The 72089-nt window shown below is 36.2% G+C and overlaps 4 protein-coding genes and 1 long non-coding RNA gene across 8 annotated transcripts; 4 read left to right on the forward strand and 1 right to left on the reverse strand.

Annotated features, from left to right (window-relative positions):
* Window positions 1-8346: 8346 nt before the first annotated feature.
* On the forward strand, window positions 8347-9143 carry LOC130589895 (uncharacterized). The gene is made up of 2 exons (XM_057391525.1): window positions 8347-8761; window positions 8806-9143. The coding sequence occupies exons 1-2, from the start codon at window positions 8347-8349 to the stop codon at window positions 9141-9143; spliced, it is 753 nt and encodes a 250-aa protein (XP_057247508.1).
* Window positions 9144-19499: 10356 nt separating this feature from the next.
* LOC125492801 (protein FAR1-RELATED SEQUENCE 5-like) lies at window positions 19500-22001 on the forward strand. The gene is made up of 3 exons (XM_057391526.1): window positions 19500-19882; window positions 20201-21643; window positions 21947-22001. Exons 1-3 carry the CDS (start codon window positions 19500-19502, stop codon window positions 21999-22001), a joined length of 1881 nt encoding a protein of 626 aa, XP_057247509.1.
* A 10088-nt stretch (window positions 22002-32089) lies between these two features.
* LOC104882981 (DNA-3-methyladenine glycosylase 1) lies at window positions 32090-41687 on the reverse strand. Of its 4 annotated transcripts, none has more exons than XM_057391619.1 (4): window positions 40438-41681; window positions 36541-36662; window positions 34267-34527; window positions 32090-32378 (listed from the first exon to the last, which is right to left on the reverse strand). In XM_057391619.1, the coding sequence occupies exons 1-2, from the start codon at window positions 41535-41537 to the stop codon at window positions 36650-36652; spliced, it is 1113 nt and encodes a 370-aa protein (XP_057247602.1). In that variant the 5' UTR covers window positions 41538-41681; the 3' UTR covers window positions 32090-32378; window positions 34267-34527; window positions 36541-36649. The 4 variants fall into 4 exon arrangements, with proteins under 4 accessions (XP_057247602.1, XP_057247601.1, XP_048491321.1 ...); XM_057391620.1 differs by lacking the exon at window positions 34267-34527 and adding an exon at window positions 38222-38363 and having other exon boundaries at window positions 32363-32378; window positions 40438-41687; XM_057391618.1 differs by lacking the exon at window positions 34267-34527 and having other exon boundaries at window positions 40438-41680.
* A 6964-nt stretch (window positions 41688-48651) lies between these two features.
* LOC130589896 (uncharacterized) lies at window positions 48652-49623 on the forward strand. Its single transcript, XM_057391527.1, has one exon. The coding sequence runs from the start codon at window positions 48652-48654 to the stop codon at window positions 49621-49623; it is 972 nt and encodes a 323-aa protein (XP_057247510.1).
* A 6554-nt stretch (window positions 49624-56177) lies between these two features.
* Window positions 56178-58332, forward strand: LOC125492585 (uncharacterized). Its single transcript, XR_007269227.2, has 3 exons — window positions 56178-56548; window positions 57119-57175; window positions 57705-58332. It is a non-coding gene; the product is annotated as an uncharacterized LOC125492585 (long non-coding RNA).
* Window positions 58333-72089: the final 13757 nt, after the last annotated feature.

A 72089-nucleotide genomic window follows, 5' to 3' on the forward strand; every position in this document is an offset into this window, starting at 1 on the left:
AATGTTTGAAATACTAATTTACTTTGAAAAGAAGTTTAAATGGGCTTGAGGAACCCAAAATTCTAAGTAGATTAGGAAAATGATTTCTATTGATGGTAGGAGTTCTGATTCGTTAAGTATCAAACTTTATTTGAACCCAATCTCCTATTCCTAAACCCAAAAGGAAAAGCTTCTTTATTAATACCTTAGACCCAATTATTTTACCACACAAAAAAATTATTCTCTCTCCTCACACAACGCAACCGGCCATATTCTCTCTCCTCTTCCCACGTGATTTTTCGTTTTCTCTCAATTCTTCTTTCTTCTTCTTCAAGTAGCGCTTTCTTCTTTAACAAGAAACGTCACCACACCTCCATAACCACCATTTCCTTTGTCCGCCGCTGTGGCCAGACGTGTTGTTCCTTGTCCGGCGCCTCCCTCTTCCTTGTTCTTTGATTTGTTGGTCAAATTTTTTTCTTCCTCCTTAAGTTTTAAATAAAGATCATGTTTCTATGTTTATTTTAGTACTAATCATGATTAATAACTTTAATTTACTGTTTTAATAGTTAATCTTGGATTTTATATATTATGTATTGTATTTCCAGAATAATATTTCAGATTTGATTATTATTTTTAGATTGAGTTTTAATTATCAAAGCATGGATTTTTAGGTGTTAAATATTGGGAAATGATAGTAGCATGTTATAAACTATGAGATTGATTTAAATTATGAATTTAAGCATGTTTAAGTATGTTTAAAGAGAGTTTCGTAATTTTATAAGCTGCTAGAATTTTAGAAAGGGCTTTAATAATGGAGTTTTAAGGATTTTAATTACTAGTATAGTATCATGTATAGGAATTTTGTAAGTTCATATGTGATTTCTAGTATGATTGGATTTTACATGTTTTATGCCTGTGTGCAAACATGTTGATTATGAGTTAAAGATTATCATGGTTGTATGGAATTATTAATGCAAGCATGTGGATGGGAACTTTATCTATTAATTCACATGGGAGAATTAATATATTATTGAGATTGAATCATGTTTAGTCATGTGTTACTTATAGTAGTATTTTCACTACTTCATCAGAATTGTGGGCCTTGTTTGGTAAGTTGACAAGTTATGGCTTTGAAAGGTAAGATTGGTTGTTGGCTAGGTTCAACAAATAAGTAAGATTGAGATTAAAGAAAGTAATCTTGGATTGTAAGTTATGTGATCACTTATTAAATCCTAAGATAAAAAGAAGTTCAGTTGTGAATGTTTGATTTGATATTTTTGTGTTACTTGTGTATCATAAGTAATAAATGGTAAATAATGTAATGTATAACTTGGATAGTAATAAACTTTAGACTGGTGCACGTCGAGAATTGGACAATTAGGAGTTGGGGTACATGGTGAGTATGCCATGGCTTTTTATGGGTAATGGATTAATCATCATTCCTATTTTTCAAAGGTTCCTCAATATCGCAAGTCATTCTGGAATACGGCGTCGCGCCCGTATTTCGTCTTCCTAGGTGAAGGTAAGTTTAGATAAGACAACCAAGTAGTATTTGGTCTAGTGGTAAGGAGAGCACCCTTCCAACCTGAAGGTTGGGGGTTCAATCCCTACTAGAGGCACTTTGAGGGCAGGGATTCCCCTTACCCTTCCCCCTTACTCTCAAGTACCTGGTCCATTAAGACTCGAGCGGGATCCTAGCCACTTCTTCTTACCAAAAAAAAAAAAGTTTAGATAAGACAACTTGGTCCGATAATTATTCCACTAAAGTAATAAAAAGATGATTAAAGTTTAGTTCAGTTAAAGTTATCTGCAGAATGTTATATTGTTATATTATTATTTATCCCTGCATGTTATTCATTAGTATCATTTTAGGAATGTTTATGTAATATTATATAGTACTCAGCTTTGCTGATTACGTGCTTTGTTTGTGATTGTTGATCATGGCTTTGCCTGATTGATCATGTGATGACCCATTTTGGTGAGCAGATTTTTTAGAGCATTGACATTTACACGTTCGCAGATGTTGTATCATTGGGAATCTGGGAATGTAGAGCTTGTGTAACATATTAGTATTGTTACTACCTTAGTAGGAACATATTATAATAAGTTTGGTTTGAAGTAGACATTTATAGCGTGTTTGGTTTTAAGTACTTATTTATTTATTATATTAAAGTAAGAAGTTTAGTTATATTTTTTCCGCTGCAACCAATCAGCACTTGCCACGTGTCATGATATTATTGCTTAGCCAATCAGATGCTCCCAAATTAAGGTGACATCAAGGTACAACAGTCATTTCAAATAGTATAAATAGTCCTTGAAATCAGGGGAAAGGTACGTTTTTCAGAGCATAGTACTGTTATTCTGCCATAAATTCTCTCTCTCTCTACTTTCTCTCTCTAAAAGTTCCTTCATATCCCTGGTATCTGTCTTAAGCATCGGAGGGGGAAATACCACCAAACCTCCAGGGTGGTCCCTTTTTTGCAGGTTGCTGATCGGAGTTCAGTATCGGGATCCGAGCCAAATCATTGTTGCACAAGTCTCCAAATTAAGAACCTGAAGTTGGGAGTTGTCGTATTAAATTACCAGTTTTACACTACGTAACATTTGGCGCCGTCTGTGGGGAGACGCAACAATGACGGATTGTCACTCATCAAACGTGGCTAGGAATAGAAGTTTCATAATTCAAGTAGAGGATATTGTTGATGACGAGAGGCCACCCTGTGGACGTGACAGGCACCATGTTGCCGTTCATCTTGAGGGAAGGATTGTGACCCCTGTCATCCAGGAAAACCTTGATCGTCCAGTGACAGCCGGTCACCTGAAAACTGTCTTAAACGACTTCCAGACTAGAATGGCCGCTGTTATGGAAGAACAAATCAAGAACAATATGTTGTTCTTTCAGATAAGTCCAGGAAGGGAGGCTGCTGAGCCGCTCAAAGGAAGGTCTCAAGAAGGTCGTCCAGGGACCAGCTGGCCACCACGGCCAGAGTTGTCCAGGCCGCCTTCTAAGGGAAAGCAGCCAGCTGTTAGCGAGTCAAGGAGGAAGATGGACTGGAAGCTGGTAGTCCGTCCAGGAGATAATATTCCTCCCACTGGTCACAAGATGGAGACGGACGCTAGAGAGTACCTGGAGGCCAAGAGGGATGCTGCTCTTCAGCGTTCAGCCTCTGGTTCTACTCCTTACATGAAAGATTCGTCATTGAGAGTTCCATCTAAAACAGCAGGAAGAAGTCATGGACCTTCGGCTATTCAACCAAGGCAAGAGAAGACAGTCTTGCAGCCAATGGTGTATAGGCATCAGGCCTTACCTAACACCTCTTTAAACCCAGTATTGAAGGAGTACCGCAGGGAGTTCATACCCACTGAGGGTCAGGCTGGGGCACTCCAGATTAATTGGTCGACTCCCTTTTCGGTCAGAATCATGGACTCTCCTCCTTTCCCAAAGGTTAAACTCCCGACGATCGAGCCTTTTGATGGTACAACGGATCCAGATGATCATTTGTCAGCCTATAAGCACCAGATGTACATCCAAGGAGTTGACGACGCTACATGGTGTAAGAATTTTCCAGCCACATTGAAGGGAGTGGCACAGAAGTGGTTCAGCAACTTACCTCCTAACTCAGTGAACAACTTCACTTAGCTTAGTATCTTGTTCACTAGCCATTTTGTGGCAAACCGTCAAGAACAAAAGACAAGCATGCATTTAGGGAAGGTAGTTCAAGGGCCTAAAGAAGCCTTAAGGAGTTATGTGAAGCGGTTCAATTTGGAAGCATTGCAGATCCAAGATCTGAATGCTAGAGTGGTGTTTGATGCCTTCATCCGAGGTCTAAGACCTGGCAGCTTTAAGTTTGATTTAGTGAAGAAGAAGATAACAACCTTAACAGAGGCTCTGAAGGAAGCTGAAGCATTCATCCATGCCACAGAAGTTTGTGAAGAAGTCAAATAGCCGGAGGTGAAGAAAGTTGAAGAGGCAGTTCAGCCAAAAAAGAGTCTCCCCAAGAAAGCTGAAACTTGGGCGATGACTTCAATGACCACCTCATCCAAGAGGAGCAGGAGGTCTGAGCCGGCAGCTTCAGTTGAGCCCATAGAGTTCAACAAAGATCAGTATTCCATTCTCATGGAAATTAAAGATTAGCATGAATTGAAGGCGCCGGCAGAGATGAAAACACCCTACAGAAATAGGGACAAAAGTAAGTACTGTCATTTCCACAAAGATTATGGTCATGAGACGAATGAGTGCAAGCATCTCAAGAGAGCATTGGAGGATTTGGCCCGAAAGGGAAAAATGAACTCTTATCTACCCTCGTCAGGAAGAAAATTCCAGAAAAAAGAGAGAAGGAAGAAGCAAAGTTAGACGAATGATAATTAAGACAAGAGTTCTACTTAGGAGAAATGAACGTATTATACCTCTATCCTCAGCCTGCCGCAAGCCGGCAGCAACCAGGAAGTTATCGTGGTACAACATCTCTTTAAATGGGATCCAATTGGACGGACCCTTAAAAGAGGTATTGTTGATGGAATACTCCGAAATTCTGAAGTATTCCATCATCTCTTCAGTCGAATTACTCTTCATCTCTAAATAGGAAGCCATTCGTCCAGTATTGGTGGTACTTCGGCTGAAATAGCAAAGACGACTAGCAACCGCTTCGTTAGGCGCCTGGACGAATAGGAATTCAGCCTTTCAGGAGTGCATCTTGGATGTTTTGTCCCAAGACGTCAGGAAGCCCTGACGATTGCACACACTGAACCAACTCCCTTCTACTGTTTTAGTAACTTTGGAAACATAGTGGATTTGGGAGAAGGCGGCCAATGAAGGATCAACCCCATTCAGCTCAGAAACGGCCAAGAAGGTCAAAATGTTTTGCCAAGAGTTCGGGGCAAGTTGATTATGGCCTATGTTGTAATAATGAAGAAGTTGGCTAATAAAAGGATGAAGCGAAAAGCGTAAGCCGGCATCTAGAGCAAGGCGATAAACGGCAAAATGTCCCGAAGGGGCGCTAAGTATGGTGCCCTCTCGGCCAGGGAGGACAAAACGGTAACTCGGCATAGGCATGGCCGCAGAGAAAGGCCTAAGGTCAGAACCTACTCGTCCTAGCCAAGTATTATCGGCCAGGATGAATCTAGGGTCAGAAAGAGGTCCTAGCCGGCGCCTAATTTCAGAAGAAGTAGTGAACGGCTCCTCCGAATCACTAGCTGGACTAGAGGAAGCCTCCATATCGCTAACCTCATCAATGGCCGCTTCCATTTTAGCCGGACTGGGGCCGGGAGACCTCCTGGTAATAGCCTCTTCCTGGACGCTTCCAGGGGAAAGATGGGGGATTTCTGGACGGTCGCTTTGGACTTCCCGTTCCCCGTCAGCGGAAATTCGTCCAGTAGATGCCTCCATTTCTGAGCTGGAGGCCGGAAGGTTAACCCCTCGTCTGATGCGAGCCGTTTGCTTGACGCGCGCCAGATTACCCTGCACAGGTAAAGACTGGGTCGTCTGACTTTGCCGTCCATGACTAAAGAAAAAGAATGCATGTCCGACCGAGATAGGTCCAACTCTAGAATGTGCCGAGGAAGACAGGCCCTCTTTTCAAGGGTCAGTACCAACCCTTGAGCGGCCGGGATAGTTCGATGAAGAAGACGAATCCATTTTCTTAAAAAATGCGGGAAAATACAAGGGAAGTGAATAAAGTAATACCTGTAGAAAATACTCGGACGAATGTCAAGGACGAGCTGGATGAAACCTCGGACGATTTGAAGAACAATTAGCGGGAGCTCGGACGGGAGTAACTTCTCTCTCTAAATGCTCAATAAAAATTGCAGAGTCTCTCTCTCTAGAAAATCTCTCAAGGATGTTAAAATGATTCCATAAGCGACAAAGGTTCATATTTATAGGGAGGTAAAAGTGACCCCCTCATCCGGTAAAAAGTAACCGTTGCCTCCAAATGGTCTCTGAAGGTTGACCTGGTATGACCGGCTAAATGACGCCTCTTTTTTGAAAAAGTGAACGGCAGTTCAGGTTGGTCAAAAGAGGAAACCAACCGTCTTGGCGCCTAAATGGTAACTTCCTCTTTTAAGGGGCAAATGTTGTAGCCTGAAAATCAGTGGCTGCGATGATGACACGTGGCACCATCCCAGCCTTACATGTGGCATTCGCTTATGAAAAGAAAGTACATAGGTCTGCAGGTTATTTGGGCTAAAGTACACTTTTCTGAGGAAAAGGTGTACTGAAAAACTCCCTTATGGCCCTAAAATTGTACTTAGGCCCAATGCAAGTAAAGCCTGATTCAGCAATAAAGTGAATTGTATTCACCAATCAGCACTTGTCACATGTCATGATATTATTGCTTAGCCAATCTGATGCTCCCAAATTAGGGTGACATCAAGGTACATCAGTCATTTCAAACAGTATAAATAGTCCTTGAAATCAGGGGAAAGGTACGTTTTTCAAAGCATAGTACTGTTATTCTGCCATAAATTCTCTCTCTCTACTTTCTCTCTCTAAAAGTTCCTTCATATCCCTGGTATCTGACTTAAGCATCGGAGGGGGAAATACCACCCAAACCTCCAGGGTGGTCCCTTTTTTGCAGGTTGCTGATCGGAGTTCAGTATCGGGATCCGAGCCCAATCATTGTTGCACAAGTCTCCAAATTAAGAACCTGAAGTTGGATTGGAAAATCAAAAACCTCTCTCTAAAACCTCTAGGTGCACGTTAAGGGTTTAAGCTATCGTGCGCTTAGGCGCCTAATGGGGAGGAAGAAGAAAGCATCAGCGCCGGCAAGTAGCTCGCCGGCTTTCGGGAAAGATAGTGAGCAAGATAATGTAGCTTTAGAGTTGAGGAAAGAGGTAGTTCAGGAGAAATCCAATGTAACAGTAACTCCTCTTGCAAGTTCTGTTCAAGCAACGATGGTGACTGAAAGCGAGAATGCTAAGGATGATGATGGAGGCACTAAAAGCTCAGCAGAACAATGGCAAATCTTTACTCAGAGTCGAATATCCAGCAAAGGTATGGGTCTAAAATTCCTAGCTCCAGCCATAGTAGATGGGTGTCCTATTGCTAAACTTGAGCAACAAGAGATAGAAAAAATGAATGAAGTGTGGAATAAATCACTGATTGTATACATAGTAGGTCAAAACCCTACTTTAACTGCTGTAAAATCCTATCTGAAAGCTCAATGGCAACTAGCTGATGATGTGAATATGTTTAAACATGATGAGAGCTACTTTGTTGTGAAGTTGCAATCTAGGGAGGGTAGAGATACAATACTGTACTCAGGGCCTCATATGTTCTATGGGAAGCCAATGATAGTTAAGCCATGGTCATCTACTTTTAATTTTCAATCTGAAGTGATAAAAGTGATACCTATTTGGGTAAAACTAGACAATCTTCCTCTGAATTGTTGGGGTGAAATTCTTTAAGCAGAATTGGAAGTTTGCTAGGGGTTCCTTTGTATGCTGATGAATGTACATCAAAAACTCTCAGGGTCTCATATGCTAGAATTCTAATAGAAATGGATGTGACTAAACCTATGCCAAAGGAAGTTAAAATAGCTGATCCTAATGGTAATGTGTTTAGCCAAAAGGTAAGTTATGACTGGATTCCTCCCTATTGTAAGAAATGCCAGAAAGTTGGTCATAATTGTGAAAAGCAGGGTGTGGTGAAGAAACAAATGGTGCAAAAATGGGTGCCAAAGCAAAGAGAGGAGCAAGAAAAACTCACTTCACAACCTGGTGATCTCGCCTTGACGGTAGATCCTAGTACTCCTAGTGAACCTGTCATTGTGGTAGATCTAAGGTCAGAAGCTCTTATTACCCCTGTTGCTTCTCCTATGCAGAATAAGGATCCTGAAGAAGAAGAAGAAGTCTGGAAGGTTGTTACCAGGAAAACAAAAGATAAAGGTAAGCAAGCTCAGACAGTAAAGGCTGTGAATTATGTTCAGCAAAGTGGGAAAGACTCAGGCAAACCTGGGGCGCTAAGGGGCCAAACCCTTATCTGTCTTAATGAATGTCACAACTTGGAATGTCAGGGGGATGAATGACCCCTACAAAATAAAGGAAATTAAACATTTTCTGAAGTTGGAGAAGGTTACTGTGTGTGGGCTGCTTGAAACAAGAGTAAGAGTCCATAATGCTGCTAAAATTCAAAAAAAAATTGGAGATGAGTGGACTTGGTGTTGTAACTATTCTTTCTCACCTAGAGGAATAATTTGGTTTGGTTGGAAACCTGGTGAAGTTAAAGTGCAGATAATTAAACAAGCTGAGCAATTGATAGCTTGTAAGATCTCTAACCTTGAAGGCAATATGAAGTTCCTAATTATAGTGGTGTATGGGCTACACACTATAAATGATAGGAGAGAGTTATGGAAGGGTTTATTGGAAGTGATGGATAACAACAGTAGCCCTGTGATGATAATAGGAGACTTCAATGCTGTTCTACACTCAAATGATAGAATTAATGGGAATCCAGTTAGTGAAGCTGAAACTAAGGATTTTGAAAGTTTCATGAATGATGCTAGCCTGCTAGAAGCTCCAACTACAGGATTATTCTATTCTTGGAATAACAAAGGGGAAGGGCAGACTCGAATTGCAAGTAGAATTGACAAAGCTCTTGTAAATGCTGATTGGATAGACAAATTCACTGATGTGGTGGTTCATTATAGAGCTAATGGTGTTTCTGACCATAGTCCTCTAGTTTTTAATATGGAAGGGCAAACAGTTTCAGGGGGAAGACCTTTTAGATTCTTGAATAGCCTTTGTGATCATGACAACTTTGAAGAAGTTGTTAAGGAAGCTTGGTGTAGTGTGAATGATGAGTTTAAAATGAAGAGTATATGGCTAAAGTTGAAAAAGTGAAGCATGCTCTGAAGCAGCTTCATAAGCCTCAAGCCCATGCATACATCAGAATTGAAGAGCTGAGAAGGAAGCTATCTGAAGTGCAAAGTCAAGCTGACATTCACTCTAATACTTCAGTTCAGCAAGATGAGAAGAACTATGAAGAGCAACTTAGATACTGGTCCAACATTGAAGAAAGTATCCTCAGGCAAAAAGCTAGAATTAATTGGTTGAGTCAGGGAGATGCTAACACAAAATTCTTCTTTGCTGCCATCAAAACAAGAAAGGCAAAGAATAAGATAGCTCAGATTCAGAATGATCAAGGGGAAAACCTCAAAGCCAGCTGATATTCAGGAAGAAATTGTTGGTTTTTTCAAGAGTCTATTGGGACCAGTAGGAATGAGTGGAATTGATATTCCAATGATGAGAAAAGGTAATAAGCTGAGTAGACAGGCTTGTGATAGCCTTATTGCAAGGGTCTCCAATGATGAAATTGATAAAGCCTTGCATAGTATTGATGATGGGAAAGCTCCTGGAATTGATGGGTTTAATTCTCTCTTCTTCAAGAAATGTTGGTATTTCATAAAAGAGGATGTGTATCTTGCTGTGCAGGAATTCTTTCAAAGAGCATATATTTACTGGCCAGTTAACACTACAGTGATAACTTTGATTCCAAAGAAGGCCAATGTCACTCAGGCTAAAGATTACAGGCCAATTGCCTGTTGCACATGTTGTATAAAATCATTTCCAAGATTTTAACACAAAGGCTGGGTAAAGTTATTAATGAAGTGGTGAATCCAGCTCAATCAGGCTTCATCCCTGGAAGACACATTGCTGACAATATCCTACTTGCTACTGAACTGATCAAGGGTTATAGTAGGAAGCATTTGTCTCCCAGATGTGTAATAAAGGTGGATATTAAGAAAGCTTATGACTCAGTGGAACGGTGCTTTCTTGAACAAATGTTAATGAGTTGGGTTTCCCCCCTCCTTTCATTAATTGGACTATGGCTTGTGTGAGAGGGGTTAGTTATTCTATTTTGTTAAATGGAATACCTGCTATGCCTTTTCCTGCGAAGAAGGGAGTGAGACAAGGGGATCCACTTTCCCCTTTCTTATTTGCCCTTAGCATGGAATATCTGAGTAGATGTTTGGAGGAGCTACATCATATTCCAGACTTCAACTTTCATCCTAAATGTGAAAAAATAAAGCTCACTCATATGATGTTTGCAGATGATCTGCTTTTATTTGCTAGAGCTGACCATAGTTCCATCACGAAGGTCATGAATGCTTTTAAGAAATTCTCTACAGCCTCAGGGCTTGAAGCTAGTGTTGAAAAAAGTAATATCTACCTAGCAGGGGTTGCTGATGAGGAAAAGAATGCCTTAGCTGATCTTATTCATATGCCTCTGGGGCAGTTGCCATTCAAGTATCTAGGGGTCCCACTGACCTCAAAAAAGCTCAGCTATAGTCAATGCAAGCCACTTGTGGAGAAGATAACTGAAAGGGCTCAAGGATGGATTGCAAACTTATTATCTTATGCAGGTAGACTGCAGCTTGTTAGGTCTATTCTGAGCAGCATGCAAAACTATTGGGGTCATATCTTTCCTCTCCCCAAAAAATTAATCAAGGTAGTTGAAGGTGTCTGCAGGAGGTTTCTTTGGACAGGAAAAGCTCCAGTAGCTTGGGAGACTATGTTTAAAACTAAAAACGAAGGGGGTTGGAATCTGGTGGACATGAAACTATGGAACATAGCAGCTCTTATGAAATTGCTTTGGGCTATCTCTTTTAAAAGAGAGAAATTATGGGTGCAGTGGATTCATGCTTATTATATTAAAAGGCAAACTCCTGATATTGTTGCTATAAGCAACAATATTTCATGGATTCTGAAAAAAGTAATGGCAACTAGAGAAAAAGTGATAAACCTTGGAGGTTGGCATTCAATGGTGGTTAATGATGCTTTCAGCATTCATAAAGCTTATCTGAGTTTGAAACCAGATCATGGTAGAGTTCCTTGGAGAATGGTGATTAAAAATAACAAAGCTTCACCTCGTAGTATTTTCATCCTCTGGCTTGCAGTTCATCAAAGGCTAGCTACAGCAGATAGAATTCTGAAATGGAATATTCAGTGCAATCCTGTGTGCAGGTTGTGTAACTCTGAAAATGAATCCATAGAACACCTATTCTTTGATTGTTCCTATACCAATTCAGTGTGGAGCCAAACATTAAGAGCTATTGACATTCATAGAAGAGGATTAAGCTTCTCCTATGAGATTCAAGAAGTCTGCAGGAAGGCTCATTGTAATTCCAGAAGAGCTCGGATTTATGTAATGATGTTTACAGAAGCAGTTTATTTGATTTGGATGCAGAGAAACCAAAATGTTTTCAACAACATGCTTCAACCCCCTGAGAGAGTCAGTAAAGATATCATCTTTAGAGTTGCTGCAAGATGTAAGGATGAAGATAGGATGTTGTTAGTCTCCTAGTACTAAGATTTTTTTGTGTTTGTGCTCCCCTTGCTTCAGCTTGTTGCTGTTTATGAGGGGGTCGTATATTTGACTCTTAACCATTTTTTTGGTTTTCAATAAAAACTTTGAATTGCCAAAAAAAAAAAAAAGAATCTGAAGTTGGGAGTTGTAGTATTAAATTACCAGTTTTACACTACGTAACAGAAGATACTTAAGAAATTGGTTTGTTTGAGTTTTTATGGGATTTAGTTTTTGGATCTGATTTTAGGTGTTTTTTTTCTTTTATTTTGGATTTTGTTTTTAGATTTGGTTTTGGTTTAGGTTTTCATTTCGTTTTTCGTCTTCGTTTGATTTTTTCGTTTTAGAATCCATTTTTGTTTCCTTTTTTTAGGCTTCATTTTCGTTTGATTTTTTTGTTCGATTCTTAATTTTCGTTTTATCTGGGTTTTTTAGTTCCTTCGTTTTCTAATTTTTCGTTTTTTTTTCATATCTTAATTTTTTTTCTAATTTTCATTTTTAGTTTCTTCGTTTACTAATTTTAGTTTTTAGATCTAATTTTCGGTTTCGTTTAAATTATTTCGTATAATTAGTGGATATAATTGCAATTATTTCGTTTCGTATATTGCATTTCTCGTATATTTAGTATATTGCACTTTTCATATATTGCAATTTTCGTATAATGAGTTTTTAGATCTAATTTTCGTTTTGTTTCGTTTTTATATATAAATTCTCATTATTGTCGATTATTTTGGGATTTAGTTCTTAATTTTCGTATAGTCTCAATTTTTAGGTTTGTAATATTCTGTATATATGTTACATTTTTGTTTTTGTATATTTGTGTAATTTTCTTATATTTATATATTTCCTCCATTCTTTTTCTATTGGAATAATTACCACTTTGGGAAGTTTTATATATTGGAACAATTCCACTTTTGGTAAAAAAGCAACTATAGTTAAGAACATCGCCTTTACTTTATGTTAATAAAACCATCATTAATTACTCAAATTGCCTCATAAACTTGTGTTTACTTTACTAAGGATTTACTTATCCCATATTCTAGTTAACCCTCCATGCTAAACTGCCAAATTTTTTTTTCTTAAAAATCATGCCCAAACTCGTTGTTGCATTAGAAAAAGACAGAGAAAGTATTTGTCATTATAGTTCAATGTTTGGATTTGTTATTGTAATATATAAATTTTATATTTAAACTGTTCAATTGAATATTGTAGCTAATCTATTATTAATTAAATAGTATCCCTATAATTGGTATGACTAACAATAGCTAACACAGTTTTAACATGGAAAATACCTGAATGATACTTTAAAAAAGTATAGGGTAATAATTTCATAGATGCAGGACACAAAAGAATAGGGAAAAAAAATGTAAGTGACAGTCACATCTTCAACTTTTAATATAGCACATAAACATTAACGCGTAGAGAATAGAAGATGAAAGAGTCAAAAAGATGATCATAATGATGGTATCATGAATAAAATACATCAAATATAAAACTAACCTCTATTGACAATCGAAAATACTATTTAAGAGAAAAAAATCTCTTCCCTTTTTATGATCTGAGATCTGCAATAGTCTAGAAACTTGAACCTTGATTTCGCAATTAGTTTTCGTAGAATTAAGTTTATTGAAAAAAGAATAAGATCTGATATATAGATATATGAAATTCAAAAACATAAAGAATTAAGTATACAACAAATGCTCTAAAAATAAAATAATTAGTTAATTGTATATTACCTCGACAATGTTTTGACAAACTTTTATTTGATTCTTCATGTCATGTCATCATGGTACGCTATAGGTTCAAAACTATATGTATGTATTTTTTTATCTTTATATAACTCAATTTTTAAAAGTAAGATTTTGAAAGACATAATTGTTATTGTTACATATAATATGCTATTTGTATTTTTTTTGTATGTATTTAAAATAAAGAATAAATAATACTTTATTATGATATGCTATTTTTATAGTTAATTTTATATGTATTCAAAATAAAGAACATATAACATGTTAGTGTTCATCTAAATAAATATATTTTCATAAGTTGTAAAACTATATTGTATATGAAACTTATTGAGAAACATATTTTGAGCACTCTTTGGTGGTAAAAAAAATTATAATATTGAAAATTATGTAGCAAAAGTTATACTTCCTCCGTTTCAAAATAGATGATACATTGTCTATTTATGGGTGTTTCAAAATAGATGATACATTGTTTTTTTTTTTCCTTATTTAGTAACTTTTGCCTTAAAATTTTACCATTTTACCCTTACTAACTTGTGTTATGTACATTAATCTACTTCTAATAATCTGATTAATCCTAACCTAAAACTAACGATTCCCACCATTTTTTATGACCCACCCACCCCTTTCTCATAGCCACCACCCATCTCTCTCTCTCCTCAACTCAACCCACCCCTCTCTCTTAGCCACCACCCTTCTCTCTCCTCTCTGAGACCACCACCGTCAATACTAACCCGACACTACCACCAACTCGACACCAGATGCGACCCAACGCCACCACTACCACCTCGATACCACCACCCCACCTAATGCGACCTAATACCACCTCGGCACCACCACGCCACCAGATGCAACCGAACACAAGTAGGCCCTTCTCTCACCTCCTCTTTCGTTTCCTCTAACTCCTCCTCCTCACCTTCTCTCACCTCCTCCATCACTCCTTTCTTCATCTCTACTAGTTTTAGATCTAGGGTTTCGACACCACCACGCACCAGATTCCTGGACGATGGTAGTGTTGGTGTGTTGGTGTGATGGTGGTGATGGGAAGAGGTAGAAGATGCCGACGGTGGTGAAGGGTTAGGGTTTCGATTTTTGAACGGTGGTGGAGTTTGTGACATAATGTGTTGGTGTGATGGTGGTGGTAGGGAGAAACTATGGATGTCGGTGGAAATGGTGGAGAAATCTTATGTGGTTTCCGATGGCCATATTTGGGGGAGGGCGGTTTTTCGGGTGGTGGTGGTTGTTTTTGAGTTTTTCGGTAGTGGTGGTGGTGACCGGTGGTGGAGGTGTTGTGGTGGATGGCCGGTGGGCGAGTTTGGGGGAGGGTGGTTTTCCGGTGGGCAGGTAGGGAGGGTGGTTTCCGGTGGGCAGGTTTGGGGGAGAGGTTTTCCAGTGGTGGCGGTGGTGGTCCCCAATTTTTCTGCAGCAATTCAAGTGGTCCCCAATTTTTTCTTTCTCCCTCCTTTTCACATGGGACCACTAGAATTAATTATACTACCTAAACATACTTATGAAATTTTGTCTAGGAGTCCGTTTTAATCACAATGTATCATCTATTTTGAAACGGAGGAAGTATTTAGTTTACATAATTGAATAATTTAGATTGTTTTTTAATATATGGTTCATTTGAAATATAATATGTTGAATCTTGTAAATTAGACCTATGATAAAATGTTATTGTCACATATAATACACTATAGTTATAGATATTATTATATTTATAAAAAAACACTAAATCCCCTAAAAAACACTAACTAATGTCCTACCATTTACCTAATAAATATATTTTCATGAGTTATAAAATTATATTGTAAATGGATCTTATTTAAGCATATTTCAAGCACTCTCAAATGGTAAAAAATTATTATATTTTGAATTTGGTAGTAGAAGTTGTATTCAATTTACATAATATAATAATTTATGGTGATTATTCGAAATGAAACTCTAATTTCTCATTTAAAATATGTAAAACTCTATTTTTTAAAATACTTAAAAATAAAAATTAAGGACATGACAATCTTATATGACACTCTCTATTTCATAAGTTGTAGAACTATATTGTAAATGGATCTTTATCTCAAAGCATATTTTCGAGCACTATCCAATGGAACAAAAAAATTCCGATTACATAGCAAAAGCTATACACAATTTAAATTATATAATAATTTAGGTTGTTCAATCAAAATGAAACTCTAATTTTAGTTTATTTATAACTCGTCATATGCATTTAAATCTATGTAAAACTCTACTTTTGTAAAAAAAATAAAAATAGAATGTGATGACATGACAATCCTACATGACGCGTTCTATAGCCTCAAAATCTTGAGGAGCGGTTATATCGTTCTCCTTTAGTCATCAAAAAATCTTTCTCTCTCTATAAAACGCTCTCAAAACCCTAACCCTACCAAAACACCTCCCGCCGCTTCTTATACTAGGCTCGCCGAGGGCTGGCTGTTCAGCCTCGTCTCCGGCGCGCCTAGCCCCCTGGTTTTAATTTGGTTTTCTTCCCTTTCCTGTTTTCCCCGTCGTCTCCCCGTCCCCATCTTTTTCACGCACCGAGTCTCGCCGCTCCCCACCCTTCCCCTCCCATAGTTTCGTGTCCTGCATCGTTGCGGTTGCGTCGTCCGGTTCATCGCCGTGGTCGCATCGTTCGTTCCCCGTCCTCAGCCGTTTCCTGCGTCGGTACTACCCCCTTCTCTCTTTGTTACGTCCCCCTTTCCCCGCTGTAGGTTAGGTTACTTTCCCCGACGGTCGGTCGGACTGGTTCTCATAGGTTTCGCCTCCCCTGTGTCGCGTCCTCCCCATCCCCTGTTCTTCGTTTCCCCCTCTCCCCTGTGTATAGTGTCGTTAGATTTCTGGTTTATAGTTGTTTAGTTGTTGTGCTGTTTATGATCCTAGGGTGTGTCGCTGCCAGTTTGCTTGTATTGAAGGATTCGTCCCGTTAAGGATTTGTCCCCGTTCCTCGTCCTCCTGTGTCTTGTCTTGTATGAACCGTCCAGTCGTTTGGTTTGTGGTTGTCTTGGGCTTCCCTTCCCCCTCCCCGCAGTTAGGTTTGGGCTTCCCTTTCCCCTTCCCCCAGTCAGTGTCGGGCTCCCCTTTCCCCTTCCCCCCTGTTAACCAGTGTTTATCAGGTATTTTCTCAAATAGTGGTTTAAATCTCCGAATAAACGGAGTGCGTTGTTTGCAAGTTATTAAAGTTGTTTTAAGTGGTTGGTTGTGGCTCTTAAAAAGAGTTAGTCAGTTGGGTCATGTTTGGTGGTTCATAGTAGTTTTAGTTGAATATGTCGGTTTTTTGGAATTTGTGCTGAGGGACAAGGTGCCTTACGATGTTCGTGAGCAAGGACGAGGTGATGTTAGACTTTCATGGTTGGGACGTTTATTTGCTGGTTTTGAAAACCGGTGGTATACTCGAGGGTTCAACTTATTTGACTCTCCTTTTAGCTCGGCATTGATCTTCATGATTTTTGCCTTGAAAACTTCAAATCTGCAGGCGGCACTCCAGTTGTATCTGGGGGTTTACAGCACGCCCTTTTATCAGTGTTTCTCTTTCATACAGGAGAAACCTGATATACTCTCTCGTGAGAGTAATGAGTCACATTGGAATGTGACTCTTCACATGGTCATGAGCTCGGAATCCCAAGTGATGCCAGATCATTGGGATTGCTCATCCGGCGCGACGCTACGTTCGTCGGTCGTTGTTTGTTGTCCACACCGTGATCGCCAGTCGCTTCGTCACTCGTTTCCATCAGTACTCCGAGGTTTGCCTCCACCATCATCAGCACTGACCAGCATTGCGCTCCTTTCTACGTGCTTTTGTTTCTTTTTAGTTCCTTCTGTAGTAGTTGACATGTACGAGCTCTTCAAGCTCCTTTCGACTTCAGTATTTGTTTTAGTTTGGCTTGTATTAAGATTAGGTTGTACTTCATCTTTTAAATAATGTACGATTTCCCGATGTCAAAAAAAAAAAAAAAAAAAAAAAAAAAAAATCTTGAGGAGCTCCATTTGCTCCCGAAAAGTTTCTCATATATATATATATATATATATATATATATATATATATATATAGGGGCAAGATCACATGAGAATGCTTCTTACATGAGAAATGAGAATGAATCTCAACCACACGATTAGATTAGAGTTACAACACTTGTTCATTAGAGTTATACCCAGCTAAAAAAATTTGGAGCCAAAAAAAAAAGTTTGAATTTTGAATTTTTGTTTCTAATATACTGTTTTTTGGAGTTACATCACTTTTTCATTAGAGTTACATCACTTATTCATAAGAGTTATAGCGCGTAAATATCATTCTCATTTCTCATGTAAGTATGCATTCTCATGTGAACTCACTTCTATATATATATATATATATATATAGAGGCAGGATCAGGTGAGAAAGGAAATTAGGTGAGAAATGAGAAAGAATAACTACCCTTAGATTAGATCCTGTCAAGGGCCAAGATTAAGTAACTAATGTTAACTTTAAACTACCTGTTTTCATCCTTTCCATGCAAAACCTAATTTTTTTTCTCTCTCCTCTTTTCTCTCTCTTCCAAAAACGTCTGTATGATCCCTCCCATCTCCAACTACATATCTCTCCTGTGATATTCTTTTTGTCAAGAAATTTCATGGAATCCATTACCGCATCGCATGAAGGTTAGTCTATATTCATGAACATGTATGCTTTTTTTTTTCGAAAATTAGTTAATAATTATATAAGGAAACTCGCTTCATGGGAACGAAATTCGCTTCTTAAAAAAAGCTAAATTAAAATTCGCTGCATAATTCATATTGTGTATTCGTGGAGGATTTCATCAGTTACTCTTCAATGCTCCACGCATGTTAGGAGTATTTCTTGGATCGATGATGCCTCTCAGTTCAATGCTCCACGCATATTGTGTATTCGTCAGTTAGCATCAAGCAGCACAACTCCTAATCCATATACATCACTGTTCATATACAAGTGACCTGAGAAACATTGGGTAACAATTAGAATATTTTTCTTTTAATTAGACTTTTAAAAATAAGTTTAAGTGAAGATGTAAGTTCTGTTCAGCAACTAACTTCGCAAAAGAAAGGGCCAGGTTTAGCAAAATAAGTTTAAGTTCAAGAAAACAAAACCTTAATGCACAAAAAACAGTAGTCTTCATAACATGATATGTCCAATTAGAGTTATAGGAAATTCATATTTTACAGACTCATGTTCACCTTTTAATTAGAGTTGTAGTAGTATTTAATAAGAGTTATACGAATTACTAATTAGAGTTATAGGGGTATTTTGAGTAGTCATAAGATTAAAATTATAGTTGTAGCATAATTTGCTATGTACGTCTTATATAGAGTTATAGGTTTATTTGATAAGAGTTATAGGAATTACTAATTAGAGTTATAGGAAATACATATTTTGCAAACTAATGTTCACCTTCTAATTAGAGTTGTAGTAGTATTTGATAAGAGTTATACGAATTACTACTTAGAGTTATAGGGGTACTTTGAGTAGTCATATATAAGAGTTATAATTATAGTCATAGCATTACTTGGTATGTACGTCTTAATTAGAGTTATAGGTTTATTTGATAAGAGTTATGGGAATTACTAATTAGAGTTATATGATTATTTGACATGTAATAATAGATATAATTATAGTTATGGCATTTCTTGTTATGTACGTTCTGATTAAAGTTATAGGAATATTTGATTAGAGTTATATGAATTACTAATTAGATTTCCATGAGTATTTGACTAGTGATAAGAGTTCCAATTATAGTTATGGCATTACTAATTACATAGCAAGACTTCTTTACAGTTAGTGAGTAGTTAGAGTTATATGAAATAATTATTGCAGTTATAGACACTCTTGATTAGAGTTATAGGAATTTATGTGTGCAATACTTTGAATTTTAAATCGTTGACTTACAGTTTATACCTATTTAATATGCAGAGGCAGGAACTAGTAACTCTACGCAAAGCATAAACATTGCCTCATTAAATCTGTCTACACCACCTAAGAAAAGTACGAACATCACCCCATGCGGAGAACATGAGTTCACTCGAGTTGTTCCAGCAGAATTAATTCCTAAAGTTGGACAGATTTTCGACAGTCTTAAAGATGCAATAGACTTTTATAATATATATGCTGTAGCATGTGGATTTGATACTAGAATGTCTACCGAGACTCGAGCAAAGGATGGCACTATTGTATTCAAATACATTTTTGTAACAAGCAAGGAGTGAAGGCAGTGACTGCAGCAAATCACACAACTAATATTGAGTCGGTTGAGCCAATTTCCCCGATTCAAAAGAGGAGGAGAAAACTTACACGGGTTGATTGCAAAGCCAAGATTGTTTTCCGACTTCATGAGAAAAGGAAGTATCGAGTATGGTCTTTTCATGAAGGACATAACCACAAGCTACTAAGTCCTGAAGAAGGACAATTCCAAAAGTTGAAAAGAAATTTGACGATGTATCAAAAAAAAATGATAATTGATAACTCTAAACTCAATATTGGAGCAACAAAGACGTACAGAATGTATAAGGAGAAGGTTGGTGGTTATGAAAATGTTGGAGCAACTGTTGGCGACTTCAAAAACTTTGCACGGGATGTTAGAGCATACATTGGAGAACATGATGCTGATATGTTTATAAGCACCTTAAGTAGACAAAAGGAGATGAATAGTGGATTTTTCTTTGACTATGTAGCTAATGCAAAAGAAGGTTTGCATAGAGTGTTTTGGGCCGATGCTTTGTGTAGGAGAAACTACTTTGCTTTTGGAGATGTTGTCTCGTTTGATGCTACGTATGGAACAAACATGTACAACTTGGTATTCTGCCCATTTACAGGGATTTACCATCATAAAAGGTAATTTCATATAACTCTTATGACTACTAAAATACTCTTGCAACTCTAATTAGTAATTCATGTAACTCTAATCAAATACTCTTGTAACTCTAATCAAATACTCTTGTAACTCTAATCAAATACTATTGTAACTCTAATGAAATACTCTTGTAACTCTAATTAGTAATGCATATAACTCTAATGAAATACTCTTGTAACTCTAATTAGTAATGCATATAACTCTACTCATATACTCATGCAACTATAATTTCTCAGTCTAGTCTATCTTTTATGTATCTCCGTCGTATATTTTAAGATTTTTTCCTTTCCTTTTCATAGGTCTGTGATTTTTGGTGCTGCTTTGACATCAAGAGAAAATGATAATTCTTTTGTGTGGGTTTTTGAAAAATTCAAACAAGCTATGGGCAATAAGGAACCAAACTTTATTATCACTGACCAGGATCCTGCAATGAAGAAAGCTTTCCCAAAAGTATTCAATGATGCACAACAAAAATTCTGCATGTGGCATATTATGGGTAAACTTACTGACAAGGTGGGGAAAGGGAAAGACATACAGATTACAAACTCAACTGATACAGAAGGGTTAGAAGAGTCGGAACCTAATGACATGGTGGGGATAGCTGAACGCAATAAAGAAAAAGATTTCCTCAAGAAGATAAATGCTTGTGTTTGGGATAAAGAATTAGAGCCACAAGAGTTTGTTGATAAGTGGAATGAAGTCATACAAGAATTCAATCTACAGCAAAATAAGTGGCTTAATGACATATTCAACATAAAGGAGTCTTGGATCCCAGCATATTTCAAAGAGAAACCAATGGCTGGCTTAATCAGCACAACACAAAGATCAGAGAGCCAGAATAGTTTTTTTGGTAATTTCAATAGTCCATGTGCTACATTGGTTGAGTTCTGGTTGCGTTTCCAAACGGCTGTACAACAACAAAGACATGCTCAAAGCAGTTTGAACAAAGATAACGACACTTCCTACCCTCAACTTATCACCCCTTGGCCGATCGAAGCAAGCGTCTCTAAAGTATACACCCATGTAATCTTTTACCTATTTCAAGAAGAAGTTAGTGCAGCATGTTTCACATGTGGTCATGCAAGGTCTGAAATTAGGGATGGAATGGAATACATTACTGTCACTGAAGATAGAAAGAAGAAGAATTATGAGGTCACTTTAGATCCAATGACTTTTGATGCCATATGTTCATGTTCACTATTCGAGAGGGTTGGATTGATATGTAGGCATGTTCTTTGGGTTTACAAGGCCAAACATTTGAATAAGTTGCCCGATAAATATATCCTCACTCGATGGACGAAGGAAGCACACAAAAGTCATATTCATGAGTTTGATGAAAATTTTCCTAAAGATTGTGGAAAGGTAGAAATGAAGCAGATAAAATTAGGTGAATTGTGGAATGAAATATATACAACCATTGGTCTCGTTGAAGAAAGGGATGAGGATATTGATGCTCTAATTGAAAATCTAAGAGGCTTCAAGAAATCCATTAAATCGGGTGAGGATAATACGTCAATGACAAAAGACCAAGTCATTCAAGAATTAATAGGATGTAGTGCTCCAAACGAGGTAACTATAAAAGTTCCTGAGAAAGCCAACAACAAGGGTAGGAAGAGGCTCAAATCTGTGAAAGAAAAGACTATTGAGAAGCAACAAAAACCACTAAGAAGGTGTCGTCTATGCAATAAAATGGTCAATCATGATGCAAGGAATTGTCCCTTATCGAAGTCAACAAACTTAAGGTAATAGTATAAACAAGTATGGAATATATGTCCTCTTCATTATTTTATTAATTTTTTATCATCTTTTTCATCGTACTCCACCATTAACTTTATATTTTTACCTTTATTATTATACTTTACTCAATATTGGCATATGACAAAAAAAAATCTCAATACTTATACATGAAAAAATTGGGAAAGACGAAGTGAGTTCATATGAGAATGCAGAAATTGTATAAAGGTCTTGTCTTTTAATCTCTGCAGTGTCAATTTCTTTGAATACCTGCACCATTTTTATTTACATGCATGCACTTCATGGCGCAGGAATAATGGTGATATGCATGTGACAGAGGAGATACTGCTCGAGTTGCCAAGGTGATGCAGTTAAACAAGTTGCGCGGTGTGGGAATGATAGCTCACACAGCTGAAAGTGGTGAAGAACTAATAGCTAATATAGATAGTTGGTGTTTTTTTACATATTAATGTATTATTGTTATTATAATTAGAATAAAAATGAAATAGGATGCTGCAAACTTTATTATTATGAAAGTAAAATCATTCTTACCCTTCTCTTTTATTGTTGTTGTTGTTGCATGAAGAACTCCAAGCTTGATTAGAGTTATAAGAGTACTTAATTAGAGTTATAAGATTACTTAATTAGAGTTATAAGAGTATTTTATTAGAGTTATATGAATTACTAATTATGACATTACTTATTAAGAATGCTAATTAGAGTTATAGAAGTATTTGATTAGAGTTATAGCAATTACTAATTAGAGTTATAGAAGTTGTTGACTAGTCATAAGAGTTTTAATTATTGTTATGGCATTACTTCTTATGTACGTTCTAATTACAGTTATAGGAGTATTTGATTAGAGTTATAGAAGTATTTGATTAGAGTTATAGAAGTATTTGATTAGAGTTATAGCAATTACTAATTAGAGTTATAGAAGTATTTGATTAGAGTTATAAAAGTATTTGATTAGAGTTATAGAAGTATTTGATTAGAGTTATAGCAATTACTAATTAGAGTTATAGAAGTATTTGATTAGAGTTATAGCAATTACTAATTAGACTTATAGAAGTATTTGATTAGAGTTATAGAAGTATTCTATTAGAGTTATAGCAATTACTAATTAGAGTTATAGAAGTATTTAATTAGAGTTATAGAAGTATTTAATTAGAGTTATAGAAATATTTGATTGGAATTATAGCAATTACTAATTAGAGTTATGAAGTATTTGATTAGAGTTATAGAAGTATTTGATTAGAGTTATAGCAATTACTAATTAGAGTTATAGAAGTATTTGATTAGAGTTATAGCAATTACTACTTAAGTTATAGAAGTATTTGATTAGAGTTATAGCAATTATTAATTAGAGTTATAAAAGTATTTGATTAGAGTTATAGAAGTATTTGATTAGAGTTATAGCAATTACTAATTAGAGTTATAAGAGTATTTTATTAGAGTTATATGAATTACTAATTATGACATTACTTATTAAGAATGCTAATTAGAGTTATAGAAGTATTTGATTAGAGTTATAGCAATTACTAATTAGAGTTATAGAAGTTGTTGACTATATAAGAGTTTTAATTATTGTTATGCATTACTTCTTATGTAGTTAATTACAGTTAGAGTATTTGATTAGAGTTATAGAAGTATTTGATTAGAGTTATAGAAGTATTTGATTAGAGTTATAGCAATTACTAATTAGAGTTATAGAAGTATTTGATTAGAGTTATAAAAGTATTTGATTAGAGTTATAGAAGTATTTGATTAGAGTTATAGCAATTACTAATTAGAGTTATAGAAGTATTTGATTAGAGTTATAGCAATTACTAATTAGAGTTATAGAAGTATTTGATTAGAGTTATAGAAGTATTCTATTAGAGTTATAGCAATTACTAATTAGAGTTATAGAAGTATTTAATTAGAGTTATAGAAGTATTTAATTAGAGTTATAGAAATATTTGATTAGAGTTATAGCAATTACTAATTAGAGTTATAGAAGTATTTGATTAGAGTTATAGAAGTATTTGATTAGAGTTATAGCAATTACTAATTAGAGTTATAGAAGTATTTGATTAGAGTTATAGCAATTACTACTTAGAGTTATAGAAGTATTTGATTAGAGTTATAGCAATTACTAATTAGAGTTATAGAAGTATTTGATTAGAGTTATAGCAATTACTACTTAGAGTTATAGAAGTATTTGATTAGAGTTATAGCAATTATTAATTAGAGTTATAAAAGTATTTGATTAGAGTTATAGAAGTATTTGATTAGAGTTATAGCAATTACTAATTAGAGTTATAGAAGTATTTGATTAGAGTTATAAAAGTATTTGATTAGAGTTATAGCAATTACTAATAGAGTTATAAGAGTATTTTATTAGAGTTGATATGCATTACTACTTAGAGTTACAGGAGAATTTAACTAGTCATAAGAATTCTAATTATAGTTATGCATTACTTGTTACGTACGTTAGTATTTTATTAGGGTTATATAAATTACTAATTAGGGAAACATTGCGAGCGAAATAGCACATGTGATCAGCACATATATAAAAAATAATGCTAGTAAAAGTTGAAATAAGTCAATACTAATATCAGCACATAGTAGTTTTGATTCTAATAAATCCTCCCTAACACTATCCCTCTACAAAAGTGGAAAAAAATACTTGTAAATATGTGAGAATTATTTAGCTGCAACTTCATGAATTATATGTTTACTCTACACCTTTAAACGAGCTGTTTCTTTCCGTATATTGTCTTGTTCCTTGTAAATCATCCACAACTTGTCTCGAATAGAAGCCTTTATCTCATTGAACTCATGAATCTTTTGGATGATCTCCTTCCTAATATTATTGATATCACACAAAACAAGGGCTGCACAGATTTCAGCTCTCATTGTACGCTTATCTTGGCGTTGTCAAGCTGAGACTCAAATATTTCTCCATCATAGTTCAACATGTGAACCATTGCAAAAAACACCACAATCCAAGGTTGGCTTACTTGTTTGCCATGGAAACTTGACATTAATGATATCATATGAAACTAAATCAGCAGCCAATGGATGCTCAAATCTATCCAAATAATCACTCATGTTATAGCGCTGCAAAAAAAAAATAGATAAATAACTATAGAGAAAAATAACGAACCAATAAAGCTTAAAAGTACTAAAAACAAATAAGAACAAAAGACCTATAAATATTGTAAATCTTACTATACTAATGGCAAGCTTCTTGAAGTGAGAATCATCCCAATTTCCGTAGACTCTATTATCCAGATAATCCACTCTTTTTTGTATGAAGTTGATCACAACAATAAAGTAGTGTTCCATGTACAAGAGTGGAACGAATATCTGCGACCCACAAATTGAACAAGTTGAGTTATTAGATAAATAAATATAGAAAAGAACATTATAAAAAGAAGTACGAAAGACATACCAAATCAACATTAAGAAGATCACATTTGACTTTGTTACATGAGATCCAAATATCCCATGAAGAAAATAGCTCACTCAATAATGCAACATCTTCAATTTCGTCATGTTTCTCCGTAATATTTATCAAAGGACCCTAAAAATATCACATAAAACTTGTCAATTAAACTTATAACTCTAATTAGTAATTCCTATAACTCTTATCAAATAAACCTATAACTCTAATTAAGGATTTTAAAAGGAGAATATTGAAGAGATTACCACATGATTAAGGCCGAAAAATATGCGTCGAGGTGAAGAATCTTCGGTTGACTCCACATAGTTCATCAACAAACTCCAACCCTCAATAACAGTTGTGGTGATCATTTCATTGGTTGCCAAACTTAAAAAATCCTCTCGCGTAACAAAGTGGTTTTCTCCAAAAGACGCAATAATTTGACTGTAAAAAGTATATATAGAAAGTTAACAAAAATAATATAAAATAAAGAAAATAATGAAGTATGATGTAGGTAATAATGTTTACCTCTGTGCCAAAGTTTCATTGTGATCTACCATACAATAATCAACTACATGTTTCCGGAAGGATGGCATGTATGATAATAGTGTTACATTTTGGCGCATAAATTTTGAAACCAAAGTGACAGGGACATTTTGAATCCCACAATTATATGTAGAACCAAGACCATCATTGTTGACATTATGGCTATTAGAAGATGTACGCAACCAAGACATTGGAGATCTAACGCAACCATCTCTCTCTTTGTTGATTTCGTCCACATGAGAACACGACTTAACACACTCATCTCCAATAATTGAAATGTCAACAAAGGATGGGGAAGAAACATCTGGACCCTTGGCACCAATTAATAACTCGTTTTCAGACTGAGAGAGTAATTGGAAAGTTGGCATATCATCAGCAGCTTTTTTCATAGCAGAAATAGAATTTGTGACATTATCGATATATACTTGCCATGCATCTTCATGAACAAAAGCCGGAGTAGGAGACAAAGTAGGAGAATCAGAAACATGTATATTATCTTTCCCTTTATTTTCTGTGTTATTGATCATACTCTTTGCTTTTGACAATCGATCAATATAATGGGAAGACACAACGTCCAAGTCTCTTTTCATTAACAACAAAATCTCATGCAGGCCCTGTGAAAAGGAAAGGAAAAAATCTTAAAATATATGAAGATACATATATGATAGACTAGACTGAGAAATTATAATTACAGGAGTATCTAATTAGAGTTATATACATTACTAATTAAAGTTACAAGAGTATTTGATTAGAGTTATATAAATTATTTGATTAGAGTTGTAGAAGTATTTGATTAGAGTTATAGCAATCACTAATTAGAGTTATAGAAGTATTTGATTAGAGTTATATAAATTATTTGATTAGAGTTATAGAAGTATTTGATTAGAGTTATAGCAATTACTAATTAGAGTTATAGAAGTATTTGATTAGAGTTATAGCAATTACTAATTAGAGTTATAGAAGTATTTGATTAGAGTTATAGAAGTATTTGATTAGAGTTATAGCAATTACTAATTAGAGTTATAGAGATTTGATTAGAGTTATAGAAGTATTTGATTAGAGTTATAGCAATTACTAATTAGAGTTATAGAAGTATTTGATTAGAGTTATAGAAGTATTTGATTAGAGTTATAGCAATTACTAATTAGAGTTATAAAAGTATTTGATTAGAGTTATAGAAGTATTTGATTAGAGTTATAGCAATTACTAAGTAGAGTTATAGAAGTATTTGATTAGAGTTGTAGAAGTATTTGATTAGAGTTATAGCAATTATTGATTAGAGTTATAAAAGTATTTGATTAGAGTTATAGAAGTATTTGATTAGAGTTATGATAATTACTAATTAGAGTTATAGAAGTATTTGATTAGAGTTATAGAAGTATTTGATTAGAGTTATAGCAATTACTAATTAGAGTTATAAGAGTATTTTATTAGAGTTATAACATGTGTTACATTTCCGTTATAGACTTATAGTTGTTTTTTTTTTGTGAGGGGGACTTCTAGTTGTATTTAGTTAGTTTGGACGAAAATATCTAAACTATAATATTTATTTTCCAATAAATACATTTCATCTCTGCAGGATATCATGAATAATGATTAAAAACATAATAGGATATCATGAAAAGCAATAAAAATATATGATAAGAGTTATAGGAGGACATACATCTGTTGCAGTTTTATGTATCTCCTCGTCAGAAGGCAAGCTATCTGGAATCTCAAAGCTAATTACCTTCTTGCAGTGAGAAATATCAGCCAAACACTTCCTTTGGATATCCTGGACTGAAGGTACTGAATTACATCGAAGACGCGAAGAGAGATGACTCTCCAAATCCAAAATCCCATTCCCAAAACTTCCAGAACCTAACTCATCATGAATACGTTTTTGGAATTTTTCATCTGTCCAAAATTGCACAAGGGGGGGATCTCTAGGTAACGCCTGAGATTTGAAAACTAACCTATGGAAGTATATAATTTCTAACATGATAACACAACCTCCAAGATTAGCCAAACTATCTACATGATATTTTCCAAATCCATTAGAAAGTTTCTCCAGCACATATGAGCACCAATCAAATTCTTTAATTTTACATACTTGAGAAACGGCTTTTAAAAGTTTCAAATCCACTTTATTGTTCGACGTAGGAGCAAGAAACCTACCCATAGCATAAAGGACAAACAAACTTTTAAATTCATCTCCACCCGCCTGCATCTCATTCGATCGAATCTTAGCAGCTACATCCTTCAAAGAAATTCCTTGTCTGTCATCAACAACATCAAACTTAAATCGAAACTCCCTTTTCAAGATATTATCGTATTCCTTAGATCCTCTACCAGTGGAAATCTCCTCAACCTCATAATCACCCATGGGAAGCAAAAAGACCTCATGCACATCAAACTTACTCACCACAAATTTATTCACCGCATCGATTCTAAATACCCAACTGCCAGGATTAAAAGACTTTATTAAAAAAGGGATCATGGTAGTAGGACTTTGAGTCAAATGCAAACTGCAAAGACCTCCAAAACCAATGTCATTCACATCTTGGACTTGTTGTGAAGATAAGTCCTTTATAAGCTTTACCAACTCATTCGGTCTACATTGAGTAGACAACTCTGATGGCTTTTTTTTCTGTTTCGGTACATGTGATGTACTATCCTTTTTAATAATTTGGCCCCTTTCTTATCAACCAAATCCATACTTTGACATGCACTACGCTTACCGTTCACATTACCAACCTCGACAATGTTCATATCTACATACACATACATAAACTAATCACACATTCATACAACCAGAATTGAATATTCAAAACATAAAATATCGATTATAGTGATACTCATATAATCATGTTTGCCACAGGTGTCCAAGTTAAGAGTAACACATAGATAAAACACAAATTAAACCATCACTAAAACATCATGACATTAAGTAACCCCCACGTGTATACATCAATTATCATTTGCGATTATGGCAACACTTGATTAGAGTTGTAGGATATAATAGTGAAGAAGTACACCAATACTTATTTAAAATTATAAGAAATACTATTTAGAGTACCGACAACAATTAATTAGAGTAGTAGGTAGTAGTATTTAAGAGTTAAGAGTTATAACAATGCTTGTTAAGAGTTATAGGATGTACAGATTAGAATTATGGCAATCCTCTTTAGAGTTATACGAATGAATAGTTAACTTTACAGAAATACCTATTAGAGTGATGCTAATACAAGTTTAAAAGTTATAATCAATTATCATTAAGATGATTGATAATTACAAGCTCCAGAGAGTATATACAGGAGGTAAAAAAAAGTCTCAAGCTCCAAACTGGTAAAAAATTATACAAACAATGGTGAAGTAATTAATGCTAAGAATGTCAATATTGAATACAACACTAAACAAATTCAACGTCTATGTCAAAGTTATGCTACCACCCATCAACAAGAGCTCCTCTTTCATCCTCTCTCTACATCGAACACAAAACACAAACCCCTGAAAATGCACACATCAACAAGGTGAACATTAACTATAATCTATAACTCTAAATAAGACGTACATACCAAATAATGCTATAACTATAATTATAACTCTTATGACTACTCAAAATACCCCTGTACCTCTAATTAGTAATTCGTGTAACTCTTATTAAATACTGCTACAACTCTAATTATAAGGTGAACATTAGTTTGCAAAATATAAAATTCATATAACGCTAATCAAGAGTGTCTATAACTATAATAATTATTTCATATATCTCTAACTATTCACTAACTCTAAGAAAGTGTTGCCATAATTGTAATTAGTAATGACATAACTATAATTGGAACTCTTATGACTAGTCAAATACTCATGTAACTCTAATTAGTAATTCATATAACTCTAATCAAATATTCCTATAACTCTAATTAGAACGTACATAACAAGAAATGACATAACTATAATTACATCTCTTATAACTCTAATTAGTAATTCCTATAACGCTTATTAAATACTACTACAACTCTAATTAGAAGGTGAACATTAGTTTGCAAAATATGAAATTCCTATAACTCTAATTAGTAATTCCTATAACTCTTATCAAATAAACCTATAACTCTAAATAAGACGTACATACCAAATAATGTTATAACTATAATTATAACTCTTATGACTACTCAAAATACCCCTATAACTCTAATTACTAATTCGTGTAACTCTTATCAAATACTACTATAATTCTAATTAGAAGGTGAACATTAGTTTGCAAAATATGAAATTGCTCCACACTTTGTCATTCCAGGATACCCTAGTCTTATTTTTTAAGTTGTCAAACAATTCCGCTGCATTGTCAACTTTGTTACATTTTGAATACATGGATAACAAGGAATTTGTAATAGAAAACATTAGAGCCAAAGCCAGTTGATCAGACATTTTATGAACAACCATACATTAAGGTAGATGGATTAGGTAAAATAAGTGGCATCATCCATGAAGTTGTCCTTGTTAACTATATTGTCTGTTGTAGTGTTACACACTGAGTCTGAACAAACATGCATTAGATACGGAATAAATGAGATTAGCTAGCTATTCCACAGCATATCCCACACAAATAAACACCTATAAGGCTGTACAGTTGATAATAAATTAACAATGGTCAAACAAAAACTACTATTTCCAAGTTTATACTTTAGAGTTTAGACTCACTTTCGATTTGTTCGCACGATTCATTGATACACGTTTGATATATTTAATACTATAATACTGTGATCTGACCAATTTTAGCGCTGAATATTTATCACTGTCCACGTACAAAATCATAGAACGACTATCAAGGAGATGTTCCCTTTGTAGAAGTAATAAAGAAGAAAGAGAAACAAAGCTTATGCAATATTTTCATACTTCATCATATTCATTAATCAAGAGGGGGAATGCCTTTAAATTGCCTTTAAATTGAACAACTATCCAATTCAACGAAATTAAATTCAAACTATATAACTAACCCCATCAAAATCAAGTTCTTGAAAAAAATTAGACGAATCTAACAAATTCCACTTGATCGACTATGTTTTTTTTCCAGGTGATAAATTAGAATCGAAATTAAGAATTCAAAAAAACAAATTTAATTCCATGAAATCTCTAATTTGTCTCGCATGCAAAAAAAATGATCAAATTTAATTCCTCGCATGCAGATAAGATTTTTCATGAAAATTTTAAGGATTTCTCGCATGCAGAGAGTAGAGGAGTTTGATGAAGAATCTATGAATTTTGTGCCGAAGAAATCATAATTAAACTAAATGTGAAGCTCTCGAAAATTAATCATACAGAAATCAAGTTCTCGAAAATTTTCGCATAACTAATATCAAGAAATCATAATCACAATTCTGAAAAAAATTCAAGAAGTAAACTAGAACGAAAAAAAAAACTTACCTTTCTCTCCCATACTGTCTGCAACAATTAAACTAAATCGCTGAACTAGTTGATTTTGGTGAATTGCAGAAGAAAATCGCTGAACAAATTGCAGAAAAAAACTTGAAACCGTCGAAGTAGTTGATTTTGGTGAATTGTAGAAGAAAATCGGCAGAAAAAAACTTGAAACCGTCGAAGTTGAGCAGGGAGAAGTATTTGCAGAAGAACCAAACTTGAGATTTGGAGAGAGGAGAGAGAGAGGATGAAAGAGGAGAGAGAAGAGAGATAGGAGAGAGAAGCGAGTTATGCGTGGGGTTGAACGTGTAATCCCTTTTTTTTATTTTTAATCAAGACCGTTAAATATAGCATGATCTAAGGGTTGGTATTTATTCTCACTTCTCATGTAAAACATCATTCTCACCTGAACTCAATTCTATATATATATATATATATATATATATATATATATATATATATATATATATATATATATATATATATATATTGAGTTCATATGAGAATGCATACTTACATAAGAAATGAGAATGAATTTTACATGCTATAATTCTTATGAATAAGTAATGCAACTCTAATGAAAAAGTAATGTAATTCTAAAAAAAACAAAGTGATGTAACTCCTACAAAAATAAATATTAGAAAAAAAAATTCAAATTTTTTTTTTGGACTTACAATTTTTTAAAAGAGTATAATTCTAATGAACAAGTGTTGTAACTCTGATCCAATCATGTGATTGAAATTCATTTTCATTTTTCATATAAGAAGCATTCTCATGTAATCTCGCATCCTATATACATATATTGATCTTGATCATGCAGGTCTCACACTAGTAGTAGAAACTAGCTGGCAAGGACGAGCACAAATTTCTTCGTCAACCTAATAACTACTACGGAAATACCCTGAAATCTACACACCTTTTCATATTGGTGGCAGTTTAGGTGAATCAATTGTCGCAAATCAATCATCCCCCTTTGCAAATAAGAAGTTGCAATCTCAACGACTCAACCACAAGGTCCCAATTAGCAGCAGCTAACTGTACTAACCAACTCACTTGTGGCTGGATCAAGGAACTCAAATACTAGAACTGAAACCACCACTGTTTAGGGCTAAGAAAATAGCGATTCGGTCACATCATTATTCTGCACTTGTTAACAGTAAAAGCTTTTCAATATCCTCCCCCCGGCAATATGGCTCGCCAAAAACATAAACACAGACTCAACACATTGGTTTAAATTATTTAAATAATGAATAAGCTAAATACATCAATAAGAGTCTACACAAGTTTAGATCAACACATGCATCCTTGCTTTTGATCAATGCCCTTCACCGATCACCAACCTCAAAACTCAGCCTTGAGCTGCTATGTCACTGAAAGTTCACCAAAGAGAAAAATCATCTTTGTTAAAATCATACTATCAAATTCATTTTAGAATAGTGCGCACATAATACTTCAACACATGCCAATTTACCTACATATGATAGCATGTAAACTTAGCACATAATAACAAGGATAAGACGGATTAGGATAGATACAACATTTTCTAAACTAAAGGTACATTGTTCATATGCTTTAGATTAATTTCTCAGAAAACTAACCCCATCAATCCCAAATATGACCAATATGCTTGAAAATGTCTCAACTATTGATTATCTCATAGCAATCCCAACTTTGGGAGTTCTCTTAACAAAAAGCATTACACCTTAATTAACCTGCTAAATCAGTTACCTATGACACGTGACATTCTTCCATAAGCCATTAAATTAAGCCAATGGAGGACTTTAAAGTATCATAATCAAACAGTTTAGAGTAACAAACAAAGTTCAAAAGAGAACTCTGAAGTTTCAGACCGTTCTAAGATAATCAAAAGTTGAGACTTCCAAAGCAAACTAGTCATAGTAGGGACTTTCAGTCACCCTTTTTCCTAATTTTATTAATTTATAGTCCCATGGGTCATCTTTTATTTGCAAGTACAACAATTTTGCATTGAAGACCTCCAAAACATACAAACAACATTTCTACAGTTGTTTTTAAGAATAACAACTTGGAGTTCAGATAAAATGAACACAAGGAAACTCAATATTGTAACGAATAATCATGGTTGGCTATTTCAGTTCAAATAGGCCTATAGTTAGCTATAGCATTCTGCCTAAACTCATAATAGAGCTGACACTCCTTACCCACCTATCTCACTGTATTAACATCCTTGCAAACATTCATGCCAGGTGAGAGTATGACGTATATTCTAACCATCTACAAGACTTGAGAAGCAAAGTGAGAACTTCCCGTTCCGTATACACAATTAATTTTAAAATATCACACATTAGATTATCCAGACAAGTTGTCATTTCTAATCATCTGATTCCGATAAATGGCCTGTGGCTATAAACAATAGGCAACAAAGAGCTAGACAAATGAACTGAACACACTAGCAGCCTGAGTTATACAAATTAACCATCACACCTACTAGTCTACTGGGACTCTGGGAGTCAGACGAAATATAACTAGCCAAACATTCTTTGTACTTCTCCAAGGTACAACAAATTCTTCCAAATAGGGATGGCAATGGATCCTGGACCCGCTCCAGATCCGTGGATCCAGATCTGTCATATAGGATCTGGATCTTACAAATTATGGATCCACCGAGCCTGGGTCGGATCCGGATCCAGGGCATGGCAGGTTGGATGTAGATCTCATTTTTGAGATCCAGGCCGTGGATCCGTTATTTTGATTTGACATATATCAACATATATATAGCTAAGTAATAATGTATTATTATGATGATCAAAATAGCCTCGTTTATGTTATTGTGTTGTAAAATGAACTAAGTGATTTATAATTATATTTACAATAATAACTTTTTAGGTATTTTATTTTTTTTCTCTAGTTCATGTGGATGCAATTCCAGATCCATGGATACACGGACCCAATGGATACACAAACCCAATGGATGTGGATCTGACTTTTTGAATCCAGCGGATGTGATGGATCCACTAGGATCCGATCCATTGCCATCCCTATCCCCAGGACAACGCTAATTATAAGTACTAAAGAGATAAAACCTAGATAAAAAGGAGAAAAACAAAAACATACTCTTCCTGGTACGAACGGTATCAAGGCATGAAAATCTCAATTACAAGCTAGCTTATAAGTATGTTTTTGGCACAGTTTTTGAGAAGGCTTAATGGGCAAGCTCGTTTAATTCAAATTCAGCGACCTACCTGCTTCAGATAGCAGTTTAGTAGCTTACTCACTTACCTCAAAGAGAAGTTAGCATATGCCTGGGAGAAGGCAGCTACCTTTCCTAATATGTGAAGATATGCTAGTTTCAATTCAGTCCCCTAGTTGTTTCTTTCCCCTCTAAATGAAGCCTCGCCAACACCTCTGCATTGTCGTTGGCTTTTCTTTAATAGTATCCACACCTTTCATTGAGAAGGTTAACCATCTTGTCAATCATTTTCTCAGTGAGAGCAGCCAAACGAGCCTTCGATCAGAATCCCCCATTGAAAGTCATCCGTACTTCAATAAAATCAATTTGAAAGAAATCAATGTTTCAACGCGGGAGAGGAGGGGGGGGGGGGGGGGGGGGGAGGTCCATTGCAGTATGTCACAATTACGTAACAATTAAAACCATAAGAACATATATTTTTGTGGCATTCTAAGACGAGGTTTTGGCGAAAAGTCAGCTACTAACATTTCCTACCATTAGACTGAATAACAACAGAGTGACAAAGTTCAAATTTACATCCCATGATCCAAATTCTCAACATCTTACAGAACACCCTTGCATTTCTTACCTTTGTCGCTATATAGGGCATTTCTCACATTCTTTTGTTCTACACATGAAGATTGCAGAAATGCACATAGAACCATTTTTAAGTAAAGTTAAGCTCTAATATTGTATGTGTGGGAACAAAAATTCTTCTTTGAATATCTTTACAATGGAAATATGACCAAATCACCAAACCCTAACAATCCTTCACAAAATAAAGCTAACCAATCCACCAAACAATTGTTTCTTACCTAAACAAGATTGGTGCCCTTGATCGCGAAAACATTCACCTCGTAGAGATATGAGCAAGCCATCATAACATCAACTTCATTGCAATATTCCCCCTCACACCAAACTCCAATCTCAAATAAGATATGTGGTCCAAAACTTAGTATGAAAATCGAATTCACATGTTAACCCTCAATTCTAATCAAAATCCTATATCCTTAATCCAATGACTAGCCAAATCTGATTTTGGCACGTAATTATGATTTCTTTTTGAGACCAATGTGGTTTTTCCCTAATCTTGAAGTAAGGGCTTTACATGTTCGCTTTATTTTCTAACATCGAACCTTCAGTTACTCAAACTCTAAAATTACGTGCTAAACGTTCAAAGTTTACTTTTTACTTTCCAAACTCTCTTTTATTTTTTTTGCTGTCACTTTTTCATTTTAGTGTCACAATAAGTTATATTGGTTTTTTAAACTGATTTATATATTTTTTTACCTCCACTTTCCAGCATTAATTTATGGGGCTCTTTTCACCATATTAAAAAAAAAGGCCGAAACATTATAACAAAATTGTTTAGGCTCTTTTAAGTCAAACGTTATAACAGAATTCTTTTTCCAAAAATAAAAAGGTGTGCCTCGCCTACGGGATGTGTGTGCCTTGCGCCTTTAGACTAAGCCGGCAACCAATACTACTTATGTCACATCATTCAGACAGCCTATGCTAACAATAGGCACTAGCAAACTGCACTACGATGGTACTAACAAACTCCACATGCCTCCTTCCTAAAGACACCTCGGAAACAAACTATTATTATAGCGACTAGTATCTTAAATTCTAATAAACCTCCATTTTTTGTAAACGCCCTTGATTACCTTCATCAATAACTGCCCTAAGCCCCTAAACCATACACTCTCTTTAAGATAATAAATGATAGTTTCTTGATGATAAGTCTACGAATACACCTTAAATGTGACCTACAACCTATTTTTGAAATTCAATCCTCCTTTGTATTGGTTTTCTTGACAGAAAAATACACACTACAGATTATATGTTCTTGAGTTATTGTGAAGTACTTAAAAATATTATTGATAGTAATGCTTAAGCACCACTCATATTCTTGTTTTTAAGGTAAATTCAAAATCTCATATCCTACTCTCCACAAATATATTGCAAATGTTGATGTTCCATTAAACAAAAGCACGCTATTTAAACCATTTAAAAGGCACCGTGAATACGTACACATTCTACAAGAAACATAATTCAAACACCACTAGTATTAATTAGAAGAGAACAAAAAACATGCACGAACAAAGAATACCTACCATAATACACACCGTCTCACACACACACACACGAACACATCACAGGCAAACACACACATCACATCACATCACATCACATCACATCACATCACATCACATCACACACGAGCGCCCCCGCACACACACACCATAATATTAGTCAATAGAAGAAAAAGAAGTAAGATGATATATGTTGAAATGAACATATGTATAGATCACAAAGAATACCTAACGCAGGCAACAAGCCGAGCAAAGCCTTTCCCTTTCCTTCCATTCATGGACCATGGCATTCAATGGAGTTAGACGAACTAATTACAAAGTGTTGTAGCATGAACATTCAGCTCAACTGACTGAAATACAAAATGCATTAGGATTTAAAGAGATAAAAAAAATAACACAAGTTGAAATGAAGAGTTGAGAAGAAGATAGAGATTATACAAATATACATAAGGGATCGTTCAAATTCCGTACTACAAAGAATGATGAAACTCATTGGAATTTTCTTTGAGGTATTTGTTGAATATAAAATTTTAAACAATCTAACTACATAAAGATAGTCTAACTTGAGATGAGAAACATCAAGCAAAAAGATTGTCAACAGGGACCTCAACTAACGCACTTTCCAATATAACAATCCCCCTTCTCTACTAGTGTGTACTTAATTTTTAAAAAGCGCGCCTAGGCGCCAGACGAGTGGAGGCGTGAGCCAAAACGCCCTCCTAAAAACCAGTCGCAACGGGAGGCGCATGAAGGCGTAGGCCTCAAGAACTTTTTGAGACGCGCAAGTCGCCCGCCTATCGAAGACAAGGCGAGGGAAAAAGGAATTCTGAACATAAATCATTAAGAAACACTCTTACCTAGTCTTTATCATGCAAATTCGAACAAAAGCCAGCAATTAATGCATGAATTTACTTCATTTGAACTCCCAAATTGAAATCCCTAATTATATTAAAGCTCTAATTCGTGAATTGGGAAGGAAACCACCAAATTGGTGGTTATGGATGAGACAGAAGTGGCCAGTGGCAAGTCTCCGGTGACAAGTATCTCTTTCTTCGATCTTCACGTTCAGGTAATGTGAGGTGGTGTTCACGTGGCTGACAAAACACACTAACACCTTCTTTATATAGCTAGTCACGTTACCCCACCCCCCTAATTCTTTTAATAATAAAACCTTCTTTTTTAATGCTTATATTTGGTCCATTTCACCATAAACTTTAATACCAAAAATAAAATAGAATAAGAATAAGATGTACGAAACTATGTTTGCTTTTCTTTCTACCTTTTTCTTTTGTTGGTTTAAATTTTAACTTGGTACTTTTGGACTTTTGCGGTTCCGTGATGAACTATGCTTCCTTAAGTCTTTTTATGCATTTTAAATATAATTATTGCGTTGTTTATAACTAAAAAATTGTTATATAATTGATTTTTAAGGATTTTGGCATCAAAGGTGCATCTTGATTACGATATGCATGCAGCTTCGCCTTGCGCCTCGGTGCGCCTTGTGCCTTTTGAAACTAAGGTTGTGTATATGTGAGTTGTGGTCTCATGCACATGGGGTGGCCAATGACGGTATATGGTAGTTTCAATAGTATACGGTGGCTTTGATGGTAGTTCAGTTTCTAGGAATCTTCGAGTTACAAGGTGAATTCTAATGGTATATGTGCCGGTGATGATGGGAGCTTTTTCAAAGATCTTGAGCTATCATGGTAATTTTAGTTTTATAGTGATGCGGCTTATATTGTTTAAGTTGTTGATTTGATGATAGAGTTTTTTGTTTGCAACACACCCCTTGGCCCCTCCACACCACCAAAAGAAAAGAAAAGAAAAGGACTATTCACATGTCAATGTGACTTGCCATAGCCCTGTAAGGTCACAAGTGCCCAGAGTAGATCGTTCAGCACAGTGTTACCTAATTCCCTAATTCCCCCGCGAATCGCGAATTGAGAAAAGCGAATTATGGTCGGTTTTGGTTCATTTTTGGATCATTTTGGGCGAATTGGCGAATTCAAAAGGCGAATTAGATAGCGAATTAGGTAACACTGGTTCAGCACCTGCGGAAGAGAAGCACACAGAAAAATCAGGTCAACATAGGTGCACTGAGCACTAGTTTGATATTCTCAATATCATGCATCTCCAGGAAGCCTTAACAAACTAGTTAGTGCAAGCCTGGTTAAAAATAAATAGTCATATATCCTAGGAAAAATTCACATGAATAATCCGAACTATGAGCGATCTTCCAATAATAATCCCAACTATGGATTATTATAGTATAATCTAAACTAATTGCAACTCTTCCAATTTTGATCCCACTTGACCTGCAACCTGTTAATCAAGTTAATCAAATGATTAAACTTAAGTTTTTTTTATTATTATATTTAACAAATTTAATTTAGTAAAAATTAAAAATCAGAAATTAAAAAATAAAAACAAAAATCAGAAAAAAAAGATCAAAATCTAATTAAACCCCAACCCTCTCTCCCCCTCACTCTTTCTCCTCACCGTCTCTCTCTTCCCCCAACCACCTCCGCCACCACCACCAAACCGGCAGTCCTCCCCACTCTCTCTCCTCCCTCGCGTCACCACCGGCACCACCACAGACCTCCTCTCTTCTTCTTCTTTTTTTCTGGATGGGTTTGAATGGGTTTTGGGGTTGGGGTTCGAATGGGTTTTTGAATGGGTTCGACGGTGGGCGGGATCGGGGTTCGAATGGGTTCGACGGTGGGCGGGGTGGGGGTGCGATTTGACGGGATGAGGTGGCGGTTTGTGGGTTCGATGCGGGTGGTGGTGGTTTGAAGGTGGAGGTGGTGCAATTTGAATGGGTGGGTTGTTTGGGGTTGATTTGGGTCGATTAGAGGTGGTGGTTCAAAATCGCCGGGAAACCGCTACCCAAAAACCCCACTCAGAACCCCTGCTTTTTTTTCGCAACCCTCTCTCTCACCCCTCTGCTTTCGTTCAGCCACCACAGCACCACCACCCTACACCGACGTCCATCACCACTACCACCTGTGATGCCGCCTGCTTCTGTGCTAACCAACAACCACCGCACCGCCAACCAAGTCGTGTTCCTTCTCCGTCGCTCAGCCTCCTCTCTCTCTCTCGCCCAGTTCTTTCTCTCTCCTCTGCTTGGCCTGCGCTACCCGCGTGCACCGCCGACCCATCGCCGTGGCGCCACCCTCGCCTCGCCTTCTGTCGCCGGAGCTCCGAATCCTCCGCCACTGTCCTGCTCCTGTGGTATGAAGCAGAGGTATGTTAAAACATACCTCTACCCTTTATATACTTAATCCTTAGTTTGATGGTGGCTAGGGGGTTCGAAGGGTGTGGCGGTGCGGGTGGTGTCGGTGTGTGGTTCTGGTGGTGTCGGTGTGTGGTGGTGCTGGTGGTGTCGGTGTGTGGTGCTGTGGTGGTGCTGTAGTGGTGGTGTTGGTGCGTGGGGTTGGTGTGTGATGCTGGTGCGGTGGTGGTGCTGGTGCGTGGTGCAGTGGTGTTGGTTGGGGGTGGAGCCGTGGTGTGGTGGTGGTGGACTGGTGATGATGATTTATGATTGATGATGATGATTTATGATGATTGAATAATTAGATAAAAAGAAAAGAAAAAAAAGGAAAATGAATTTAACCTGTTATAACAAGTTACAATAGGTAAATGGAGTGATATGGGAAGGTAAATGCTTTAGTTAGGATTATACTAGAATAACTCATAGTTAGGATTATTATTGGAAGATGCTCAATAGTTAGGATTATTCATGTGAATTTTTCCTATATCCTATGAAGTTATTTTTCTCATGTATAGCATTTCCTAGAAAGTGCAAAACTTAGTTTGGTTGATCATAGGAAGTAAGATTTCCCACAGAAAGTTCCACATGGTTGTGGGGGTGGGGGTTGGGGGGTTAGGTTATAACTTCCTCTATTTTGTGGCGAATTGATCTTCCCTGGTGGAGCAAATTCCCATGTTTTTGTAAGCCAGAAATTCTACATTCTTTCACTTCCTAACAATCTCAAAAGGCACTAAATATCAATATCAATAAGTTCAGATCCAAGTAAAAGTAACTAATTCGCAAAATCATATGAAGGCCCCAAAAGGAATAGTAAAACAAAGTAACAGAGGTGTTACAGAGAGAAAGTCTAATACCCAAGATTGATAATGCCGTTGATGGGATCAATAAACTGCGGCTGGTGTTGCGATTGCTGCTGGTGGCTCGGTGATGGTAGGGGCAACATCTCCATCTGCTGCTGCGGCTGCAAACTCATAGCAGTAGCAGTAGCAGTAGCAGTAACAGCAGCAGCAGGCGCGGTAACGGCAGCAGAACTAGGAGGCCCTCTGGCCTCGACGAGCCTCCAAAGATACCATGAAGCCACAGACCTATAAGGACGCCATTTCTCACAAAGCTGGTCCATCTGTGAAGGCCTAGGCAACTCCTCTAACCCATACAAAAACTGAACCGCCTTCCTTACCGATAAATCATTAACAGGCAGCACATCTGGTCTATGCAATGAGAAAATCATGAACATATGAACAGACCATGACCCAATACCATTCACCATAGTAAGCATAGTAAACAAGGACTTATCATCCATGTTAATAATCGCTGAATCCGACAATATTCCATTCTGATATTTTCTGGCAAGATCGTGAAGATAACTGGTTTTACGTCCCGAAACCCCGATTTGTCGGAGCTGTTGAGGCGTCAACGCTAAAACGGTATTAGGGACAACACCGGATTCACCATCACAAAGCGAGACGAAACGGGAGTAGATTGAACTTCCGGCCTTGTAAGCAAGCTGTTGATATAAAATGCTCTTAGCAAGGGCAAGAAACGGGGTTTGAAAGGAATCGAAAGTCGGGGGTTGGTGGAGGTCGATGAGTTTAGCAAGGTTAGGATCCGTGGCTCGAAGATGTTTTAGGGCAATCTCAATTTCGCCCTCTGAAGAGAGAGAACGAGGGTGGGTTACTGCTACTAATCGAGGTCGAGGGATAATTTTGCTGCTGCCTTCTGAGTTTTCCGGTGATAGCTTACGGAGTTTGCGCGGACGAGAGGGAAGTTTCGCCGGCGCCCGGAGATTCACTGCTTCTGTAGTCGTCATTGTTGGCGGGGAGGTGGAGGAAAGGGATGCGGTGTTGGTGTTGTTCTTTTGATGGATTTGGGAGGTCATTGGTAATTCAGTGGCGGCACCTTCACTGGATGGAGTTGCCGAGAAAGAGAAAGGAGTGGAGGGAGAAGCGGTATTCATAGGAATTAGGAATTAGGAATTAGGAATTAGGATTTAGGATTTAGGATTTAGGATTTAGGGATTTAGGGATTTAGGGATTTAGGGATTTAGGGATTAGGAATTAGGAATTAGGAAGCGCTTAATTATGGGTTTGTCGCTTGGGTTTATTGTTTCCGTAGGGATAACTCATTGGAGACAGAGACATCATAGATGTCTCATCAACGCTAGTTTGTTTTAAATCAACACTAGCTCTTGGATAGGTATGATCCGATAATGCATGACAATTTTACATATATAAACCCATGTTTTTTATTTTCAATTTATTTCAAGTCAATTCATTTTAGTTTAGTTTAGTTTAGTTTAATTTAATTCATTTTTATTTAGTTCAATTCAGTTTACATGACTTCGTTTCAATTCAATTATTTATTATTATTGTTCATATTATTAATTATTAGGAAAAATTCCTCAGATACCCCTAAAATTTGGCGTAATTCCCAAATTACCCTCACATTTGGGGAATTTCTCAAATACCCTGAGGTTTGTATTTGTGCTCAAAATACCCTTACTCTTGTTGGAACCCTAATGCCGTTAACTTTTTCTCTCTTTCTCTTCAGTTTTCTCTCTTTCCTCCCACCATTCTCCACTGATGATCCTCCAAACTTTCTCTCTCCTCCCACCATCATCCATTTATGACATTCTAAACCTCGGAATTTCCTCGATCTCCTCCTACCATCCTCCATTATTAATTTTCTTGAAATTTCGAGTAGTTTGTTAAATTAACAAAATCAAATCAAATTTAGTTTGTTAAATTAATTCAAAAATCATCTTCCCTCGCAGCTCTCTTTTCTCCTCCCTCTGCTTCCATTTTCGCTGACCATTGAGCTCGCCAGAGATTCTTCCTCTTCCGCGTCCCTTTGGTGTCGCTGCTCTCTCCTCTTCTCTCACCGTTGCTGCAGCCCCCGCCGGAGCTGCGTGTGCTACTCGGTTTCCCCATCCTCTGTGTAACATCCGATAATTCTCTCTTTTCAGAAATACCTTTTTAATATAAAACTCAGAGAATTACCAAAGCATTATCGCCCGTGTGATAACGTATCGGCTTATTCAAAATTTTACAGCAGAAAACATCTAACTAAACTTCATACTTTATTATCATAAATAAGTACCTTGAAATCAAACACTCTAAGTACGTCTACTCAAACAAACTTATTGAAGTACTTTCCTACTAATGCATAAAATAAGATATACTAGCTTACACAAGCTCTCCATTCCCACATTCTCAATGATGCAACATCTGCAAACATGTAAATGTCAATGCTTTAAAGAATCTACTCAGCAAAATGGATCATCACAGGATCAATCAGGCAAAGCCATGATCAACAATCACAAACAAAGCACGTAATCAGCAAAGCTGAGTACTACATACTAATACATAAGCATCCCTAACATGATACTAATAAATAACATGCAGAGATAAATAATATTATAACAATATAACATTCTGCAGACAGCTTGTAACACCCCAAAACTTTGGTTCTAAAACTTTATAAAACATTCACTTTTCATTAAAATATATGACCAAACCTTTAGGTTGTTACCGCCGCATCTATTGTTAAAAATAAATGCAAGGCTAATTATTAAGAATAAAAATTTAACTCACAAAGCAAAGTATCAAAATAAACCAAACTAAGTTGTCTAATTTAAACCAAACCAAAACTAACAATCTCAAATGACAGTACTGTAATGTTTATTAAACTAGGTGAACTTAAAAACTATAGGTTCACTCATTCCTGCAACGTAGTCTCTTTTACCAACCTGCACAATATAAATATGAAGAGAACAAAGGAAAACAAAAACACAAAAATTAGCGAAAGCTAAGTAATTACAACTCCATCCCGTAAAATAATAATAATAGTTATATTTTAAAAATAATTTTTATAGCATAATACAGACAAATATAACGTAATACAGACAAGTATAACATAATACAGACAAGTATATAATATGATTAACCATTTCAATTATTCAAGTTTATATGAGTCATACACAACAATTTAATTTTTTTAGAGGGGAATTGAACGTCAGTAGGCCGGGACTAATCCCAGTAACTACCTACTTCAATTTTATATGATTAACATTCTTCAGACAATTTTTACTGAATTAAACTTTAAACATCTTTTTATTACTTTAATGGAATAGTTATCAGACTTGAGTTGTCTTATCTACTAATGCCTTCACTAAGAAGACGAAATACGAGCGCGACTCCGTATTCCAGAATGACCTGCATGTGATATCGAGGAACCTTTTGAAAAATAATAGGGATGGTGATCAATCCATCTCCCAGGAAAAGCCATGGACTACCACCATTTACCCCAACTCCTAATGTCCATGTAATACTCCGTATTTTTGGAGTTAATTCTTTATAATTAAGAAAAAAAAGAATATAGTTAAAAGATATTTTAGTATTATTTACAAAGAATAATGATAATTGGAATAATAATAATGGGTCGGTTTAGTTAATTTCAGAATTTTAAAAGAGTAAACCGAGTTTAGTTAGACCTAATTATGCCACATTATAAATAGAGGAAATAGAATTAAAAAATCAGAAAAAAAAACCTAACACTCTCTCTCTCTCCCTCAGCCGTTTTTTTCATTCTCCCTCTCCTTCAGTCGTTTTTCCCTTCTCTCTCAAACTCTCTCTCAGATTTTCTCTCTCCCTCCCTCTCTTTCACCGTTTCTTTCACTTTGGTTGCGTCGAAGCATCGATGCGCGCGCTTGTGCGAGTCGTGTTCGAGCGCTTTGTACGGGTGATTGGTGACGAGGACTTTGTGCGGAGTTTTGTGGTTCAAGTGCTGCGACGAGGTCGCGCTCCAAGGGTTTGTGCGAGCGACGAGGGTCGTGTTTGTAATACCCCAAATTTTCAAAGATTATTTTATTATTAATTATTAAGATTTAACATTATTTTCGCTTAAAAATTATTTTGTGATAATGAGATTTCATTTGTCAACTGCGTTTATTAAAATAATAATTTAATTTAGTTTGATTTATTTTAACAAGTTTCAACTAAACAATTTACTTATTATTCATTTCATTATCAAACTCTTTAAATTGATTTATGGATACATTGGTTCATTGTCCATCCACATTGGTAATCCAAGCCCAACCATTAGTCCATAGTTCAAGTCCATGTGTCTTTTACCAAAAAGAAAAGTTAAAACAAAAAAAAAAAAAAAAAAAAAAGGAGAGTGAAAATCAGCTTCTTTCACGTCTCCCTCCCTCCTTCCTCTTCTTCAAAAAAAAAATCAGCAGTAAAAGAATTAAATTAGTTCAGCAACTTGCAATACTTGTCAGTAAAAATTTAATCTTCCCAACTAATATCAGATTATAGGGGAGGTAAACATTGAAGAAGCTACAACACCATAGCTTCACCTCCCTACACCATAGCCTCCATTAATGGGGACCTAACCAAGCTTGAAAATTTCTGACCAAATCCCTCTATAAATAGTGACTTCAACCTCATCAGATTCCTCAAGCAAAAACCACTTCAAAGGTTTGCTTCATTCTCTCTCTCCCTCTTTAATTTCTGAAATTCTGATTTTTAGAGATAAAACAAAAATAAAATTTCAAAACCACCATTACCACCAACCCAGAACCGCCGGAAAAACTTCGAACCACCGAACAAAAATCGCCCCACTTCCGCGCCCAGCCAAGCCCGCCCCTCGCGACCCAACTCCGCGCCCAGCCTCCCTTCTGCCGCGACCCCATTCGCGACCCTCGCCCCTCTGTCGCGACATTCTGTCGCACAGCCCCTCGACCCCGCCTGCTTTCCCTCGCCTGAACTCCGCCGGAAATCGCCGGCCAAAAGTCACCCCAAACTCCTCTTCGTACCCCTCCTGTCGCCTCCCCTGTCCTTCCCCTCTCCTTCGTTCCTTTTCCTTCCTTTCTGTTTTTGAAACTGATTCAAAGAATCAGTAAAAGAGGACCCCCTTCCCTTTTTAATGAGTTTTGTTATTTTACCCTTATTTTAAAAAGCTAAAACTTATAAACTCCCTAAACTAGCTACATTAATTAATTAGTGTATTTTATAAATCTTTTACAAACTTGATAATGTTTTCTGATTTTCTAAATTAAAACAAGGAGTAACATAAAGTTATTCTTCTATGTTTAAAATAGTTGTTTAAGTTAATAAAATTAAGATTGAAGTAATTTTATGAATACTTAAAATGTTTCATATATAGTGTGAAAACTATAAAACTTTATAAACTCTCTTAAGTTCATTAAGAATTTCTTTAAAAGTTTTGAATTATTTAAATTGTTTATTTTAAAAAAAGGGGTTATTTAGGAACTAACTTAAATCTCGTTAATATTGTAGACTCCGATTTCGTAGACAAGGACTATCAAGAGCGCTAACACGTTCGTGAACTTAGCTTTGGGCACGCGTCACGAGGTAATCTCCGATGTCCATCTAAACATAGATCCCGCTAGTATTAAAATGAATTGGTTACGTGATTATTATGTGCTTATAAAATTTATAATTATGGACTATAATTATGGACTCGAATAACAAGTGGACAACGACTCTGGATTCTGATTATGATTTATGAATAACGACGATGGACGATGTACGATATGACAATGAGGTTACTATAACGTTATTAAAAAAATCGGTTAATGTTATTTAATAATGATATGATTATTATTATATTATTATTGTTATTATTATTATTATTATTATGATTATTATTATATTATTATCACTTTATTCATGAATATTATTATCGTTATTAACTTTGTACTTTATGGAAGTTAGAATTGATAAGAAATTGTGATAACAAAATGATTATGAATCTGAGACGATAAATGAACTCAAGTGATTGTTAATATGAAATAAGTTATTGAAATTTCTATGAATGAATTGAGATTATGATGGATTGAATATGTTCACACTGGATTGAACAAGATGACGTAATTGAACAAGATGACTTGATTGAACAAGATGACGTAATTGAATAAGATGCCGTAATTGGATAAGATGACGTAAATGTATATGTGAATTATGTGATGACGTGAATTAAAAGATGTTAATCACGTAAAGTGAAATATCGGAGGGAAATGATGAACAGGTTACCCTGTATGAGTGGTTCAGCGGCCCCTACAGGTTATCTGGTTACTATGCTGATTACTCTGTTACTGTCTTCCTTCTATCTTGATGTGATCCAAGTAGAAGGGGTGTGCACACTAGGGACTCTGTTATGGCCAATATGATTTTTCGTAGGTGGTTACAGGGGGTTTCCCCGGCCTACAAGTAGGTGGTTACAGGGGGTTTCCCCGGCCTACTATGTTGAAGTAAGTGGTTACAGGGGGTTTCCCCGGCTTACTGGCGTTCTCTTTCCTCTCCATGAATAATTGGGATAATTGAATTAATGAAATGATTATTCAGTGTATATATATGTGTATATGTGTTATGACTTTCAAAACTATTGATATACTATTTTACAAAGTATTTTCAACTTAAGTATTTTACGGGATGGAGTTGGAATTACTCAGTTTATCTGATTTTTGGGAGCTTGTCTCTCTTGCCTCTTTTCAATGTATTTGTGCAGGTGGGTGATCGATCGGGGGAACAAAAGGGAGATCATTTAGAGTTGTCATCCACTTAGCATATGATTAGCTTCCGCTGGAACTCTGAAACTTTTAATTAATTAGTGATGTCTAATAAACAATTTACTTAGTTGTTTTGATTAATGAATTTAAGTTGGTGTGTTGTAACTTAGCCTTGCAATTGTTTCCAAGGAGATAATTGCGGCGGTAACACCTCCCCGTCGGATCGAACCCTCGTGGATCCGTTTTCCCCCGAAAACCCGAGTTTATTCGAATGGAAAAAGGGTTCGGGTCGGCGGGGGTGTTACAGTAATGGTATCCGAGCCGAGTTAGATTAACTAGGGAAAGATTAAAATTGTTAATATAAACATTAAGGAAATGAATCAAATAAGTTTAAACTTAAAAATTTGATTAAGAAGTCAAGATAATAGAATATTTAGGAGAAATGAATTAGGATTAAAATAAGGTTTAAGGGTTTAGTATGGGTACGAATGAGTTATGTGTGCATGTATGAAAGTACTCGTTAAAGGTACTTATTAATTGTTTATATTTTATTAGATGGCCAGGACTCGCATGACTGCCAGGAAATGCACCAGAACCCCTCTTCAAGGACCTTACCTTCTAAGAATGAGGGTAGGAGAGTCTATTTCAGCCTACATCTATAGGTTGCGTCTGACCATGAAGTGTTATCACCTCAATGAAGGTCATGGAAATTCAGATTACCTCACGACACCTAGACAAGCCGATGTCTTAATTCACACTCTCCCCAATGATGGCCCCTATGCTGAAATCAAGAGTGAATACTCCGATATACTGAAAAATGGAAGGCCAAACTATGAAAGATACACGTGGAAAGGGAAGTGGTATCTCACTTTGAGTTACCTGGAGAAAAGGATGCTCGATGCCAGAGCCAAATGGCTTAATTACTACCTAACCTCCGATGATGATGAACCCAACTATAGTGATAATGAAGTAATAGAAAGAAGCCCTACCCCACCCGTTGAAAACCATGGAGAAAATGAAAATGAAGATGATGATGAAGACCCGTCCGAGGATGAAGAGTAAAACCTTCAACCTTAGCTAGTCGTAACCACTAGGAATCTAAATAACCTGTAGTAGACTTATTAACGTTAATGTTAACTTATTTGTTTTATGATGCTAGTATTTCTAGTTATGAAAACTAAGCTGACTCTTATGTGATGAAATGTGCATGAGTAATGAAATGACGAAATTTTAGTATATGAACCGAGTATGAAGGGTGGAAATGAGTTGAATGACTCTTGATTATATATTATATGTGAAATAGCCCTTGTTTAAAGATCAATGTGAATGGTGGAAACACCAATGTGAATAATGCAGGTAGCTTATGCAATACGTTTATTCACGATCTAGAGGAAGACGTCAAGAAAACCAAATGGCTGAAACTCCAGAACAAGTTGCAGCACGACTTAGGACCTCGAGCAATTAGCTCAAAACTTGGTTAGTTCTTCAAAACCAGCTCAACAATAACCACCATGGGGATGATCCACAAGCCGCAATGGCGAAAAAGATTTCCTCTCTGAAACCACCAACCTTTGTTGGTAGAGAAGACCCATTACTTCTCGAAAATTGGATAAGAGACTTCGAAAAGATTTTCACGGCCACGGGTACGCCTGAGGCCCAGAAAGTTGACCAAGCGACCTTTTATTTGCACGAGGATGCTGATACGTGGTGGGAAAGTGTAGGACCAGTTGTTAAAGCTCAAGAGAACTTTAACTGGGAAGCATTTAAGATAGCGATTAAGGCTCGATTCTTCCCCGAGCACATCCGTAGGCAGAAGTACAATGAGTTTAGTAGATTCAATCAGAGTTATAACATGAGTGTGCAAGAGTACGCTCAGAAATTTAATGAGTACTCGCTTTGTCTGTCCGATGTAGTTCCTGATGAGGGAACTAAAGCTCAAAAGTTTGAGGACGGACTTAAGTTCGATCTTCAGACTCGTATGGGAGGTAGTACCTCAACTACTTTCGCGGAGGCATATGCTAAGGCCTCAAACTTAGAGAGAATTCTGCAGCGTGAAAGAGAAGTGCTAAGTAGGCATAAGAGAAAGGAACCTGCGAGCAACAGCAACAGCCAAGGGTACGATAAAAGGCCCAACAACAACAACAACAATAGTGGACGCTACAACAACCGCAACACTCAGAATTATGGACAACAGGCCCCGCAAGGAAATAGGATCCAAAGGAACTTTGTTTGCAGGAAGTGTAACAAGAACCATCCAGGGTTCACTTGTCAGGGTGAGAAAATCAAATGCTTCGAATGTGGAGAAGTAGGTCACAAATCATTTAACTGTCCCAAGAGGCAAGCTCAGAATGGACCAAATGCAACCAAAAGTAACACTGGCAACATTGGAAGTGGAAACAGGATTCAACACTTTAATAACAACCGCCCCAATGGAGGAATGCTGCCCAGAACAGAAACCAGGACAACCGCCCTTTGGAAGTGGAAATGGAAATTTTGGAAGGAATGACAATAGAGGCTACACCAGTGGACGAATCAATGTCATGAGCCGAGTCGAAGCTGACACCAATGCCAATGTTGTGACTGGTACTTTTCTCGTGAACTCAAACCCTGCTTATGTACTCTTTGATTCAGGAGCGTCTCATTCTTTTATTTCTAGTACTTTTGTTGATAAGTATCCCCTCGAGTCTACCCAGCCCTGTCAAGCCAATATAGTCATGCCCACAGGTGAAACTGTTTCTTGTAAATCTCTCTTCCAAAATATCCCTGTAGTCATAGCTGATAATGAATTACCGGCCGATCTTATTCTTTTTGACCTAAAAGACTTTCACGTTATCTTGGGAATGGATTGGTTAGCTAAGTATAAAGCCAAAATCGAGTGTCATAACCAGAAAATATCTCTTAGAGGACCAAAAGGAAATAGGATATCTTATAAAGGCATAACTTCCAGCCTGCTGTTAAAATAATCTCTGCCCTGAACCTTCAAACCTACTTAGAAAAGGCTACCCAGTCTACCTATGCCAAGTAAGGGACGCAAGCATGGAAAATGAGGAGTTGACTCAAATCCCGGTAGTAAAGGAATTTTCGGATGTATTTCCCGAGGAGTTACCTGGAATGCCGCCTGTCAGAGAAGTGAACTTCAAGATCGACTTAGTCCCGGGAACAGGACCTATCTCTAAGGCTCCGTACCGAATGGCACCTGCAGAAATGCAAGAATTGAAGGTGCAGTTGGAGGAATTGTTGGAAAAAGGGTACATTCGACCTAGTGTTTCGCCTTGGGGAGCCCCGGTACTGTTTGTTCGAAAGAAAGATGGATCTTTAAGGTTGTGTATCGATTATAGGGAGTTGAATAATGCCACGGTGAAGAATAAATATCCGCTCCCGAGAATTGAGGATTTGTTCGATCAACTTCAAGGTGCAGCAGTATTTTCAAGGATCGATTTGAGATCGGGTTATCACCAATTACGAATTGCTGAAGAGGACATTCCGAAAACAGCCTTTCGTACGAGATATGGCCATTATGAGTTCACAGTCATGCCTTTTGGACTCACAAATGCGCCAGCTGCTTTCATGGATCTCATGAATAGGACCTTTCAGCCATATCTGGACAAGTTCGTGATAGTATTCATTGATGATATATTGGTGTACTCGAAGGATAAAGAAGATCATGAGGCTCAGTTGAGGAAAGTATTGGAGATTCTTCGAGAAAAACAATTTAGCCAAGTTCTCAAAGGTGAATTTTGGTTGGAAAAAGTATCATTTTTGGGTCATGTGATATCAAAGGAAGGCGTTTCGTAGACCCGTCGAAGATTCAAGCAGTGACTGATTGGCCTCAACCTAAGAACGTTACTGAAATACGGAGTTTCTTGGGTTTAGCCGGCTATTACCGAAGATTCGTAAAGATTTTTCAAGAACAGCCCAACCTCTCACTAACCTGATGAAGAAAACAACAAAATTTCATTGGGATGATAAGTGTGAGGAAGCATTTCAAGAGTTGAAGAAAAGACTTACAACAGCCCCGGTATTGACGTTGCCCTCTGGAGTAGAAGGATTTGAAGTTTATAGTGATGCCTCGAAGAAAGGTTTTGGGTGTGTTTTGATGCAGCATGGCAAAGTAGTGGCCTATGCGTCGAGACAACTCAAACCGCATGAGCAAAATCACCCTACTCATGACTTGGAGTTAGGGGCGATCGTGTTTGCGTTGAAAATTTGGAGACATTACTTGTATGGAGTGCAGTGTAAAGTCTATACAGATCACAAGAGCTTGAAGTATCTGTATACGCAAAAGGAGTTGAATATGAGGCAAAGACGTTGGTTAGAGCTTATAAACGACTATGATTTGAAGATAGTGTATCAAGAAGGAAAAGCAAAAAAGTAGCGATGCGTTGAGTAGGAAGAGCGCTCATTCGCTAAATGTGATATTTTGGCAAATGATCTGTGTGAGGAGATCAAGAGATTGAATTTGGAAGTAGTAGAACCCGGTTATGTGAAAGCTCAATTGAATGCTCTTACTGTTGGACCGGACATATTTGAGGAGATTCGAGAGAAGCAAGCTGCCGATAAGTGGGAGTAAGTTAAGAGGATGAAAGAAAGTGGTCAAGCACCAGAATTCGAGATCGATGAAAATGGCGTTGCAAAGTATAAACAGAGATGGTGTGTGCCACAAGATGAGGAACTCAAGACGAGAATCCTAAGGGAAGCTCATAGTTCGCCGTATTCTATACATCCAGGAGGAGATAAGCTTTATAAGGATTTGAAGAAGCACTTCTGGTGGCCTAGGATGAAGCAAGAAGTAGCCGACTTTGTGGCAAAATGTTTAACCTGCCAGAAGGTGAAAATACAGCATATGAAGCCTGGAGGAAAATTGCAACCGTTGGAAGTGCCAGGATGGAAATGGGAATCTATCTCTATGGATTTTATCACGGGATTGCCGAATACGAGATCTGGAAAGAATGCAATATGGGTAATAGTGGATCGTTTGACTAAGACGGCAAGATTCGTAGCAATGAAGGATACTTGGTCGTTGAAACAGTTGGCCGATGCTTACTTTAATGAGGTAGTTAGGCTACATGGTGTTCCGAAGGACATCGTTTCGGATAGGGATTCGAGATTCTTATCTAAGTTCTGGAAACAGCTTCAGACAGCCGTGGGTACATTATTGAAGTTCAGCACAGCTTTCCACCCGACAACAGATGGTCAAACAGAGAGAACAATTCAGACTTTGGAAGATATGTTGAGAGCATGCGTGATGGATTTCGGAGGATATTGGGATAATCATTTGATGTATATTGAGTTTTCGTACAACAACAGTTATCACTCGAGCATAGGAATGGCACCTTATGAGGCATTGTATGGACGAAAATGTAGGAGTCCTATATGTTGGAGCGATGTGAACGAGTCGTTGAATTTAGGACCAGAAATGATAGAAGAGACTACCAACAAGGTGAAGTTGATTCAAGAGCGCATAAAACAGCTCAGGATCGACAAAAATCGTATGCCGATCAAAGGAGACGAGATTTGGAGTTTGCAGTTGGAGAGAAAGTGTTGCTGAAAGTTTCACCAACCAAAGGAGTAATGAGGTTCGGTAGGAAAGGAAAGCTAAGTCCTCGTTATATTGGACCTTATGAGGTATTGGAGAGAATTGGACAAGTGGCCTATAGGTTAGCCTTACCTACAGATTTAGCCAAAGTTCATAATGTTTTTCATGTGTCTCAACTTCGTAAATACATCTCTGACCCCTCCCATGTTATCCAACTGAAACCATTGAGTTAGACGAAACCCTCACTTTTGAAGAACGTCCTGTTAGAATCCTTGATTCCAAAACGAGAAACACCCGAAACAAGGCAATAAAGTTAGTCAAAGTTTTATGGTCTAATCATCAAACCGAGGAAGCAACTTGGGAAACAGAAGACGACATGAAAAAGCGTTATCCTGAACTCTTTTTTTGAGGTACGATTATTGAGTTTCGGGGACGAAACTCCTTAAGGGGGACTGAATGTAATACTAACAAAGCGCAAAGATAATGTTTCGTTAACATTAAACATCTAACCTTAAAGTTCGAGGACGAACTTTGTTTTAAGGAGGAGTAGATGTAATACCCCAAATTTTCAAAGATTATTTTATTATTATTTATTAAGATTTAACATTATTTTCGCTTAAAAATTATTTTGTGATAATGAGATTTCATTTGTCAACTGCGTTTATTAAAATAATAATTTAATTTAGTTTGATTTATTTTAACAAGTTTCAACTAAAAATTTACTATTATTCATTTCATTATCAAACTCTTTAAATTGATTTATGGATACTTGGTTCATTGTCCATCCACATTGGTAATCCAAGCCCAACATTAGTCCATAGTTCAAGTCCATGTGTCTTTTACCAAAAAGAAAAGTTAAAAAAAAAAAAAAAAAAAAAAAAAAGAGAGTGAAAATCAGCTTCTTTCACGTCTCCCTCCCTCCTTCCTCTTCTTCAAAAAAAAAATCAGCAGTAAAAGAATTAATTAGTTCAGCAACTTGCAATACTTGTCAGTAAAAATTTAATCTTCCCAACTAATATCAGATTATAGGGGAGGTAAACATTGAAGAAGCTACAACACCATAGCTTCACCTCCCTACACCATAGCCTCCATTAATGGGGACTTAACCAAGCTTGAAAATTTCTGACCAAATCCCTCTATAAATATGACTTCAACTCATCAGATTCCTCAAGCAAAACCACTTCAAAGGTTTGCTTCATTCTCTCTCTCCCTCTTTAATTTCTGAAATTCTGATTTTTAGAGATAAAAAAAAATAAAATTTCAAAACCACCATTACACCAACCCAGAAACGCGGAAAAACTCGAACCACCGCAACAAAAATCGCCCCACTTCCGCGCCCAGCCAAGCCGCCCCTCGCGACCCCACCCGCGCCAGCCTCCCTTCTGCCGCGACCCCTATCGCGACCCTCGCCCCTCTGTCGCGACATCTGTCGCACAGCCCCTCGACCCCGCCTGCTTTCCCTCGCCTGAACTCCGCCGGAAATCGCCGGCCAAAATCACCCCAAACCCTCCTTTCGTACCCCTCCTGTCGCCTCCCCTGTCCTTCCCTCTTCCTTCGTTTTTTCCTTCCTTTCTGTTTTTGAAACTGATTCAAAGAATCAGTAAAAGAGGACCCCCTTCCCTTTTTAATGAGTTTTGTTATTTTACCTTATTTTAAAAAAGCTAAAACTTATAAACTCCTAAACTAGCTACATTAATAATTAGTGTATTTTATAATCTTTTACAAACTTGATAATGTTTTCTGATTTTCTAAATTAAAACAAGGAGTAACATAAAGTTATTCTTCTATGTTTAAAATAGTTGTTTAAGTTAATAAAATTAAGATTGAAGTAATTTTATGAATACTTAAAATGATTTCATATATAGTGTGAAAACTATAAAACTTTATAAACTCTCTTAAGTTCATTAAGAATTTCTTTAAAGTTATTTGAATTTAAATTGTTTATTTATAAAAAAAAGGGGTTATTTAGGAACTAACTTAAATCTCGTTAATATTGTAGACTCCGATTTCGTAGACAAGGACTATCAAGAGCGCTAACACGTTCGTGAACTTAGCTTTGGGCACGCGTCACGAGGTAATCTCGATGTCCATCTAAACATAGATCCCGCTAGTATAAAATAAATTGGTTACGTGATTATTATGTGCTTATAAAATTTATAATTATGGACTATAATTATGGACTCGAATAACAATGGACAACGACTCTGGATTCTGATTATGATTTATGAATAACGACGATGGACGATGTACGATATGACAATGAGGTTACTATAAGTTATTAAAAATCGGTTAATGTTATTTAATAATGATATGATTATTATTATATTATTATTGTTATTATTATTATTATTATGATTATTATTATTGTTATTATTATATTTATCATGAATATTATTATCGTTATTAACTTTGTACTTTATGGAAGTTAGAATTGATGAAATATTGTGATAACAAAATGATTATGAATCTGAGACGATAAATGAACTCAAGTGATTGTAATATGAAATAAGTTATTGAAATTTTATGAATGAATTGAGATTATGATGGATTGAATATGTTACACTGGATTGAACAAGATGACGTAATTGAACAAGATGACGTGATTGAACAGATGACGTAATTGAATAAGATGCCGTAATTGGATAAGATGACGTAAATGTATATGTGAATTATGTGATGACGTGAATTAAAAGATGTTAATCACGTAAAGTGAAATATCGGAGGGAAATGATGAACAGGTTGCCCTGTATGAGTGGTTCAGCGGCCCCTACAGGTTATCTGGTTACTATGCTGATTACTCTGTTACTGTCTTCCTTCTATCTTGATGTGATCCAAGTAGAAGGGTGTGCACACTAGGGACTCTGTTATGGCCAATATGATTTTCGTAGGTGGTTACAGGGGGTTTCCCCGGCCTACAAGTAGGTGGTTACAGGGGTTTCCCCGGCCTACTATGTTGAAGTAAGTGGTTACAGGGGGTTTCCCCGGCTTACTGGCGTTCTCTTTCCTCTCCATGAATAATTGGGATAATTGAATTAATGAAATGATTATTCAGTGTATATATATGTGTATATGTGTTATGACTTTCAAAACTATTGATATACTATTTTACAAAGTATTTTCAACTTAAGTATTTTACGGGATGGAGTTGGAATTACTCAGTTTATCTGATTTTGGGAGCTTGTCTCTCTTGCCTCTTTTCAATGTATTTGTGCAGGTGGGTGATCGATCGGGGAACAAAAGGGAGATCATTTAGAGTTGTCATCCACTTAGCTATGATTACTTCCGCTGGAACTCTGAAACTTTTAATTAATTAGTGATGTCTAATAAACAATTTACTTAGTTGTTTTGATTAATGAATTTAAGTTGTGTGTTGTAACTTAGCCTTGCAATTGTTTCCAAGGAGAATAATTGCGGCGGTAACACCTCCCCGTCGGATCGAACCCTCGTGGATCCGTTTTCCCCCGAAAACCCGAGTTTATTCGAATGGAAAAAGGGTTCGGGTCGGCGGGGGTGTTACAGTGTTGGAGTGTGGTCTTGTGCGAGGGTCGAGGGCGAGTGACGAGTGTGGGAGTCGAGTGCTATGCGAGAGGGCGAGGGTTGTGACGAACCGAGCATGCTGTGCGAAGGGTGTGAACGGTTCGCGCGTCGAGGCTGTGCGAACGTGCGTAGTGTGTTCAAGAGTGTTGGGTGTGTATGTTGTTGTGCGAATTCTGTTGGTGCGACAAGGTTGTCGTGCGAATTCGATGGTGAGACAAATCTGGTTGCGCGAGGCTAGTGGTGCGAGCGGTTTGTGCGACGAACCTGGATGTGCGCGCAGAAGTGGTGCGCGAGTGTGGTGGTGTGCGTCGTTGCCGGAAGTTGGTCGTTGGAGTTCGGTTGCCGGCGAAAGTCGGTGGTATAAAACCTAATATGTATATGATATTATATTAGTTTAATATTACATTCTGTTTTTATAATTAAATTAAGTTGTAAGTAATTAAATTGTAATTCGAGTTAATTAGTAACTAATTAAGCTGTATAATTAGTTTAAATCATTAATCTGATTCAAGTTGTGAATCTGGTTTAGGATTGTAATTAAGCAAGATGGGAAGTACAAAAATTATATTATTGTTATTAGTTGGAAGTATAATCTTATTATGTGAACCTGACTTTTGGACATAAGAATGGATTGCACATAAGACCTGATTGGACATAAGACTTGGTTGGACATAAGACTAGGTTGTACGTATGAATTGATTGGATTTGGTAAAGGTAGTGGACTATTACACGAACTAAAACCAGTTTGCTCACTAACATTAACTCTTAAAAGACGCTAAACTCATTAGAATAGAAAAGAAAAGGAAGTTCATAAGCAATGAGTCTAGTTATCATTATATTTTGAATTACTAAGTCGTTATTGTTAGTTACGTATTAGTTGATAATATTATCAAGGACATAGCACTAAAGTATTTACTTAATCGTTTAGGTCCCAATTTCATAAGCGGCACGTTCGGTTAATACAACAAAAATTCTCCGTTACAAGGTACGTATGCGTACCAGTTTAGTTGCAAGTACTAGTATCATGATTAGGTTGCGATTTATTCTATTGGAACCTAGAATCATGATAGAGAATATTTTGCTTGTTGAGATTGTTTGGTAGCATGTTTATGATTGGAAGTCGATATGTTGCTTTGGAATGCGCAATTCTATCGTATTATGAACATGAGCGTTGTATTTATGTTAATCTGATCTATAGATGATACAGAAAGAAACAAACTTAGCTATTCCTGCTATAAGTAGAGGTACCTGCCTATACAACTTAGAACGATGCAATTCTTCTCCTAATGGTAATGCAAAACTGACAGAAATGTATTCTGGACTTATTTTATGGACTTATTTTAACTCATTTTGATCCTCTTTCTCCCCTTTCTTTTTTTTTTCTCCCTTTCCCCTTCTATTTCATTCACTTGATCATACTTGATCATAGTGACATTTTGCTAGATTTTTAGTCATTTTTGACCGAATTTCTAATACATTTGCTTTCACCTTGTTTTGCTATGTTCTTGATATAGGTGGAACTACTAAGATAGCTACGATTTGTAATGTTGGAAAATGTAGCAATGAAAACAAAGCGCACATTGAGAAATGGTGCGCTTGCACCCTTCCCCATGTCCGCTCGCACAAAGGAGCACATTGCACAATAAAATCATGAACAGAGAAATTCAAATGGACATAACTTTCAAACCAAAAATCAGATGAAGGTAATTCCAATTGGAGGTGAAAGCTCATTTCGATATCTTTCCAACGACTGGTCATAAGCTTGATTTGGATATAAAACGAAGAAGTTATGTTCGTTTTGAGTTGAACTGTCCAGTTTGAGGCAGAAGGGTGAGGTGCGCTCGCACCTGATTTTGGTGCGCCCACACCTCTGCTTGGTGCGCCCGCACCTGATTTTGGTGCACCCACACCTCTGCTTGGTGCGCCCGCACCTCATCTTGGTGCGCCCGCACCCTTCTTTTCCGGAAAGAAAAAAAATTGTGGCTTCATTAAAATCGAGAGTTTTGTTTTAGTTTTTGGGACTTATGTTTCATTCTAGTTTTCTACTGAATATTTTAGGGTTTTTGTATTAGAGAGAAAACACTTTAGTTTGATAGAAATTTGAGATCATCGATTCAGGTTTGTGATTCCATTAACATCAAAGGTACTTTTTATTGAATTTTAATTCAAAGTTTCAGTTTTTTATTCATTCTCTTAGTGTTTGTTCTTGTTTTTAGATTATTTTGGATCTTCATTCTCTTAGTTTCATAATTGTGATCTCTATTAGTTTAATCATTTATTAATCATGTTTAGCCTTAGATTAGTCATAGATTTTACGTTTTATTGCTTAAACTCCATGATTAGTGAGTAGTTTCATATCTAGGGTTAGGGTGAAAGTATGAATTCAGGTTTTAAATGTGTTGTTGATGTGATTGTGATGTTTTAAAGAAGTTTATGCAGTGATCTTGGTATTTTGATACCTTAGGATAGATATTGATCACATTTATACTTTGGTATTTTGATTTCAAATGTTCTTAAATCGAATTTTGAACTCTTTTATCATCCTCAAGAATCAACTTAATTTCTAGGCCAAGATATTGGGTAGAAATTAAGAGAATCCTTCATTAGGGGTTTTCCGAACTTACTGAATCTCTTAATCAATGAACTAAAGACCATTCGAGAGAGGATTTAGTTGATTGATTAAGAGATTACTCTTGAGGACCATTCAAGAGAGGACTCGAGTACTTTAGAGGAAAACTAAACCTTGCATAGTCGTCTTCGTTGCTTCACAATCGCATTAACAATCATTATCCGTTCTTATTCATACTGGTAACCTTAACTCTAGTGTCTTCTTATTTGATATTTAAACTCTTGATATTTGCTTGTTCTTATTATTAGTTAGTCTTAATTGTTACCAAACCTCTTTCAAACCCCCAAATACCTTTCAATTAGGTAGTCTGGACTTGATAGACTTTAATCAATCTCATTTTCCCTGTGGATCGACCCTTGACTTGCCCTTACTATTCTCTTAGTAATTGCTTGTTAGGACTTATAAATATTGTTTAGGAAGCGGTTTTGGTGCCTTAACGACACACTAAAAACCTCTTATCAACTAGTCCTAGACGTTCACCTAGGTTCCTAGTCATGAATGAATGGGATGCTCCTAAATCAAATAGAACTTTAACCGGCATATAATTATCAGAAAAAGTACCAGCTATCACATCAGATATGGCCTCAGCCTCACGACCATTTGTTGCAAAGATGCGCCCCTTGGTCTGACTATTTTCATTCCCGTTTCCTGGCTTAGCACTATCAGGTTGTTGAGTAGGGTTTGACAGGTTAGAAGCTATGGTCTTGTTATATTGGGTAGGAATAGGTGGTTTTTCCTCATATTTCCAGTAACATTCATACTCACGATGACCTAGCTTTGGGAAATACCTACAAGTCACATCCTTCCCTTCATAGTCTTTTTTTAGGTGGTTCTTGTTACACTTCTTACAATGGAACACCCTTTTGGGCCTCTCTCCGCTTGATTGATTCCTTGAAGTCTGATTATTGGTCCTAGCCCCAAGGTTTCTTCCATCTCTTCTTTCGCTTCCTCCCTTAAACTTTTTCTCATTCCCCTGGTTCGGGTAATTGCCATTCCCTTTCCTCTTTTCTCCTGAAGAGTTCCCCTCTAGTTCCTTCCCTCTAATCCCATACAAGTGGGCAGCTCTCCCATAAACCTCATCAAGGGTGCTAAAGGTGGCTCCTCCGAGCTTGCCTTGCAAAGATAGGGTCAAGTCTTGCTCAAATCTTTGAGCCTTAAGAGCCTCATTGGGTACTACTTCAGGTGCAAATCTCATTAGCTCTATGAACTTACTGTAGCATTCTGAAATGGACATGGCCCCCATCCTAAGGTTAATGAACTCCATACTTTTCTGCTTTCTTAAGTGGGTAGGGTAAAACTTGGTTCTTAAGGCTTCTTTCAACTCGGCCCACCCAAAATTGCGCTCAGTCCTCAAATCATTTTCCTTTGGCTCCATCAAAGATCTGTTTTCTCCTTCAGATAATACAATGCGTTATTCAGCTTAAGCTCTTATGGGTAGTTGATGGCATCAAAAAGCTTGTCAAATTCCATAATCCAGTATTCAAGACTAGCTGGGTCCTCTTTCCCATTGTAGTAAGGGGGTTTTGAAGCAGACACCCTCTTAAATACTTCTCCAAATGCATCTAATTCATTGGACTTCGGGGGTGGGGCGTTTGCAGCTTGGAATAAGGCAGCTGCTATTTCAATTAACTTTTTCGAAGCAGAATTCAATTTGGCACTATTTCCATCCCTATGCCTTTTAGACATCTTCCTATGGAAAACAATAGATCTTAACTAAACGAACATATAATGAACATATAATAGGTAAACCATCTCATTAATAATAATCAAATTGCATACATAGTTTCTTTATTCGAAAGCAACACAAAAATGATAATAGTAATAATAATAACCCCATAAAGTTACTACATTAGCTTGTCAACTACTGACAATTATTTAAGGCTAACATGAAGATCCTAATAATAATAATTCATAGGTAAGACTCCCTCCCTCCAAATTCTCTTTCATAGGTGGCCGGCGACATGGGTGAGTATTCATGACTCGACGACACTTCTTTAAGAGAGTTGGATTTTGCCGTTGAAGTGTTATCTTTAGGAGTTGCAGGTATATATTCTGGACTTGTAGAGCGAATTGATGGTGGTGTAAAATGATGAGATGATGAGGCTTTAGACATAAACGAATCAGTTATTGGAACTTCTATGGTAGCATTAGCTGTAGATTCTAAGTTCCTTTCCCATGTCTTCTCTGCATAGTATAAGTCTCCCTCAAATGCTAACATATTAGCTATCCATACCCCTTCATGCACGTGGTCATACTTATTCCACTCATTTTCATTCAATAGTACATCCTCATATTTCCTAAAAAAATTTCATACTTTGGAATTCTAGGTAAGTGAATAAGAGCTAGTAGAATTTTCCAAGGTTCAGCCCTCATTTCTCTTCTTCCTTGTGAAACTAAGAACTTGGTGTAAAGATGGATTCCTTGAATAAAGAATGCTATAGTGTGATAATGCCTCTTAAAATAGGCGTCATCATAGTAAGTATCCCTTACAAATTCAAGCATCTGAAATTTAAAATTTAACAAGTAAGCATTTAATTTGCAAATAGTTAACCAAATAAAGTTGCATAATACAATTTTTTCTTCCTTATTGCACAAAAGAATAGTCCTAAAAATAATAATGCAACTTAATAAAAATCGACCTACTATTTAGGTACTCGAAAAAAAAAAATCAAAGTCTATCATCTTATTCTACTTATGCACATAAAATGCTAAAACTTTTCTTGCCAAAAATACTTTTACAACCTTTTGTTTTTCCAATATGTTTTATAATGAGTACTTGATTCTTGACAAAGAATAGTCGGGTCAATGAATTTTCCAGGAAAAGGTTGGTTACACGCAACGTTGGCGAGAGCCCAAGCCTTTCCTTGCCAGAAGCATTGACAACCCAACTTATCCAAATCAATCGTTTTTCCTCGAATAATAAAATAGATTTTTATGCATAAATAATATAATATGAAAAGAATGTTGTTATATAATATGAGCACTATAAGAGGGGGGTGAATTATAGTGAGAGAATAAGCTATACTTTTTGCGGAATTAAAAGTAAACTTGGGAACAAATAATGGGAACACGAGAGATTTAGCGAGGAAAAACTTCCTAGGCCTAGTAGGAAGAAACAACCTCGACCACAAGGGATTTTAAAACAACTTTCCACTATAATAGACCAAAACAACTCTGATTACAACCTATTACTTTTCTCTCGATTCTCAGCTTAATTCACTCAACTCAAGTTCCCAACGACAGTTCCCACAACTGACGTTCCTCTCAAACTTCACTAGAAGTTCCTTTCTCTTTCTCTTTCTCTTTCTCTTGCTTCACTCAAAGCTTCTCACACTTACAAGAGTTAACTCAAACCCTTTTCTCAAAAATACACTTTGTAAAACAATGAAAGAGTAATAAACTCGATTAATGTAAGTATGAATTCTCTTAAGGAAAAGGCACTGACTCTTTTAGATAACTAAGACAAATTAGCTAAGTCAGACACACTTTGTTCTAATGAATTAGGCGCCTATTTATAGACAATTAAGACAAGACATTTTCTCCACTAATTAAACCATTATCACATGATCTCCATGATTTTAATTAATTAATTAAATAAATTAAATATTCCATGACAAGTAATAACCCCTAATCCACTACTTACTTCATAAAGAAGCAGTAACATATTACGTGGTTTTACAAAACTTGAGAATAATTAAACTCATTTAAATTAATTAAATACTTGGAGGATAATTAACTAAGCCACTAAATCCACTAACTACAAAAACGTGTAGCAGTAGCTTTGGGCGTGTCATCTAATTTTTAGGAAATAAATAAATTATTTACTTTAGCTAGTTTTTAGGAAAATATCTTTTTAAAAATCTTTAATAAAACGAAAAACAGTTTTATATTTTAAAATCCGAAATCTTTTAAAAACCGGAAAGATATATATTTTGAAAACAAAATCTTTTAAATAATAAAAGATAAAAGATAAAAATATAAGATTTGAAAATCGGTTAATTAAAATCAGAAAATCTTTTTAAAATCTTTTCCTAACAAACTTAAACTAAATTCCTAAAATAGTGGATCTTAGTTAAAAACCCTAAAAACTCTAACTAACATATTGGCGCATACATTGAGTTAGGCGCACAACTTTAGAGACTCTTAGGTGTTCCTAAACAGTTTTAAGTCTTGTTCCCTAACCTTGTTCCTATAGTGCCAGGTCTGTTCCTTCATGGGAACAGAACCAAGTTCCTTTGAGAATTCACCACGAACTTAATTAAGCTTTTACTCAACCTTAACATGAAGATAATAAATACACCCTAATGTATTCTAATCTTCATTCCATGCTTGATTCTTCATCACTCGAACATCTTTACTTCGATCTTGATTAATTCTCCGTTTTAATCTTCAATCAAGTATTCTCTTGCTCGAGAATGAATTACCTTGCAACAACATAAATAAAATACACTATGTCTTTTGTGGTTAAGTCATCTTCAAAACTCAAGAGTCAACAATTTCCCCCTTTTTGAAGATGGCAACAAAAGGCATATAATATAATAAAATGTAATACACATAAGTCATATAAAACTATTTTAACAAAGTATGCAACCAAGTTAAATTAATTATTATAGACTCATTTAGACTCATTATTTTATTTGTGTAAAGAACATAAACCTTGACAAGAAACAAGAAAAAAATTTACTCTGATTGCCTTTCTCTTTCCCCCTTTGGCATCTTCAAAAACATTAGTCCACGATTTCAAAAAGATGAATTTATCTACTAAAACATCACACCACCAAACTTGTGAGAAACAATTTGGTTAGTATAAGTAAATAACACATTCAACTCTCAAAACCGCAATCCAAGAATATTAGCCATTCAATAGACGCACACATGCAAAAAGATTAAACTAGAATTATCAAATTAACAAGTTCCATTGTAGCATGATTAAGAGAGAAATATAGAAAAGACAAAGATTAAAAAGTTCATGTTCCCACAAAAACTAAACTAAGAAAAGGTTTAAGGTTTAGGAGAGGAGGTTGCTCGATTTCTTCCACCACATCATTAGCTTAGCCATCACCTCCTTATGATTTTCGGCCATGTGTGATCACCTTGAGCACATCATCTCCAATTCAACAACCGAGAGTTCATCATTGGATGGAGGAGGAAAGTTCACCAAGTCGTTCCATGATCACTTGTTGCCTTCCAAGCCTTGTCAACTTTGTTCATTACCCCTTTCACTAACCCATTCAAATCCTTGGCTTCGTAGCAAACTCCATCATAGCTTCCGAATGACCCATAACCAAAGTAAACAAATAGTTCAACCTCTAGCATGAGCTAGAGTATATGTAGAACCAATGGTAGGATTTTGAGAAGAAGAGGGAGCATTTTGAGAAGGATTTGGTGCGGCTGTGTGTTCCTTAGATTTGGGAACAGCAGGTTGTTCCTCTGGAATGGGAACATCAGCTATTTCCTTTTCTTTGGGAACAGAACATGAAGGCTTTGAGGTAGAGGGAAGGATAGGATTAATTTGTGGTGCAATGTGAGATGGAGAGGCAGATTTTGGTGGAGATGGAGGAAAAGGAGGAATGGTTTCCATAGGAACAGGAGTCTGTTCCCTAGAAGGAGGAAGGTTAGACTCATAAACTTCCTTAGCAATCACCCTAACTTCATCTTCATCAAAACTTTCATCTGTGTCAAGCAAAGGAAAGTTTGACTTTCATGTTTTGAACTCTTTGACTAGTTCAGTGCTTTTGTAACCGGTTTCACCACCTCTTCAACCACTTCTTCTTCTTTCTTCTTAGCTTCTTCTTTTCTTTTTCTTTTTCTTTCTTTTTTTTCTTTTTCAATTTTTCTGTTTTCTTCTCTTCATTTCTTTTCATCATTCATCTCTTTTTCTTCTCTTCCACATCATCATATTCATCATCACCACATCATCATCAAGTGTTAGCTCTTCCCTTGATTACTTCCCATTCACAACACAACATTAAATTATTCAAGCACGCACATTCAACATATTTCCCAAGATACACCAATGGTTTGAGCCCCGAAATTTTCACATTAACTTAAGCAATATTTCGGTTATTAGAGCCCCATAACCAAAACAAAACCATTTTCAATACAATGACTCATATGTTGAATCATTAAGAGGGAAAGTTTATGTGTTTATGAGAGGCTAACAATGGATATAAATCAAGTCCAACATGCTTACTTGAGCACGTTTAGAGAGACGAGGTAATAAGGCTTTCTTTAGAATGTGGAATAGAATTTTGTGGTAGGGAGAAAGAAGATTGTGATCAAGAAATGTTTTTCCCTTTTGACCACCATATTTCAATCAATTGATCAAAAGAATATCCGAAAAGGATAGGAACCTCTTGCTTCTTAAAATAAACATCGTTCCTCTCACAGAACACCGAGCAATTTACCCAAATTTTAGCATTAAAATCAATTTGGGTTCCCTTACAAGTGTAGACAATTCCCTTCTTCTCAATGGAAAAGTTTTCACAAAATTCATCCATTATTTAGGAATCAAACTTTTCCATAACAATTCACAAAAGATGTCCCAACCTTGAAACTTGATCATGTTAGCAATTGACGAAAATTTACCCTTTTACACCAAGAAACATCAATAAAAGTCCATGAACATACCTAGTTGTGGTATTTTTTTCGTGCAACTCTTGTTGTTCCTTTCTCAGGACATCCGATTCCCCCTCACTTGTTGCATGTTGTTCTTCTACTTCCATTTCCACGGTTTCCTCAATTGTTTTCCTTTTTCTTAGGATTCTTGTTGATGAATTTGGAGAGATATCCATGGGAGTAGGTGATTCAATGTTAATGGAGGAAGGAGAGGGTTTTTCGGATTTGTGGGAGGAGAGAGAGTGAGAAGTGTTTTTGGGATTCATGATTTTGTGGAGGGTTTTTGGGTTTTATGAAAAGTAAAACAAAAGAGTTGTTTTTGGTTTTAGGAAAGCTAGGAAATAAAAGGAAAAGAAATTAAGAAAACCGTGTATAGTAAAAAAAAATCTTCCAATTAACTTGAGTGAAAATATCTTCCAACTAACTTGAGAGATATTAGGAAAGAGTGATAAATAAAAAAAATCAGATTTTTAGGAGAAAAAATCTGAACAGAATATTTTTGGATTTTTGAATTTTGAAAGAAAAAAATCTGAACTTAATACGCTGGGAACAACGAATGGAAACAAAGAAATTTTGCTACTTTGGAACACCATTAATTCTTTTAATCCTTTGTCATCACTTAAGGCATAGAATTGTCTTATGAACAATAAGGGGAATATTATTGGACATTGGTGAGCAGTTTTCAGACATTTTTACTATAACATGAAATAATCATATAAGGATTGTGATGTATTAAGCAAATAAAAACATCGAATATGCACATCCAAACATAATGCCAAAGAATCAACACAAAGGGAAAATATTGTAGCAATCATTTCAACTTGATCAAGCCAAGTTCAAGTCTCAATTTTTCAAACCTATATCTATTTAAGGGTTTTGTCAAAATATCTGCAATTTGACGTTCAGTCTCACATAATTCCATTTTAATAAGACCCTTTTCAACATTATCTTTCAGAAAGTGATGCCTAATATGGATGTGTTTGACTCTTGAATGATGCACGGGATCTTTAGAAATACTAATAGCACTAGTATTATCACAATAGATGGGAACACATTCAAAGTAAATTCCGTAGTCACGTAGTTGTTGTTTTATCTATAGCATTTGGGAACAACATGCTGCTGCTGCAACATATTCAGCCTCTGCTGTAGATAAAGCAACTGTGTTTTGCTTCTTGGTGCTCCAAGAAACCAAACTATGACTAAGGAACTGAACCATACCTGATGTACTCTTCCTATTGACCAGATCTCCTGCATAGTCAGCATCCGCAAATCCTTTTAGTTCAAAGGTATCACTTCTAAAATAGAATAGGCTTAAATCGTCTGTTCCCTTGAGGTATCTCAGGATTCTCTTCACAGCTGTGAGATGAGATTCCTTGGGATTGGCTTGAAACCTTGCACATAACCCTACACTCTATACTTGGTTTGGTCCACACTTGTTCCTATAGAATCTTCATCCAATCTGGTTGAAGTTCCCATAGGTGTATGATTCACTTTGGATGCCTCCAAACCATACTTTTTCAACAGTTCCTTTATGTACTTTTGTTGATGGATGTAAATTCCTTCTTCTGTTTGCTTGATTTGCAACCCCAAGAAGAAGTTAAGCTCGCCCATCATACTCATTTCGAATTCTTTACTCGTGAGATTAGCAAAGTCCTTGCACAAAGATTCATTAGTGGCACCAAATATAATATCATCAACATATATTTGAACAACTAATAAATGTTTTCCTTTTGATTTTAAAAACAAGGTTCGATCCAATTTTCCTCTTTTAAACTCATTTTCAAGAAGGAACTTAGAAAGTCTTTCATACCATGCTCTTGGAGCTTGCTTTAACCCATAAAGAGCTTTGTCAAGCTTGAAGACATAATTAGGAAAGTCTTTATTTTCAAAACCTAGAGGTTGTTCTACGAATACCTCCTCATTTAGATAACCATTTAGAAAAGCACATTTCACATCCATTTGATACAATTTAAAACCCATGAAAGCAGCAAATGCAATGAAAATTCTAATTGCTTCCAATCTTGCAACAGGTGCAAAAGTTTCTTCATAATCTATACCTTCCTGCTGATTGTATCCTTTCACAACTAACCTGGCCTTGTTTCTTACTATGGTTCCGAACTCATCCAACTTGTTTCTAAACACCCATTTTAAACCAATAACCTTGTTGTGTTTAGGTTTAGGTTCAAGGTGCCAAACTTTGTTTCTTTCAAATTGATGAAGTTCATCTTGCATAGCCACAATCCAATCAGCATCAGTGAGAGCTTCTTCATGGTTCCTGGGTTCCATCATAGAAAGAAAAGCATGAAAAGCACAAAAATTTCTCAATTGAGATCTCGTTTGAGTTCCCTTATTTATGTCATTGATTATGAGTTCCACAGGATGGGAACGATGAGTCTTCCAAGGCTTTGGTTGGAAATCCTGGATGGAAACTTGATTTCTTTGATTATCTTCACTTCCCTGTTCTTGGGAACCAGATTCAACAATAGTAGATTCATTCACTTGTTTATCCTCACCTAGTTCTTCTTCTCCTTCATTGAGAACAAGAACAGGATGTTGTTCCCTAGGCTTTGTTCCCATGACTTCGTCTTCCAAAGTCTCATCAATAAGACTTTGATCTTTTGCCAATCCTATTTCGAAGTCATCATCAACCTGTGTGCTTGCATCAAATTTATATGTTTCATCAAAAATAACATGCACACTTTCTTCTACACACATAGACCTTTTATTATAAACTCTATAAGCTTTGCTACTAGAAGAGTATCCTAAGAATACTGCTTCATCACTTCTAGCATCAAATTTTCCAAGATTTTGTTTCCCATTATTATGAACAAAACATTTACATCCAAATGTTCTGAAATATGTAATATTGGGCTTTTTACCAAAATACAACTCATAAGGAGTTTTATTTATAAAGGTCTTACCATGGCACGATTTATAATATGACAAGCAGTATTCACAGCTTCGGCCCAAAAGTTCATAGGAAGACCACTAGCTATCAACATAGTTCTAGCTATTTCTTCTAATGTTCTATTCTTCCTTTCAACAACACCATTTTTTTGAGGTGTTCTAGGGGCGAAGAAATTGTCACTACTACATTAAAAGGCAAAGGCAACACACAAAAATCGTTGCAATAGGCCCAAAAGTCGTTGCAGTAGACCTATTGCAACGGTTTTGGAACCATTGCATTTGGAGGCGTTGCAATAGGCCTAGTGCAACGACTTTTGGGACCTATTGCAACGGCTACCACAAAGCCGTTACAATAGATGTAAAGAGTTGTTGCATCATCTATAAGGTCTACTACAACGCCTCTATATCTATAGCAACACCATTTGATAGCTATTGCAACAACCCTAATATTCATATTGTGTCCCATTTTGGCTTCTATAGCAACGCCTCTTTATATATTACAACACTATCATATAGCTCTTACAACGCCTTTATGATGGAATTTTTTTAAAACCCCTTCTGATGCCTACCAAAAACCTATAATATTACAGCCTGGATATATATTAGTAATGATGCAACAAATGCAAAAATACTCTTGAAATGCCAAAAATAATTGTCATATCTATATTATAATTTCCAAAATTAATTATATTAAGAGTATACATGAAAAATCCTAATTAACGAAAATTAATGTACTTAATCAAACGTAACTAATAAATATTTGTTTTAGTACCACAAATACTTCTAATAAGTACATATAAATCATTTTCTTTCTAACCACCAAGTACCGCATCACTATAATATAGCTAGCTAAATCTGGCTGATAGTATGTATAGTGAGACATCTAAGTTTGATCTCCTCTTCATCATTCACCTAAAAATTCAAATATTATAATAGTTAGTAAAAATACCCATCAAAAACACAAAAAATAGACAAAATTATAGTACCTTGTATTATTGCTATAAGAATAATGTGGGATGGAGATGACAATATAAAAGAGACAAAATTACAGTACGAAAATTAATGTACTTAATCAAACCGAACTAATAAATATTTGTTATGGAAGTGGTTTGAAGCTAGCCACTACCCTTTTACCCAATAGCCTTAAGGCCAAATCATTTGGAGTCTAAGAAGGTTTCTAGCATGTTGAGTCAAGCAAATAGCAGATTAGCAAAGGGTGGCTACTTGCCCATCATTGAAACCAATCTTCAATTTTTTAAAATCCTTTTTAATGAGCTTCAGTCTACTCACTATATTATACATCTTTGTTCCTAAAACAGTAGCATCCGCAACATCTCCTTTTTATCTCATGAATCTAAGAGGCCATTCTCCACATTGTGAAATATTTGAAGGTTTTTCCCACACTAACTTCTTGGATAGATAGTGAGAAGACTAGGACAATGAATCTCCTTCCTTTATTAAATGTACTTCAGTAAACTCATAACAATCATGCCAAGCCTGATTAGCTAAGACTCTATCCAATTTAGAATAAACTCTAGCCACCCCTTGCTGTTTGTTATTCCAAGTGTAAAGATTCCAAGTAGCTTTAACATCCTACATACCACAATCAACCATACAAAGAAAATCAAGCAAAAAAAAAAACTCTTCCTGTGGGGAAAAATTAGGGGGACTAACATGAAGGGTAACTATCTATAGTCGACATATATAGATAAAATCCAACCACTAGTAGGAAGTTGATCACTAGATGCATCCCTTGGTTTTGATCCAATTGAAAAGTCACAAGATTACTTTCGGGATTAGCCTCATGAATTTGAGAAAGAATATTAGATGCCACGCTTGGTGCTGGTTTCTGCACCAACCGAGTCTCCATACTTTGAAAGAACTCTTGGGGAAATATGAAACCTAAACCTTTGTGACAACATGGATAAATGGATGTATAGGCTCAGGAGAATGAGAAGCAAGGATGACAAGGGCTCTCATCAAGGACCCAAAAAAAAGCTTGTGAACTTGTTTTAAGTGGATACGTTAGTAATCTTACATGTCAGGCCAACCACCAAATTATATAAGTCACTCCCAGAGACTATAGTTGTGTAAAGCTTGAAGAGGCAACTGTTGTATGCTTGCATTATATTTAGGCATTGATGTTATGACTCCCACCTTTGTGCACATTACAGTTAGTGCTCCCTGAAGGTGTATTTACTTTTATTATTTGAAGTGATACTTCTATCTTACTCTTCAGGGGTTAGAGCTTATAACTGAATTGAGCAAAATGACTAGAACTAAGCTTTGGAACCCATATAATTAAGGTCAAGGGAGCAATTCTGAGTTAAATGAAACTAACTCCAAAGAAAAGATTTTAGGCCTTACCTTCTTATTTAATTAGATCTAAGATGGCTCCATCTGTTAGGGATGTATGTTTTCTTCTCCATCTAATGACATTAATCAACGTATAGTAAAGCCAAGGCCGTATTAGAATTTAGGAATTATGTTTTAGGTCCACTCCAAATGCCTAAAACTAGTGGCCAAAATAATTCGGATATGTTACCAACAACTTGTGGAAGTCCAAAGATTTTTTTATGAAGAATACAACCATCTCATGCTACGAGTGGACAGTAAAGACAAAATCACCAATGTCAAATATTCAAACTTCGATCTCATTTGGAAACAACAAAATGATAATTAATGCTTAAGGAAACAAGTAATGAATGAGATATTATGAACAAGTTGTATTTTTATTTCATTTTCTCCAACAATCTTCCCCCAAAAAATGGGGCAGAAAACAGGGAATATAATTAAAATTAAGGAGGCATGTAAATGATAAAGTAGTTTGAACTAGTACCAATATCTCTCTCCATGATACAAGGACCCAACACAAGCTTCTAGTTTCGAAATTTTGTTCTTCCAGCCAGAATTATTCTACATACAACAGTAACAGTATAATGTACTATTTGAGACTTTCTTTATATTACCCACTCTTCTTGCCAGAAGAAAAATAATACTACTTTTTTTCTTTTTGTTTCAGCACAACCTTCACCAAACGGAGTACTCCACTCCCACTCGAGGACAAAAGTCACAAAGCAACATTAACTTCAGAAATTTCAAATGATTATCCAAGGTATCAATCACTCAAATAGAGAAAGAATCAAAATCCAGGCAAAAGTCATAACGGGGTTCAAAACAATCATTCAAACTCACTAAAGCTAAATGCGCCATTGAAACTAGTTTCATCTAGCAGGAGATTATGAAGCTTGTTAACTAGACTACATTATGCAAACATAAATATCTCTAATATAACAACAGTTAGCACCGTTACCTAAATTCGGTTAATGTTGTGAACATATTACATATACAATGTTGAGTGTCGCTTCAGATTGTCTCCAGATTGTAAAATATATTTTGATTGTTTCCCAAAGTGTAATAACTCAAAAGGTAACCAGAAGTCAATTTCATCAACTAGTTTTAGTTCAGAAAGTTCATAGAGAGCTTGCATGTCAAAAGTAAGATGGAAGTACCTGTTGCTTATGATTCTGATAATCAGACAGTAAATCATGCATAAAGATGCTGCATTTGTCCGCTCGTCCAGCAGCACCGTGCTTGCAACAATAGCTCGAACATGGCTGAAACACAAGAAGTCATATGAAATGGTTGATTCTCACATACATAAACCAAATCATGTCTTGCTTATGCTAGAAGATTACCTACTTAGACTCTCTAAAACTGCTTCCTCTAATTCTGCCACAACATT

This window comes from Beta vulgaris, chromosome 8 (assembly GCF_026745355.1).
Source record: "Beta vulgaris subsp. vulgaris cultivar EL10 chromosome 8, EL10.2, whole genome shotgun sequence".
Taxonomy (NCBI): domain Eukaryota; kingdom Viridiplantae; phylum Streptophyta; class Magnoliopsida; order Caryophyllales; family Amaranthaceae; genus Beta; species Beta vulgaris.

Excerpts from the sequence above, each read along its gene's own strand:
- LOC130589896 (XM_057391527.1), top strand. The coding sequence starts at position 48,652 with ATGGCGAAAAAGATTTCCTCTCTGAAACCACCAACCTTTGTTGGTAGA.
- LOC104882981 (XM_048635364.2), bottom strand. The coding sequence starts at position 41,537 with ATGAATACCGCTTCTCCCTCCACTCCTTTCTCTTTCTCGGCAACTCCA. Across the intron at positions 32,379-40,437 it reads AACGGCATTATCAATCTTGG|TGACATAGCAGCTCAAGGCT; the intron begins GTATTAGACTTT and ends GTGAACTTTCAG.
- LOC130589895 (XM_057391525.1), top strand. The coding sequence starts at position 8,347 with ATGGATAACAACAGTAGCCCTGTGATGATAATAGGAGACTTCAATGCT. Across the intron at positions 8,762-8,805 it reads AGTTGTTAAGGAAGCTTGGT|TTGAAAAAGTGAAGCATGCT; the intron begins GTAGTGTGAATG and ends ATATGGCTAAAG.
- LOC125492801 (XM_057391526.1), top strand. The coding sequence starts at position 19,500 with ATGATAATTGATAACTCTAAACTCAATATTGGAGCAACAAAGACGTAC. Across the intron at positions 19,883-20,200 it reads GGGATTTACCATCATAAAAG|GTCTGTGATTTTTGGTGCTG; the intron begins GTAATTTCATAT and ends TCCTTTTCATAG. Across the intron at positions 21,644-21,946 it reads TCGAAGTCAACAAACTTAAG|GAATAATGGTGATATGCATG; the intron begins GTAATAGTATAA and ends TTCATGGCGCAG.